We start from the raw sequence: 72,089 nt of genomic DNA on the forward strand, positions 1-72,089 counted from the left end.
ATGGAGAGAAGACGGTTGGTAATCTCGGTAATAGTCTCATTAGGCTTGTTCTTGAAACTCTCATATTCACTAATGAGAAGCTGCACCTTCTTGTTTTGAACTTGAATTGTACCTTCATGATAGTTGCCAAGAATCTTCCACATCTCCTTAGCGGTTGTGCAATGTTGAACTCTATATTGCTCCTCTTTGCACAAAGAAGATATGATCACACAAATAGCCTTCCGGTTGAAGCCATTTGCTAGAGTTTGCTCTCTTGTCCATTCATTTCTTGGCCAAGGCACTTCTATACCATCTTGTTCCTTTGTTGGAACCTTGTAGCCACTTAGCACAATATCCCAAAAATTAACACCATCCATGTCAAGATAGTTTTCCATACGAAACTTCCAATTAGGAAAATCTGTACCATCAAAGAAAGGACGAAGTGTATGAACGAAGTTTTCGGTAGCCATAGATCGATAAGCTCGCAATTAAGCAAGGAAATGAGCAACTTAGCTCTGATACCAATTGAAATCCCTAAATAGCTACCTTAGAGGGGGGTGAATAAGGTTTAGTGGGTAATTAAAATTTAAATGAGAGTTTGAGAAGAGAGAAATTGACATAAGCAATTTAGAGTGGTTCAGATCACAAATCGATCCTACTCTTCTACTCAATCAAAGATTGAGATTTTAGAATCTACTAATTGAGATAGTATTTTAGAGATAAACACAAACTTTACAAAGAGATTTCTAAGTGATAATCTCAAACTCACAATGTGATTTTCTACGGCTAAACACAAACCTACAACACTAATGATTGAATCACAAAGATTAATCAATCAACAAAGAGAATGAGCAATCAATAAATGATGCACAATAAATTTAGAGAGAATAAATTGAATGTTTGAGAATGTTTGTTGTTTCTAGTGTGTCTAACCTCATAAATGAGGTAGACAAGGGGTATTTATAACCCCAACAACAAACCCTTAAATCTTCTAAAAGAAAACTCAAGTTTGGGCTGAAAAACAGTCTGTCGCGCCCGAGATCCCCTACATCGCGCCCGAGATCTTTGAATGTCAGGAATTCAGCCAATGGTTGAAGGCCACTTGTCAAGAAACTGATGGAAGACTCTGAACTAGCCGTTATACCTTCAACGGTCATATGCATCGCGCCCGTGATGCATATGTCGTGCCCGCGATACACTTGAAGAACAAAGGTGTTTGGATTAGCTTGTATATCGCGCCCGTGATTTGGTTTGTCGCGCCCGAGATCTATGGATCTCGCCCGTGATGCTTGAGGCATCTCGGGCGCGAAAACCTACTGTAACTAGTGGGAATTCCGATTTTTTGATTCTCGCTAGAAAGCTCTGATTCGACCCAGGATGGTTTCTATATGTTCCTACACACTAATAAACATGATTAGCCTCTTAAAATTGATTGTCAAACTCAAAATTAGGGTTCAAATGGGACTTGGTCCAACAAACCCGTTTTGGCAAATTATATTTTTTTTTATAGCCAAGTTCGAATCAAACCGATTTTCTTGACATCATGACAACCATGTATATAAGATTTAATCACAGTAAAATATCAAACATTTGCGTGTAGTGTCATAATAAAAGGTTTAATCACAATAAAAAAAAACCAAACGGATTCAAAAATGGTTATAAAAGGAACATAATTTGCCAAAACGAGTTATATTTGCAAAGTTTGAAAGGTTTGGTCATAACTGACAAAAATCATAAAAATTTGGTATTTTATTTTAGGATTTGACCCTTTTTAAAAGGTTCTCTCTCATCTTTTCTCATTCCCCTCAACTCCTTTTAACTCTTCTTCAAACCCTAACCACACTTTATGGTGGGAGGTGATTTTTTCATCATTTTTTGATAAAAATCACCTCCCACCCATCAGGGCATATCCAATGCATGTCACTTGTTTTAAAACAAGTGACATTTCATCTTCAATATGTCACTTGTTTTAAAACTAGTGATACTAAAATCACATGTCTCATCAAAATAGATGATTCACTATTGGCCTAATTACTTAAAAAAGCCCCACCTTGAATTTCTTTTATTTATACCCTGATCTTATAAAAAAGTCATCTATACCCAATTTTGTTTTTTAGGTTTCATCTCCACCCAATACAATAATATAATTGACAATTTAATGAATTAAAGGATAAAAAATTTAAAAACAATTAAATAAAAAGTTATATCATTTGTCTAATTAGTATATAAATATAAATTAAAGGATTACTTTAAACTTTTTTTCAAGTGAAAAGAGGCAATTTTAATACTTTTGGGTAGAGATGAAACCTAAAAATCAAAAATTGGGTACAAATAACTTTTTTATAAGGTCGGGGTATAAACAAAAAAAAAGTTCAAGGTGGGGTTTTTTTTAAGTAATTAAGCCTTAACTATTTGGAGTCGCCTATTGACTATTCATTATTTTATTATTTGGAAAAAGTACATTTTAATATTTTAATTTGTTTGTTTATTTAATTCAACACATTTATAATTAAAGACTTATATATATATATGAATATAAATAAATATTATTTATTTATAATAATTTTACACATGAAAATATTATAATCATTTACTTTTCATAAATTATTAAAATTAACATAAAAATATTATATAATAATCTTACGAGACAATAATTTAAAAATATTAAATTATCAATTTAACGAGTTTTCAATGCACCAATTCAAGATGCAACGGAAGTGCCAATACCAGATGAACCGGTTGAAAAAAAAATGGATGCTAATATGCGATTTCAACAATTTCTCGCGCGACATAGACAAAATAAAGATAAAAATGCTCATTGTGAACTTTGGAATGCCTTAACAAAAAGCATTTGTGGAGTCGACATTGTAATTGTGATGATTAAATTATGTATTCGCTTATTTTAGTCTTTTGATTGTGTTAATTTGAATAAATTAATGTAATTTTTTTAAGTAATTTTAATGAAAATTAAGTTTTCAATAATAAAAATATTTATAATATAAATTATTTAATAATTTTTTATTTTATAAAACATAATTATCATTATATATATATTATTTGAACTAATATGTAATAAATATAAGTTTGTGAGTGTTATTGATAATAGTGTATAAATATTTAAGTAAAAAAATGATTAAAATATTAAATATGAAAAGGAATATTCTTTTGGTGTAAGAAAAAGTGATTGTGGTTAGAGTATATTTGGTGATAAATCACTTAATTAATATTTGGTGATGAGTTGTGGTCGGAGATGGCTTCAATCTTCACAATTTCTTGCAAATAAATGAGTTTTTTTAGTTTAGATTGTGTTTTTTTTTTGTTATTGTTCTATTTTCTTAACCTTATCATCTCTCTTCTTGGGTTTATATACTCCTTTTGTTTTCCATCTCCCTACATGGGATGGTTTGGTGTTCTTTCCGATATATCCGGTGTTCTCCAAAATTTTCGACATTTTTCTGGCCTTTTTAATTATCTCCGACGTTCTCCGGCATTCTCCAACACTTTTGACATTTTCCAGCCTTTTTCGGCATCTCCGGCATACTCCGGCGAAGTTGGAAGATTATATTATAAATTTATATGGTTACAACTTATTTTAGTTTTTAGATTTAGTATAGATCTAGAAATTTTTGTTGTAATTTTTTTAATGTAATTTTCATACTCATTAAGTTAGATCTATTATTAGATTTATATTTTTTTTTTTTTGAGTTTATTGGATAGCTCTTAATAGTTTAAAAACCCTTGTAAGGTTGTTATAATGTCTAGTCCGAATATCGTAACTAGAATCGAAATTCTTTGTAGTCGATTTATTTCATCTAATGAAATTTTATCTTTCGACAAAAAAAATCGTTTGAAATTTGAACTTAAACTTTACAATGTCGGAAAAATTAACAAGTTTCTAGAATTTAGTGTGAACTTGACCTTTACTATTAAGTCGAAACAAAAAATAAAAGAGATGGCCCCAGCTTAACCTAATTAAAAAAGATGAGGGGGGGGGGGGGGGGGGGGCAATGGGAGGAGATTGCATAAAATTAGTATCACAGTGTTGCATTATTTGGTTTTGGGTTCTGTAGTCGTTCGTAATGGAGCAAATAAAATTTGTCCATTTCTTATTATTCTGTGAATCGGTTTTCTTTTAGGTCCACTTTTAGTTTTTATGATGGAGATAATAAATGTCCTAATAGGGTCCACAATAACGTAAGGAGACATAAATGGAATGTACCCCATCATCTCTAGGGCGCTGCTTCACATTCCAAAATTTCTTGTTTTATTCAACATTCATTTTATTTTCTCTTGAAAATTAGGTACTCCCTCCGGCCTTTTTTTATTGATAAAGATTAAATTACATAAAAAAAGTCAAATTATAAGACTAAAATATGATCATTCAATTTCTAGATTTAGAAAATACTAACAAACCTATAATACAAGTTAAGTAAATTGAAAGAGCGGCAAATCTAATCATAGATTCCGCATATAATTTGACCGAACGAGAAGTTAGATTTCCGTTAGAGCGGGACTTGGATAATGCCCTTTACTCAAATAAACCGGCCACACCCGATCCATTTAAACCTTTGAAGATTTGTTTTTTCGATCATCTTCGTCAATGAAATTCTAAGATAGATTGATAACTGTTCAAATTTTAAATCTACAAGATATTACCTTGAAAATCCGAACAATCGCTAAAAAATCTTGAGCGATCTAAGAAAACAAGTCACAAAACCCTATAAACTATATAGAAATTCTTACAAGAAAAGATAAAAATCCTTACCGGGGTGATAGTCTTCATATTGAAGAGGTCTTATTGAGATGAAAATTAAACTATATATTACTTATTATTCATGGACGGAGAGGAGGTGATTTCCGATTTCTCCCACCCTTCAAGGTATGACGAAGGAGAAGAAATTTTTAAATAGAAGAGGGAGCTATTTTTTAGAGAGAGAAGTTATGTTGTATACAATTCTTTAATCTATTTACTCCCTCTGGCCTTCGTTCCATATTAAAAGGGTCATATTTTATTTTAAAAAATTTATTTTTATTATTAGAATATTTTCATGTTGGACTTCTTTTTTTAACCTTTTATTTTGTTATCACAAATAAACTCTATTGAAAATTCTACTATTATTAATAAGAATAACACATTAAAAAATATAAAAAGGACAAAGATAAGAAATGTTTTTTCACCTTTGTGTAAAGGAAATGAGATTTTTAAAATGTGACGAAAAGAGTATTATTGTTCAATGTTTTTATTCATATCCTCTAAATATGCACTATTTGATAGATCACTGAATTTAGAAATTGATCCAAGGACAAAAAAGATCTAGAACTCCACTTTTTTTAATCAATATAGAAATTTTTATATTAACTTCAGTTATAGTGTGAAATTCAGGCTAAAATTTTAGATCCGACAAAGAAAAATGGCTTATGCATACAGACATAAGTGAATTAGTCGCAGATTTGCCTTACAAACCTATAAAAAGGTGAAATCTAATAATTGCGACGGAGTAGAATACTTTTTTCTTTTAAATCTGCGTCAGGTAAACATGAAACGTCATAAATACTGTTGAAACTAGTTGTAGACACCTATTTTTCAGGAAAACTGAAGCGGAGATCACCAGACTCTGTCAGATCATAACCCTGTAGAAAATTGGGAAAACAACGGGGTCAGATATACTGAGATGAGTTTATACCACTATCTACATTTATTAAGTGGAAAACCTTTAAAACCGTTTAAAATATTTAATAACGATATTACGAATAATAGTTGGAACCCTAATCCATAATTCTAAATAATAAACATAATCCACAGGTCTGGTCCCGAGAGCTGAGCTACACCGAGTTACCACTGACCACACTTATACCAGAGTCCCGAGAGCTGAGCTACACCGAGTTACTCTACTTGGTCCCGAGAGCTATGCTCACACCGAGTTACCACATTACCATCATTACCTTTCCCAAATCATTACCGGTGCGCACGCAGTCCTAATGATGCCCATTAGGTAGTATGTTCCAACTAAAAGCCATAATATAAAAACAGTTCGAAATATACGTACAGTATATATATTTAATATTAAAATAACAATTTACTTAATAAAGCGGTAAATAGTAAGTACGAACTCACTGCTTGCTAATCCACGTGATAATCGGCAAGCAACTAATCCTGATTCGCCTCTGAAGCACGAACAGCAGACAGGTCTAGACAAATAAAATAATTATTAAAACAGACCCTAACTCTAGAGAGTACTAGACACCACATAGGACTAGCACAAATAACACGTCGGAATTAAACAATCCAGAGCAACACAAAATACCCAATAGGTAGAAACGCCCAATTAATACAAGTCTATTGAGTTCTCGCTTTAAAAAGCCAATTTACAAATATTATTTAAAAGTCATTAAATAATAATTAATTTCCAAATAGTAGGTTAGCCTAATTACCAATAACTATCAAGCTAACCTCACTTGTCGGGTGACTCAAGTCTAACCCGACTCAAAACGTTATCAAATATAAACCCAAGTTTATATTTATAAAAAAATATTCGATAAAATAACAATCCATTAAAACAGAACTCAATAATTTCGAATCCAAGTAACCAATAGTTACTCACAATTTACTTAACTAAAATAAGTTAAGAAAAATAATTAGAAGCTAAAACATAAATTAGCCAAATTGGCACGTCAAGCCAAAACAATAATTGCCCAAGTAATTTCATAATTTTTAGATTATAGAAATCGTTTCCAAATTAAAATAATTTAAAACAATCTAAATTAAAATTGACACTAATAATATTTTATATTTAAATAATTTTATCGATTAGAATTTAGAAATAAAAACGACAATTTGAAGTTCGGATTCAAATCGATATTAATTTAATGACATTTGATTATAAAACAAAATTAGAAGGATTAAAATTAGATGGCCCAACATAGGCCCAATAAATTGAAATAAAATAAAATAATTATATAAGCCCACCTATATTTCACTAATCAATATCTAAGCAACACCTATTTTATTAATCAATAAGAAACCAACGAAAATAAATGCTCACAGTAAAAGAAAAATATTTCATTACTCAATTTATAACTCTTTATTAGATAAAGAGGAACCCACGTCATTAAATAACAAATGCCCCATATTATTAAATAACCCAAGCCCAAATGAATGTCCAAAGAAACAGAACTTAATTTTTCCGCCAAAATCATCATCGTCTTTAATGATGAATTCCCAGTTCACTGAACCACAACCAAGAACAATCCATTGTTTTTTTTACACATAAACAACCTCAGCAAACATAATTACCATGGTATCACTCATGATCAATAATCACAGTTAAAGAACGTATTAAGGCAACCGGTAACAACAAAACTGAATTCTCGCAAGAAACCACAACAGAGCAATAGCAAATTAAATCATTAAGCAAGAACATAATAACATCAGAAATCAGAGAACGATTCGGCAGCAACGAACAAGATTCTTCAGCTATAAACCATGCAACAAGAGATCACAGAGACAACGAAAACAAGAGGATGGAACATATCGATTACTAAACGATGAACGATTACGCCTTGCCGGATTCCAGTGATCGATTTGGACAGATGGAGAAAGAAAACGAACTCACCACGACGCTATGATAAAGAATGCACAAAATTATGAACGGACAAACGAGAATAATGAACAAATACAATTGAAAGAGACCAATGAAACTTACCTATGATTTGCAGAGAATAAGAGGGAGATTTAGGATAGTAAAGTTTGGGTGAATTTGAGGTGATAATGCCGGCTAGGGTTTGAGAGATTGATGAGGAATTAATTAGGCTTTAGAAACTTAAATAGCGAAATAAGAACAGGTGCTACCGCTGAATGAGAAACTTGTTCTCAATTCCTATGGTTAAATTAGCAATTGCATGGCTTAACTTTGCATGGGCTACACTTTGCATTTTCATGGGCCTAATTTTGCATGGGCTTAATAAATTTAAGTAATTTATAGTCAAACCTACTCAACCCAATGAACACGATTCGAACCGCGAAAGAATCAACGAACGAATTAAATTTTTACCAAAAGCTCGACGGAAAAAGTCTAAAAAAAATACGGGATATTACACTTAAGGTACTCTCTTTTATGATCTCAATTCTTACTCTTCTTACTTTACACATCTTCTCCATCAAATACTTAATTGAGCATCGGAGCGAGCGCCCGGAAAACCCCATATATGGCATTCCTTCTAACTATGTTCTCTGATCTCAAGTCCCGTAGCAGTATTGGATCAGTCCCTGTTTTTAGTGATTTATCACTTGGCACCATTTGGGGGAATCTTGTTCCTTATCTCAACCAAATCCAATTTACGCAAACACACCTATGGTATGGAAGATATTGATCCAGTCATCAGGTAGGAAAATTTTCCTAGAATTATAGGTGGTGAAGAACAGACTATTGGTTCTACCAAAAATAATAGTAGAACGACAGATGAATAGCTCCCGCAGGATAACGCATTTATACAACCTATCACAATTGGAGTAGGTAGCAATATAGCTTTTGGAATTAGAATTGTTGCGGAACATACACTTGGAATACCTGGATACCCCACCGAGAGGCCACTTTTCAAAAAACTCCACCTTATTTCGGCCCTCCTTTTGGGACCTAAGCAGTCCCTATACTTTACACCACCATCGCATATACCATAGAGTTTTTTCTTTAACCCGCTACCAACACGCACAAATGCGACTAATCTGCATGCATCATTACCTCTAACCACTCCAAAACCCACTCTTACTTACTCAGAACTACGTTTACCTACACTTTTGTAATTTCAAGAATACATGGAATATCTCGGTCAACAGATGGCCTCGGTACAATAGGTGGAACAGGTGATATTGTCTAGAGCACCACCACCTCAGACGAGAACCAACTCGAAACATCCAGGATCAGCAATGTACCCAGTTGGAAACAATACCCTTCATGTGGATGCACAGAGGTTACCCCAAGAAACTGCAGGAATGAACGGAACTCAACTACAGCACAACATGGCTTTACCTCCATGAATACCAATAGCAGATCTGGTGGCAGATCCACAAAGAGAAAAACGTTAAGATATTGTAGATATAAAACCAACAAGGCAAAAAATAGCAAAAAGTGTTCATAGTTAGAGGCGGACTTTGCCTAGAAGAAGAATTTGAATGAAGATATCTCGAAGTAGATAAGAATAGAATTGAAAAACCAGAGAGGAAAACCATACATAAAGTCAAATAGCCTTTTTAGGCTAAGGTCACCTCTCTCAAGGGCTATTAGAGATGACCCCCTCCCATCTTATTATAAGATGCCACTGCTGGATACTATGCTGGAAAAACCGACCCTCATACTCACTTGGATTATTTTCAAGTAACCATGCAGGTACAGAGCCTCTCTAATGCATGGATTTGTAAGATTTCCTCCCACAACATTAAAAGGCTAATAATCACCCATGGCCCCTGACTTTAGGGGTACCTTACGACAAACCCCCTGATCTAAAAAACGATCAGTAAACCCCCTGATCTTTGTGGCGGCGCTCGCTAAACCCCCTAAATCCCAAATATGACGAAAATACCCCTGGCGCAGTCTTTTTCAGTCAACTTTCATTCTTCAAAAAAAAAAACTGACGGCTCCACGTCAGCTGCCATATCAGCAAAATATCATAAAAAATTTAAAAACCCAAAATACCCCTAATTTAATTTAGAAAAAGACAAAAAAAAAACAAATCAACCAACTAACCATTTGATTAACCAAAATAACTAACCCACCATCCAACCACCGCCGCCACCCCAACCACTGCCGAAAAATTTTCCGGTCATCTTCTCCGAGATGACCGGAAAATTTTCCGGTCAACCTCAATGCGGATCTGTTCCAAGAACAGATCGTCGGATCTGTTCCAAGAACAGATCCGACTGTTGAATGTGACCGGAAAATTTTCCGGCGGTGGTCAGGTGGCGGGTTGGTCGGGTGGCGGTGGTTGGGTCGTTCGTGGTCGGGCTGATTGAATGGTTTGGGTTAGATAGAGTTAGGTTGAGTTATTTTATTTATTTTTGAATTAAATTTGGGGTATTTTAGGTGTTTTAATTTTTTATGAATTCTTGATGACGTGTCAGCCTGACGTGGCGCCGTCAAAATTTTTTGTTTTTTTTTAAGTCAGTTGACCAAAAAAGACGGCGACAGGGGTATTTTCGTCCAAAGGGGTTTAGCGAGCGCCGCCACAAAAATCAGGGGGTTTACTGATCGTTTTTTAGATCAGGGGGTTTGTCGTAAGGTACCCCTAAAAGTCAGGGGCCATCTGTGATTACTAGCCACATTAAAAGGACCTACCCAGAAATGGTACCAAAGTCTGAAGGAAGGATCGATCAACAGTTTTGATGAGCTGGAAATAACGTTTTTTTGGTTAATCACCAAAAGAGCAAAAGTCTGAAGGAAGGATCGATCAACAGTTTTGATGAGCTGTTTATAATTTTTTTTGGTCAATCACCAAAAGAGCAAAATATTGCTTTAGAAAACGGCCCAATACAACAACCAGCTATCTGGATAAAAACAAGGAGGAAAAAGGCTACGCAGAGCCTCAAAGGAAAGGACTAAAACAGCCCATAAAACAAACACAAAAGGCTACACAGAGCCTAACCAGCAAAACAGCCAAAGGGCTAAACTCAGATCCTATTCTTTACATCAAAAACAATCTTTGCAAAGACTTGATCACTGTCTTGACAATTTTGATTGAAGATGGCATCATTCCGAGCCAACCAAATATGATAAATTGCAGCATTGAACCACAACTTTCTCTGTCTAGATCTTATAGACTTCCCCTTAGATCTTCTGATAAGGTAGCTAACCTCTCTTCTCCAGCTTAATCTTTGTCTCATACTATCATTCATATTCATAACTTTCTCCCAAACTCTAGCTGAAAAGTTGCAGTCAAAAAACAAGTGGTCTATTTTTTTTATCTTGCTGGTTATAGAGAGAATAACTGCTGTTAGGAACAACACCCTATTTGACCAGCTTGTCTTAAGTATTGAGTCTTCCCATCAGAGCTAGCCAGACAATGAAGGAGTGTCTAGGAATCTGGTTTTTAAACCAAACTATAGAGTACTAGGAAACCTTCCTCTGCTCTGTATTCAGACTTTCCCAGGCACTTTTTACAGAGAAATTGCCATTCTTCTGCTCCTTCCACTTAACTTTATCCATCTCATTATTATTCACTTTACAATTCAAATCCAGATACTCCTAATCTTGAATAGTTTTATCATCAATGGGGTCAGGTAAGCACCATTTATTATTCCTCCGCAGCTTTGCAACCTTGGAATCTTTAGGCACTTCAGAATCCTTGATATTTATTCCTGGAAATTTTTCAATCATGGACTTACCTCCTCACCAGGGGTCATACCGGAATGAAAAGGTATCACCATTACCAAGCTTATACTCAAACATATACTTGACACTATTTCTCATATTCAGCAACTGTCTCCACACCTAGGAGCTATCATAAGGCTTCTCAATCCCCCAAAAGCTCAGTCTCTTGAGCTTGTTAGCATTGACCCAAGTAGCCCATAAGGAAGGCTTTAGACTAATTAAGCCCCAAATATGCTTGATCAAAGCAGCTTTATTCCAAGTTATCATATACTTGATGCCCAAACCACCAAAGCACTTATTGCAACAAATTTTCTTCCAGCTAACCAAACCTCCTTTCCTATCAGTGTTTTGGTTATTCCAAAGGAAGTTCCTACAGACAGCTTCAACCCCTTGAATGACAGCTTTAGGCAGTAAGAAAACTGAGCACCAGTAAATCTGCATACTCATCAAGACTGAGTTAATTAACTGAATTCTTCCTGCATAAGAGAGGCTTTTGGAGGACCAACTACTCACTCTATAAGTTATTCTGTTAATCAGCTCATTGCAGTGAGTTTTTAAAAGTCTAGTTGTAACCAAAGGAAGCCCTAAGTACCTGACTGAAAGGGTCCCTTCTGTGAAGCCAATAAGACTGAGAATTTCCATCTTCAAAGGCTCAGAAATTCCATTAAAGAAGATTGTGCTCTTACTCTGCTTGGGAGCCAGGCCAGAAAACTTTATAAAAGACTCCAAAGTATCTTTCATAATCTTGATTGACTGAGTATCTGCGTTACTAAAGAGGAACATATCATCAGCAAAACAAAGGTGGTTTAACTTGATGTCCCTGCACTCTTTATGATAACCAAAACCAGATCCAGTTTTTGTGTGATGCACCATGAGCCTAGAGAAATATTCCATACACAATACAAACAACAAAAGGGAAATAAGATCCCCTTACCTAAGACCTTTTCCTTAAGAAAAGTATCCAGTTATTTTCCCATTGATCATTATTGAGAACATACAAGTCCTGATGCAATTCATGATCAAGTTGATAATCTTGTTTGGGAATGTAAAGCCTATTAGCACCTCCTCTATGAAATCCCAAGATAGGGGATCATAGGCTTTTTGAATATCCACTTTGATAGCATAATTCCCCCTTGTTTCTATGATAATTTCTAACTACCTCATGAGCAAGTAATATATTATCTACTATGCACCTATCAGGAAAAAAAGCATATTGACAAGGGTTTATAATTTTGTTTAAAACTCTACTGATTCTTTTAGTCAGAATCTTTGAAATCCCTTTATAGATGACATTGCAGCAAGCAATAGGTTTATAATCCCCAATATATTCAGGGCTATCTTTTTCAGGGATGAGAGTGATTATAGTAGAGTTAGTTTGCCTTAGCATACTACATGTATTTAAGAACTCCATAATAGCCTGAGTAACATCCTCTCCAACTATATTCCAGCTACTCTTAAAGACATCACTGCTGTAACCATTTGGCCCTAGGCTTTTATCATCTTTAATGGAGAAAATAACTGCCTTTATTTCTTCATTCAGAACCACACTATCCAGCTCCCTTCTGTCATTATCATCCAGAACATTACCATTCTAAAAAATGAAGGGATCAACATAAACTCTATTGGTACTTTTAGTCCGATGAATTTTTTGTAATGATTCACAATCTCAGCTTGAATTTTGTCTTTCTTAGTCTCAATACTCCCATCAATGAGCTTCAGGGATAAATTTTTTTTCCTAGACTGTCTCTGTAAAATACTTCTATGGAAGAATTTAGAATTTTGATCTCCAAGCTTGATCCAAAGAATCCTAGATTTCTGCCTTAGGATGTTCTCTTCCCACCTCATCCATTTAATAAGGTTGTTGCTGACAGCTCTCTCTTCACCATGCAGATTCTCATTGAAGGGGTCAAGCAGTAAGTCTTTTTGCAGGTTACCAAGTAAATCCTTGGAGGCCTTCACTTTAGCTTCAATGTTGCTAAACTCTGTTTTATTAAGAGTTCTCAGCTCTTTCCTCATAACTTTTAATTTCTGGTACACTTGATACATTTTTGATCCCATGAAAGAGTTATTCTAGACCTGGATAACAATCTCAAGATACTTAGGGTGATTACACCAAACATTGAAAAATTTGAAGCAACTTGATCTTTCAATTTCCTGATTGTTCATCTTCATCACAAGGGGGGAGTGATCAGAGATTCCTGGGTTCAGAATATCACAATAAGCTTCTTTCTAGTGGTCTATCCAATTCTCATTCACAAAATACCAATCAAGCTTTCTAAAAATTCTATTGTCCCCTCTTTGGTCATTACACCAAGTATAAGACATACCCTGTATTTTCAACTCAACAACATTGGCTTTATTAATCCATCTATTGAAATCATTCGCAGTCAATTGATCAATATCATTACCTCAAATTTTATCAGAGTTAGAGGTAACCGCATTAAAGTCCCCAAGGATTATCCAGTCCTCAACCATATTTGAATTAACAAACTCTAGTTGCTCCCACAAGTCTTTCCCCTGCTCACGAACATAAGAGACATAGACAATAGAACACATCACAACTTTATTGTCAAATTCAATCTTGCAATGAATGAATTGACTATGAGTTATTACGGCACCAACAGACACATGCTCCTTATTAAAGAGAATCCAGATTCTCCCCATTGAAGAGCACACATAGTTATTCATAACTTCCCATTCGAAGTAACGTAACAGGATTCGATGTTGCACCATCTTCCACTCTTCCCGGGATCCAGGGTTTTTAGAGAAAAGGTCCCATCCTTCAATATCATGATTGGGTCGACTCGACCAGGCCAGATCGAGTTTAATACGAGCCAAGAAAGAGGGTGCTCTCTTTCCTCTTGTTTTTGGGTTCATAACCGAGACTCTTGAATCTGCAGTTAAGGGAATCTCACCAGTTCTTGGAATAAGAGCTCTGGGTATCAAACTCGAACCTTTGTCAAAACTTCCTATATTCACTCTAGTTTCCACTAATCCCATAACCATCAATTTATTAGTAATTATCAGAGAATACAACTCTGAATTCTTGAGAGTATTATTAACCCCTATAATATTCCAGCAACCTATCATTAACTAGATTTTGGAGGCTTAGTAGGTCTCATCCTACCCTCACCTATAGCACCAAAACCATTATGAACTCCATAGGAACAACCTGATCTTAACACAATACTTTCACTACCAATCAACAAAGCATTAAAGGGATTAGGAGAAACCTGAATATTTGCCTCATGTTTCTCTTTATTGCCTTCATCCTTCTTCTGAGACTTATTCACAATTCCCTCCACAGGAGTATCTTTTTCAACTACTTCAACTACTTCAATCTTATTAATCACAGAATCAAAATTTTTTCTAAATCATCTTTGTTTTCTGTTTTCCTCTGAACAACATGCTTCTGATCTACCCTATTAAACTTATTAGTATGCCCCATTTTCTTATATTTCTCACAAAAAATAGGTTTCCATACATAGACTATTTTTTTGAGTGAAGCAACATCCCTTTTCATCCAACAGGTTGACAAAATTAGGGAATAAGCCAAACACATCCATCTATACCAAAATTCTGGCAATACCCAACTTAGTCCTGCTTGAGGTACATTGATCACAATACAGAGGGGATCCACAGAAGCTACTAATTTTTCTTAAGATTGTAGGAGAGAAAAATTCCCAAGGCATCCCAGGGAGTTGAATCCATATAGGAACTGTTTTCATATCATTTGGGTCCAATGGCATTCTAGGATGCCATTTCTTAAGCATTAAAGGTTTCTGATCAAACGTATATGGCCCTGATCCTAATACTCTCTTGCAGTCCTCTTCAGTCTTGAACTCAAAGAGAAACATAGCTGCATTGATTCTCACAACATTGATTAATCCCTTATTATTCCATCTGTTCCTCACAAATGAAGCAATTCTTTCAAACCTAGGGTAGGTACCCAAAACACACCCCACAAGGGCATTCTTCCATCTTCCTTCCTTCTGAATAGTTTCATTAGAATGGGAACTGACAAATCTATCCCCATCCACCACCGTCGGAGGAATGAATTTCAGATCACTATTGACACTTCTAGTTCTGTTATCTGAGAAGAGCGAACTCCAATTTTTAGGTCCAGGAGGCACGAATTCCTTTGATTCTTCAATCAGAGGATCTCCTTTATCATTACCCATTGAATCAGTCTTCTTATCATCTTCAATTATTGAATTAGGGTTCAATTCAGATTCCAAGCAAATTGAATCTTCTTGAACAAACCCTAATTGTTCCAAAGAGATGTTTGTATCCAATTCAAAATCCTTCGCAACCTCCACAGTTTCTGATATATCAGCTTCCTTGTTCACCAGAGTACTAACCTTCTTCGTTGCCTTTTTTCTCGCCATTAAAGCAAAGACATGAGCTTAAGAAAAGGAATAACCGTTTTCTGTTAGCGTGCGTTCAGAGAAAAGAGGAGAGAGAAAAAACTCGTTGGTAATAACTTTCCAAACCCACTTTCCACCAACTATATACAAAGGAGAAAAAGTTCCATTGATTTAAGAAAATGTTTTCAGAAACCAGGGGAAAGCTTAAAAAAAATTATCACCAGGTTCAATGAGGAAGCTATCATGGTGGAAGACCCAAATGATGATACATGAACTGATGCAATGAAGGATTATACAACAATGTAGGTCTTCAAGGATAGTCTAATCCCCAATAAAGTTGAGAATTACATAGAACTTATGAAGAGAGCTTGAAACTACATCAATCTCGATGAGAAAAGGCGATGAAGGCTACAGCCAACCAATTGAATGCCAATTCGATGAAATCTTCTCGAGGAAACACCAAGGGAAATGAGAAATACTGTGTGATGCATGATCAGGGCAGGAATGTTATATCCAACTACGGAGGAGATTACCTTGGTTATGATACAGAGATGAGAATGGAAGAACGACCTTTTGTGCCTTTAAACATGACAAGAACAGAAATACTAATGTGGATAAAAAAAGAACAATGCGCCAATCATGCTCCCACCTCCTATGGAAAAAGAAGAAAGCAAGACTCGATACTGTAATATTCATGGTCAGCACGGCCATGACACTGAGAAATGTCGAAACCTGAAAAGGGAAATTGACATAATGATCAATGTGGGGAGGCTTACGAATTTCGTGGCTACCCCACCACCATACCAGCACCAGAAATCAAAACAATTTAGGAATGAAAAATAAATTGAACCAAGACAGTCAATCACCATTAAAGAGACAACATGTCTTTAGAGTTATCAACACAATTGCAGGAGGAATCCTAAATTAGTAATACAGGAAAGGAAGAATAGCGGAAGGGAGGCCCTTGCCCGAGGTAAGCTTTGTTCCTGCTATTAGGACATGAATTGAACTCCCACGGAAGGATGCCTTGGTTATCTTGGCTACTTAGACAGTCTAATACCTCAAAAACCCCCCGACCTTTTAGCCCCTTTTCAATTTTATCCTAACGTTGAAAACTGGTCAATTTTACTCCATTTTGCATTTTCTCGTTTCAAATGTACCCTAATTTTTTAATTTTTCACAGTTTTTTTTATTTAAATGACGAAATCATTTAATTAACTAAGTTCAAAGATAATATTAAATTTATTTCCATATAAAAAAGTACAAATAAGTCTTTTATTTTTAAAAACTAACTAAAAACCATAATATAATTAAAACTAATTTAAATTCTTAATTTATTTAACTAAATTTAAATAAATTTTAACATATAAAATTAATATATGCTAGATATGGATAATATTTTTAATTTTTTACAAACGAAAAAAACGCCAATTTAATATTTCAGAGTACAATTGAAATACAAAAATACAAAATAGGGTAAAATTGACTAGTTTTCAACATTAGGGTAGGTGTGAAAAGGGGCTAAAAGGTCGTTTTTTTTAAACATTAGGCCTACTTAGACCAACATTTAAAATTATAAATTATTATATTTTTATTACAATTTTTTCTTTATTTTTATATTTCTTTTTTGGCTTAATTCCTTAAAAAAAACCCCACCTTGTATTTCTTTTTCGTTTATACCCTGACGTTGTAAAAACACCATTTGTATCCAATTTTGAGTTTTTATATTTCATCTCTACCCAAAAGCATTAAATTGTACTCTTTTCATTTGAAAAAGAGTTTAAAATAATCCTTCATTTTTAACTTATATACTAATTAGATATTAAAGTTATTAATAGTACAAAAATACCATCTTCTTCAAAAAATTAAAAATAATAATATTTTTTTTAATTTTTTTATTATTTTATATAATTAAAAAAATTAATTAATTATTTGGATATATTTAATTATTTTTTAAGTTTAAGGATTTATTTGTATTTTTAAAAATAGAAAAAAGTATGTTTTAACTATTTTCTAAATGAAAAGAGTACAATTTAATGCTTTTGGGTAGGGATGAAACATAAAAACCTAAAATTGGATATAAATGGTGTTTTTACAAGGTCAGGGTATAAACGAAAAAAAAAAATGTAAGGTGGGGTTTTTTTATGAAATTAAGCCTTCTTTTTTAAATCTATATCTTATTTATTTAACTTTTTTTTCAAATTTTTAAAAATTAATATTTTATTTTAAAAATAAAATTGGCATTGGTTATATAAGGTATGTGTGTGTATAATATTTATAATATTGTTTAAATATTTTTTATTTATATTTTAAAAATTTAAATGATATATAATTTAGTAATTTATTTTAAAATAGCTAATGTTGAAAGGTTTAATATATAAATTTAACAATTTTTAGTAAGTGTAGTTCTCAAACGGACTTATTAATTCAGCACTTAAAGTAATCAGTAATTATTATTTTAAGAACTTAATTTTCAGTTTATCAAACGCTACCTAAAATTATTAACTTTTAAATATCAAGAGTAAAAATATAAAGTTGAAAAAAATGAGTTATTTTCTTTAACTTTTCTGTGTTAAGGTAAAAAAATATAAATATTTTTATTTTTTTAAATAAATATGTAAACTTTTCAAGAAATTAAGTCTCTGATTCTTTAAATGAAAAGATATAGAAGTCTAAAAGTTCATAATTGTTTTTTCTTTTCCTATTTATTTTGTTATATTTATTTTTAATTGTTTCTAAATTCAATAGTAATGGAATAAATTGACAGAAAAAGCTAATAAAATCATTTTGACGAAGTCAACGTAATTATATAGTTCTTCATTTTTATTTTTTTTTAACGATTTCACCCCTCTTTTGTTTTTGTCAACAATTTCATTCCTCATGTTTGATAATTAATTTATCCATAAGTCACTCTACTTCGTTGACTAAGACTAAAAATGGATGAAGGGATTAAAATGTTGACGGAAGCAAAAGTGAGGGGTCACATAGTTTAGTTTTTAAATAAAAGGGACTAAAATATGAACTATGTTAAATGTAAGGGGTTTTATAGTAATTTGTTCATTATGTTATAGTTAAGAAACAAATTGGGGTTTTAAAGTGTAAAAACGAATCAATTTATAGGTTTTAAAGTGTATAAAATAAAGGCTTAATCAACAAAAAAACCCTCACTTTTTAGCCCTTTTTCAGTTGCACCCTGACGTTGCAATTTTGTCAGTTGCACCCTAATTCGCACCTTTGAGTTTCAATTCCACCCTTATAAAGTACTCGTTTGAACTCTTTTTCACATAAAAAGTTAAAAATGGATGACTTATTTTAATTTTTTTCAAATGAAAAAGAGATCAATTTAGTACTCGAGGGTGGAATTGAAAATCAAAGGTGCGAATTAGGGTGCAACTGATAAAATTGCAACGTCAGGGTGCAACTAAAAAAGGGCTAAAAGGTGAGGGTTTTTTTGGTGATTAAGTCTAAAATAAAATATCCAAACTAAATCAAATCAATCTAAAAGGCTTATCCTCTTAAAACCCCCTCACCTTTTACCCCCAATTCGTTTGCACCCTCACATTGCAAAACCACCAAATATACCCAAATTACGACCTTTCACTTTCAATTGCACCCTCAATCATTAAATTAATCTCTTTTCACTTGAAAAAGTAGGTTTATTTTTATTTTAAATAAAATATTAAGTCATATTTTAAAATATATACTAAAATTTAAAGTATTGATTTGAACATTTTTTAAGTGAAAAGAGGTCAATTTAATGATTGAGGGTGCAATTGAAAGTGAAAGGTCGTAATTTGAGTATATTTGGTGGTTTTACAACGTGAGGGTGCAAACGAATTGAGGGTAAAAGGTGGGGGATTTTAAGATGATAAGCCTTTATATTAATATTTCGAACATTTCATAGAGCAGAGCATTGGATTTCAACTAGCGACTAAAATTGGCTATCCCCTTAAAATCCCCCCACCTTTTACCCCCAATTCGTTTGCACCCTCATGTTGCAAAACCACCAAATATACCCAAATTACGACCTTTCACTATCAATTGCACCTTCAAGCATTAAATTGATCTATTTTCACTTGAAAAAATAGATTTATTTTTGTTTTAAATAAAATATTAAGTCCTATTTTAGAATATATGCTAAAATTTAATGTATTGATTTGAACATTTTTTAAATGAAAAAAGATCAATTTAATGTTTGAGGGTGCAATTGAAAGTGAAAGGTCGTAATTTGAGTATATTTGATGGTTTTACAACGTGAGGGTGCAAATGAATTGAGGGTAAAAGCTGGGGAAGTTTTAAGGGGATAAACCTAAAATTTTGGTTTTCATTTCAAAAAAATTAAAAAAGACTCAAAAATTCATAGGAGTGCCACGTCACTGATTATAGTTAGAGGAAAAAACAGTGGAAACCGTCATCAACATGAAGGAGAGAAGCGCGGGCAAAGTTTCATATTTTTGCGGTTTACATATTTTCTCTGCTTCATTTCTCTGTTATTATTTGTAATCCAATTCCTCAAAATCAAAGCCCTAGAAGAATCAATTACCCAATCAGAAATGGGCAACATAATGACAATGATGAACAAGGAGCCACCGCCTCCGATGGTTCTTGTCCCGCCCCTTTTCGATTTTCCGCCCCTCGCCGCCCGCACCAGGTACCGCACTTTCACTATTACCAATCTTAATTTTATTTTGAGCTACTGTCATAAAATATTCTTGTTTTTCGTTTTTTTTTGTTGACATTCTTGTTTCAATGAAATCCTATCATTTTATTTTGAGCTACTGTCATAAAAAATTATAGCACCGTATATCCAAGTGACATTCTTTTGATTGTTTTGGTCATTCAAACAGCCAAAAAGACATCATTTTTACGGGAAATAACACATAAAACGGCAACTGAACTATAAGATGGAAAGTCTGAAGAGTTGAATAGATGAGATATTTTGTTTAGGTTGTGCTTAAATCGAATGACGTTTTTTTAGATTGTGCTTAAATTGAAAAAAAAATACTAAACTTGAGGATATATGGTAATAATAATAATTTTTTTTAGTGATAGGATTTCTTTGAAATCTATTACCTACATGATTATTTTGTTGTTGTTGATGCTGCTGTTGTGTTAATGATTACAGGATGCTGGAGTCTTCGTATAATATATTATTTGGGAAGCTAGCACTGAGAAGTTTGTTTGAGGATTATTTTGAAGAAGCAAGACATTTTAGCACCAGAATTATGTTGAAACCAATTGATGATCCTCATGTCGATCTCATTGCTACTGTATCCGATTTGTTATTCTTATTGAGCTTTGCTGATGTTGTTAATTTTCAGTTTTGTTTTCTACTTAAATCTGATTAGGTATCAGGTCCATTAGATCATAATCCGGATGAAAATATTATAGGAAATGCTTTGTTTCGCTGGCAAAGGTATTAATGAAATTTCTATTGTTATTCACTTGGCTGTATCATGTAATAAGCTTAGCTAATTAGAGTTTTTTTGGCGTGTTTGAGCAGTGGTTTGGATGATCCTCATACATTTATGGATTTATTCGTGTCAACCTTGGATCCGTGAGCATAACATTTCCTTTTCGTCCTTTAATTTTTTTAGTTTAATTAATCTTGTTGTTTTCCCAATTGTATGTTGAGTTTTGCTTGGTCTGATGGACTTCAGGGTTTTTCAAGTGCGCTCTTCTGCTTATTATCCTCGTTATGGTGTTGGAGCATTTGGCATTTTCCCACTCATTTTGAAAAATCGGTATTAATTTTGGCTAATTTGTTATAAATGTCAGTTTCACTTGTCTCCTTTTAATTTTCTTGGAAACTCGTTACTCTTGCAGAATAGCTTCTAATGAATTTGGTATCATGGGGCTCAGATATGGGTCAGGAAATTTATCATTTGGAGCCACAGTTAGGCCTTTTTCTGGTATGAAACATATATATAACTTTTGTAATTTTCTATGGTGCTCTAGTTGTATAGCTTGCCAATGCTTCTTGGAGTCACCATTTTTGGATAAGATGGTGCAAGCATTACGATTGATTCTTATTATGCAGCATTAGATTCTGTTTCATGCATGGTTGCGTTTGGATGAAGGGATTCATGGAATGTGAGGAAAGTTGGGCGTCGGGTTGGGTATAGCCTATAGGACACAGATGCTGTATACTTTTGATGTCTCTTCATTAGTTGCAAGATCTGGTTTGGCATATTGAAAATTTGCATGCATTATTACCATTTTTATGAGAGTTTTTTTAGTTGTCCTAGTGACTCGTAACTGACCGACTTCTTATCTCTTGGAGATTTTTCCTTTTTGTTATCTGCATTTTCTTGATCATTGTTTTGTTACCTCAAAAGGACATGATTTATTTGGGTTATTGTTGGACATTAATGCTGTAACTAACAGTAAAAGATGAGTTGCCAAAGACTGCTTGGCTTGTAAGCAAGATGGGAAGGCTGACTGCTGGAGTACAGTATGAGCCACAAGGTAAGCATCTTACTCCTTAGATTTACCTCAGACACTCTTAATCTAATTAATATATTTTGTTCTGTTTCTTTCTTGCTTCATTAGGCAATGTTAGAGCATCTCCAATGGTGCTTTTATTTTAAAGAGTATCTTTAAATAAATAAAGAGTATCTTTAATTATAAAGAGCAAAAAAATTTATTATACTCAATGAACTCTCTAAATTATTTACTTATTATAATAATTTGAATTTCTCATTATTTTTTGTTTTCACTCTCTCTTATTTTTAATCAAGCATTAACATAGAAATAGAAATTTATTTGACAAAAAATAACCAGAACATTGAAATATAAACAGAATTTGAGATGCAGAATTCCTTTTTAGTAAAAAAGAATCTTATTCCAAAGTTGCACTGATTGCCTCTACTTTTTATGTGTTCTGCCATTTGTTAATCAAACTGTTCCTTAGGTATAAGTTTTTCATGTTGATCAAAGGAATGGAAAGAAAATCAGAATTCGATACATATTGTGGTTTTGTAATAAGAAGGCTATGAAAGAAATAGAAGAATACGTGACTTTTTTCTTCCGAATATTAAGGAAGTAGTGGAGAGATAATCAACATGCACGATAAAGAGTTGATTTGGCTCTCTAGATGTGGAGAGCCAAACAAACCCTTTATTTTTATTTTTAAAGTTAAAGAGTCCATTGTGGATGCTCTTAGGGTAGCTTCTTTAGTCTAAAAATAAGTTATTTTGTCATCTTCTCCTTCTGTACGTGCTTTTTGATTTATCTTTTTTCCAGCTGAAACATATTTGCTTGAGATTCAGCTTTAGAAAGAAGTTGACCTTTGTTTTTCTTTTTACTGAATAATAGCTATCTGTTACATATTTTCTAGTTATTATTTCATATGATCTTCCACCGCGAGGAGTACATGTTCTTGTTTATTATTAATGCACATTATCTCCACATAGAAGATTACTTCCTTAGTAGCTAAGAAACAAGAGGGAGAGAAGAACAAACATATTTCCACCAATGCCAAACTACTGAGATTTTGCTACTGGTTTAGAAAGACATACTATTTTCTTGATCAATACTTCTCTTTTAAGTTTTCACGGGAAATCCCATGGCTCTGAAAGGATTGGTTAGAGGATTCATTGAAGAGCCTCAGTCTATTTTCTTTTCTGGATGATAATGTTCAATGAAATATTATGGGCTTCTTGTTAATATGGGAAGGGAAGTTTAAGTCATATTTAAGTTCACAAAAAGTTTGTAGGATATATTACCTCTACTTATATACCATACTTCAGTTTTCTGTATTTCATGGTATATGTGTGATCATGTATGGTAATTATTCATGTCTAAATTTGATATATAGGTTAAGTAATGAAAGAATTATCTTTTAGAACTGATTTATTTTTTTCACTTGGTGATGGTGGTTCTATTAGGTGGAAACAAAGATATCGCTAACTTTAAGAATTTGATGAACTGGAGTGCTGCAATTGGCTATGGAGTAGGATCTGGAAGCCCCTTGAGCCCTTCTTTTAATTTTTGCCTAGAACTTGCAAAAAGTTCTCAGGTTAGTTTGTTTGGATTGGACTTTTATTTTTAGGCAACGATTTATATAATCAAAATCCTTATTTTTTATTTTAATTTTATTGAAATTTTTATTATTCACTTGTGTGAATGTCTCATGATATTTTTTTTAATTGTAGTTCATTGCCTCATTTTACCAACACGTGGTGGTTCAGAGACGGGTATGCTTTTCCATGTCATTTCTTTTATGCTACTTGTAGTCATTAGTTCCCATCTGATGTTGTGCACATATCAAATTTTTTTACTGCTTATTACAATTAAAAGATATCTAGAAATGGTTTTAACCTTGTATTCATTTTACCGTCTCTTATAAGAGCGTATGATATAGGTTAAAGATGGAGTTAGATGAGTCAAAATCTCTTTGTAAGAAAAGGGTGAATGGAGTACTCTATACTTTAAAGAAGAATACTTGTTTTTTTTTCCCTCCTATTCTATGAGGATTAAAGGATTTTACTCTTACTCCCGTGGTGACTCGAACCCAGGACCTAGGTGGGGCGCTTTTACCACTTGGGCTAACCCATCTTGTCAAATAAGATCACTTGTAGTTCATAAAGAACTCAAAATAGTCGACATGCAACTCATCATACACTATCCTAGTTATGGTTTCCTTACATATAATAAAAAAAATCTGTTCTCATTTCGAGAGTTTGAGTCAATCTTAGAGCATCTCATTAAAATACTAATTGAGGTAGCATTGGTTAACCAGACAAAGAATAGACCAAAAGGATAGGGATTTTTATGTATTTTCTAGGCATAGGCTAACAATCCTACTTCAAGTATGAGTCATAAGGACTTAATACTCTAGACATTTAAATAGCAAAAAATTCTCTGACTCCTGCTTATAAACTCCTAAAGCAATACGTTCTTGGTGGTAGTGGCCTATGGATAAGTAGTTATTATAGCGATAGGTATGTCATATGAGCATACTGTACTAATGTTACTATAAATTATCTTAGGAAGGCAAAGCAATAAGAAGAGTTTTGATTAGAATGAGTATACGAGGGATTACTTGGCTGGTTCGAGAGAATAAGGTTAGGGAAGTTAGACATAAAAGTGAGAGTATGGGTAGTTTTGCTCTACTTCCACGATATAGTTTTGGGGTTTGAAGAACTCGTTTTATAGTTTGGGGTGAAAGGAAAGAGAATCTTTTCAGTAAGAAAGAAAGTCTTATTGAGAAGTGAAAGACATTAAAAGTCTCATATAAAAAGAAAAGAGAGGACAACGTTGAACCGTACTTCTGTTTCACTTGCAAACATTATGGCTTGAGCACCTTTCTTTTTAAGGAGGTACAGATAGGTTAAGTTTAGTTTTTTAGTAGATTAAATTAACTTACTAGGTGTATTTCTATTTATTGTTTACCCGAGTAATTGTTTTGTTTTAGTGGGTTGACATGGAAAGACAGCTTCTGGATGCAAACCTTCAATTGAATGCCTCAAATTTTAAATATTTTAGCTATGTCCTCTACTGCTAAAGGATGCAGCTAAATGTGTTCTAGAGGTCACTGTAGTCGAAAAATGCAATAACGGCAATGTTTTTGCTTATGTGGCATGCCAGCATTACAAAAAGAAATAAAAGTTAGTATCCTTTTTTCAACAAAAGATACAACTCAGTACCCATTTCTGTAATTTGTGATAAACTCGGTGACTTTCGTTTTATGACGGCGACCTCCCGTTTTAATAAAATCATAACTGAGTAACCTTTTTTTAACGATTTAAATTATAATACCTTTTTTCAATTTTGGATAAACTGAGTGACCCACAAACTTTAATATCCTGCTTAATTATTTTTCATTAATCATGCAGCTCAGGATATCCATAAAATTTTCAAACTCACAAGTGACCCTGTTCTTGTATTGCAGAATATATGTTGCTGCTAAGTTTGTAGGTCAGACTCATTCCTATTATATAGTATATTAGTCCTGCATATTGGAGAGTCGGGCTGTAGCTCAGACATATTTAATTTTTTGTATGGAGTAATGAATAATCCAATGCTTATACTATTCAATGTCTCTGTAAGAAGTGAAAAGATCATATGAATCCATTATGATGTTCTGTATATGTGCCATCCTGCAATCAGCTTATGAAATTGAAATCTGAATTACAAGTTTGGTCCATGCAATTTACTTATTTGAAGGTTGAGCAATTCCAGCACTGTATATGCCATTATTCAATGTAGAATTCTGGTTCTATTATCGAAATTTTCTTTGTTTATGATTGTTAATGAGTAAGTAATTCTGAGTTCTCACATGTTTGAGATGCTTAAATCACACAGGTCAAGAATCCGTTTGAGGAAAATGATATCGTTGGAATCACAAATTATATTGACTTCGGTTTTGAGCTACAGACAAGGTAATTTTAATGCAATCTAGTATGTAATAAATGCAATTATGTGTGTAATGAATGCAATTTTCTCTAGTTCTAATACAATTATGTTTAAAGGGTCAACGATGTTGGAGCACCGAACAATATCCCGGATTCTTCCTTTCAAGTAGCTGCATCCTGGCAGGCCAATAAAAATTTCTTATTAAAGGTAGTTACCCTATGCAATGCCATGCTCCTATTTAAAATATAATCATGCTTAATGTACTCGATATTTTATTCTTTCAGGGGAAAGTGGGACCTCTAAGCTCAACGTTGACATTGGCATTCAAGTCATGGTGGAAACCCTCATTTACTTTTAATGCATCAGGTTTCTTCTTTTGTCCTTTCTTCTTCCTACGGTTAGATATTGCTAGTACTTTTATTGGCTGTCACAAAAGCTTAGGCGATTACTGGATATAGTTGTAAATTGTAATGTCTAGCTATGAAAAATTCTAAATGATCTTTATAAGCACTTATCAGGTGTTTTCTAGCTTTTGTCCTTTTTTCTTCCTACAGTTAGATTTGCTAGTACTTTTTCTAAATTATAAGCTTACGTGATTGCTAGATATAGCTGTACTGTCTATCTATGAAATATTTAAAATGTTTCTTCTAAGCACTTGTGTCAATATTGATTTACCATTGGACTACATAATATCTAATGGATGGTAGGTGCATTTTCAGTTTTACATATCATTAGCATTATACGATCAAAAACATCTTTTGAAAATTGTGCATAGTTTTGTGCCCCTCTCTGCCACTCAACATTGTTTTGTTCCTTGTTTGATATGTTCTGTTACAAGTGTTAATCTGATACCCTTTCGCTGCTGCCACTGTGATCAAGTTACTAATAGTCCCTTTATTTTGCAGCTACAAGAGATCGCGTTATTGGAAAGACATCATTTGGATTTGGCATCCAAGTTGAGAATCTTAGAGAAGCCAGGTTCATCATCTTTTTCATTAACTTAATTATTTCCTTATGTTAAAAAAGGTGATGAAACTTAGCAAGCTTGAAGAGACTCTGAATTCGATATTTCAAATTAATATAAACATTTTAAGCTCAAAACAGCTGAATGCTGGCAAGCTTGCACTAGCTTGATCTCATATGACTATGGAGTCAAACCTGCTAAGTTTATACTTTCCTTAAGCTACTAGTGTCTCTGTTCTTAATTATATTCTACAAATGCAGTTATCAAAGAGCTGATCCGAATTTCGTGATGCTGACACCAAGCAAGGAGCACTTGGCAGAAGGCATCCTTTGGAAAATTGGAACAAGACCGATGCTTGAATCTGATGTAAATGCAGGAAATTTTGAGGCTTTGCCAAGGGAACTGAGACCACTAGGAAAGATTTTGTAATCTTTTGCTTCAATTGTTGCTTTGGTTTATTCAAGTAGATAACAAGAAAAAAAAAAGAATTACGGGGAAGGAAGGTTTCTTCGGCGAGATCAATATTCCAGTTTCCTGTAACTTAAGAGGACTCTGCTTTGCACAGTTTTGATCGATCATGCAGATATGTCACCACAGGCGTTTCTATAGCACAGGGGATTTGATTTCCTGACCAACTGTTTTTATTTGTTGATCTTTGAGCAAAGCTTTGCTGTAGACATGGTGGATCAGAAATAGAGTGCAATAGGCTACACAAAGTGTAAAATATTGCAGGAACTGGTCTAGCATGTTCTTTGGCAAATGACTAGTTCTACATGGTATGTAATTAAATGAATAATTGAATAAACATTTTGACTGGCTGTTCTCCTCAGTTTATTCCTTGCTTTGTTCAAAAATGCTCCTCGGACCCTGAGAGTTTGAGTATGGTCAATTTTATCCCGTAAAACTTACAAATTTGCCCATAAACTTCTAAACTATTATAATTAGTCTAATTTTTAAATTTAGACTACAATCTCTTTGGATTTTTATAATTTGCGGCTAATTACGTTTTTATCCTTCAAGTTTGCAGCTATACACATATTACACATGTTTAGATTCTAACAAGCAAATCGATAGCTTGTCACCTGGATAGATTTCTCTGGAAATCATCATTGGACGCTTCAGTCCATTATCACTTTTTACATGTTCGAAAAATAGGTGTCTATAGTTATGCTAATATAAAGTACGTAAAATAATTTTGCATATTAGAGTATATAAATTATTACTTTACTATTATCATAATATACAATTAACATATGCCCGTTATAAATATATTTTATCAAATTTTAATTATTTTATTCATTTTATATGAATTTTTAAATCCGCTATCAATATAATAAATATATTAAATAAATCGTATTACATAATCTAAAATTAATAGAAATAATTGATATCTTAATTAATTTTTTATTTATAATTAATTTAAATAGGAAAGAAAAAAGAAATAAAAAACTATGTATTTAGACAAATAAAAAAGAAATATCAAATGTATTATAAATTTGTAAGAGAGAGAGATATATGTGTGAGATTGCATCTGCTATGAAGTAGAGTAAAAGTACAAATATATAAACACGGAGAGTAAAACAATTAAAAAAATAAAATTTTGATATATTTTTTAGGCTTATCCCCTTAAAATCCCCCCACCTTTTACCTCCAATTCGTTTGCATCCTCACGTTTTAAAACCACCAAATATACCCAAATTACGACCTTTCACTTTCAATTGCACCCTCAAACATTAAATTAATCTTTTTTCACTTGAAAAATGTTCAAATCAATACTTTAAATTTTAGCATATATTTTAAAATAGCACTTAATATTTTATTTAAAACAAAAATAAACATATTTTTTCAAGTGAAAAGAGATCAATTTAATGTTTGAGGGTGCAATTGAAAGTGAAAGGTTGTAACTTGGGTATATTTGGTGGTTTTGCAATGTGAGGGTGCAAACGAATTGGGGGTAAAAGGTGAGGGGTTTTAAGGGGATAAACCTATTTTTTAATATTTTTTCCGTGTTGAGGTAGTATTTTCTACTTATTTTTTATTTTAGATTTATGGAGGGAGAATGAATTAGAGACGATCTCAGAGGTTGATAAGTCCAGTTTGTTGAATTGAAATTGCATTAATTTTTCTTAGAAATGAAATTTAATTAAATAATAACATTCAAACGAATAACGAACACATAATATATGTGGCTAGAAAAACTACCAAACAGTCGCCCAAAAAAAGTAACACACACACTCATTTATTTTCCTGGGAAAATCAATCACAGAAAAGAAAAACAATGACCACTACTTGTTCATCCTCACTAGTAATTTCTTCCTCATTTTCCCGCTTACCAAACAGAAAATCACCGCAACTCAAACACTTCTCCCTCCTCAACAACAACAGCAAAATCAACACTAACAACTTCACTTCACGCGCTCTCTGTTTCCTCCATAATCTCCTAATCCACTCCAATAACAAGTTTCCATTCAGCAAAGTTCCTTCTCCGTCGTCTTCTTCCATTGAATCGCTGCTTCTGGTGTGCACCTCACTCAGCTTATCCTTGTCTATATTCGTAACTCAGGTCGACTCGGCCGAAGCATTTGTGGTAACGTCTCCGCGTAAACTGCAATCCGATGAACTGGCTACCGTTCGTCTTTTTCAAGAGAATACTCCCTCTGTTGTTTACATCACTAATCTTGCGGTCAAGTAATTATTACGAGCTAATCTCAATTTATTTTCTTAATTTCTTGTTACTATTTTTATTAAGAATAATGATATAATTTGTTGTGCCACGTTGTTCGTGTTGAAATATTTAATGATAAAAAAGTAAGCAATAATTCAGATTAACTATGAAAAATGCTATTAGCTTGTCGTAAAAATGACATGGCATAACCGTTATAGTTTATATTTTTTGATATGTTGTGAAATCGTAGACAGGATGCGTTTACTTTGGATGTGTTAGAGGTGCCGCAAGGATCGGGTTCTGGATTTGTATGGGATAGAGATGGTCACATTGTCACTAATTATCATGTTATCCGCGGTGCTTCTGATCTCAAGTTAGTTTTCATTTTTCCTTCTTTTTATTTATGTGTCAAGTTATGTCTGCCTGCAGATAATAGTAGCACTACTTATTAGAGAATTTCTTAAGTAGACTCGGTCCATCACGTCATCCATGAACTGGGCAATCACTTTAAAACACGTCATTTTAAGCATTAATGTAATTTTGTTTGCTAAAGCTTTTACACATTTAGTGATGTGTTTTAAAGTGATTGACTCGGTCCAGAGATAACGTAGGTAGTGCATAGTAGGGACATTATGTTTGATTCTGTTATAGCCTAAAAGGAGAGTCATCAGAAACTATGAATTACATGCTAATTTGGTTGTGATTACTTATAGACGAGTGTAGTATTACCTTTTGACTTATGTATTCGTTTTTTATTATGTTTTCTAGTAGTCTTTAGAAACAGAGTTTAATTTCAAGGAAATTTGAGCTGATTATGAAGCTTAGGAATTCTTTAGAAATATAATTTAGACATCTGGATTCTCGATTGTGGATATGATATAACTTTATTGTATCTGCTTATGTAAGGAAGTTGAGGTTGGTTGCTAACTTAGATATCATTGATTGTTAATGTTCACTAACTGAATGTGGATGCCACTGTATGATACGAAGCATGACGTAGGGATTTGAACTATTTGCGTTAGATTGATTATTATAGTTCTTCAAATTTCTATTAGATGCAGCAGCCCAGCTTCGTCGTGAAACATAGTAATCTTCCTCTACTAGTAAAAAGAAGAGTTAAATACTTTCTTTCTCTAGTTGATACGTAATAAAAAATTTATGACATACTTGTATGAATTCTACCTCTGGGCGCTGTTTTGAGATGCCCTCTTGCGTACTAGTCATAGATGAGTTGAAAAGACAATCTTTTAACGGCTTCTCTTACTTGTACAATCCTGAACTGAATGAGTAGGAAGTTTTTTCTTGATTCCATTTTCGATGCTGGCTTAGAAGTAGAACACCAAAAAGCTTATTTACATAGACTCTGGACGAAGTAAATGTTATGAGAACCTCAGATTTATAGTGTAGTGATACAGTTATACATTTGGATTTAATGTCCATATTAGTCCTCACTCACAATATATTACTTGCATCAACCCCAAATTGAAAATTGCTGGCACAAGAAAAACTATCATGTTTAGAAGGATACTTACCTTTAAAAGGTGATTCATTAAAAGGAAATGAAGTAGCATTATAATGCTGAAAATGAATGAACAAATATATCATTCCGAGCATGTTCTGTATATAATTGCACTCAATTTCGGCGCTTATCGTTTATTGGTTCATACGAACTTTGACTTTTTCCAGTGCAAGAGCCTAGATGTGTGGAGAAAGTATAAGATCACAAGTTCAAGTTGACTCTCGTTAATGTTGCTTATTGATATTTTAATTGTTCAAGCAACATTGGGAAAGATAATAAAGGTGTTAGAGTTCAAAATGATGAGCTTAGTCAATAATTTGGATAAGAAGGCCTTTAAATTTGGATTGGAAATCTATGGTGTGACCACTTGAAAATATCCAATGTGGTATATCATTTCAAGTAAACTTATCCTTTTCCTATGTCATGATTTGACAGTTGAATACGTTACAATTCATAACACTACCTGGTTAATTTAACTAGTCCTTTAACTAGTATGTATGATGAATTTGGTAAAATACCTTTGTAGTTTCACATGTTTAGGTATGTAAAGGAGGTCAGAACTATTCTGTTTGATTTGATAAACACCATATCCTTTGAATTAAGTTGGTGGTAGTTTGTTTACAGGGTCACTCTTGCAGACCAATCAACTTATGATGCAACAGTTGTTGGATTTGACCAAGATAAAGACGTTGCTGTATTGCGAGTTGATGCTCCCAAAGACAAACTAAGACCAATCCCTGTTGGTGTTTCTGCTGACTTGCTTGTTGGCCAAAAAGTATATGCTATTGGAAACCCCGTGAGTTTGATAGACACTTCTCTTTTTATTCCCACCAATATATAAGTTGTTTGTACTGATTTTTTAGAAAAAGACTGCCACTCGTTTTAAAGGCTAAGATAATCTATTTATTATTAACTGATTTCCTAATATGTTTATGTCTTTGGCAGTTTGGACTTGATCACACTCTGACAACTGGTGTCATCAGGTACAAAATCTTGGAGAGCCATATTTTAGCTGGATGTATAATTTATTTGAAACTTAAGGGTTTTATTACGAGCCATTTCCTGTTAGTCTATTTAAATGGCTGCATAGCATTAATCTTTTTCTAGCCATTACTTGTGAAAGCCATGCAGAAATGTTGTTGACATAGCATGTGATAGGTTTTGATGATTTTATATTGCTCTTACCTCAGTATTTCCTCCACTGAACAGCTTTCAGAGATAAAATAATGTGTGTATGTCAGTATTTAATTTTAATAATAAGATTTTGTTAGCATGTGAATACGCCATTAGGAGATAAATGCCATGGTCGAATCGTGGTCCTACTGAAGTCAGGTTGTGGGTGAGTGAAATATAGTGATGAACATATAGCATGGTTGCATTGAAGGATTTGAGGCTGCATCCCTGTGTGTGTATGTCCATGACTTTTCACTAGCGCGGGAATTAGTAGTAGCACGTCAATAAGGCATTTACTTATAGAATAACATAATTGTCAAGGTAGATGTAGAATCTGTCAGCATTGAAGCAATTTTTTTACAGTGATAATTACTATTCCATATGTATCTTCATTTATGTGAGACAATTTCTATTTGTTCTCCCTTTAGTGGGCTTCGCAGAGAAATCAGTTCTGCTGCTACTGGCCGTCCTATCCAGGATGTTATACAGACAGATGCTGCCATTAATCCTGGGAATAGTGGAGGGCCACTTCTTGATAGTTCAGGAAGCTTAATTGGAATAAACACGGCCATATACTCTCCATCCGGTGCATCCTCTGGTGTTGGATTTTCAATTCCAGTTGACACAGTGAGTTGCTATGAAACCTTGGAGTTCCTTTTCTTGATAAACTTTACCGGTCATCACACAATTTAAGCCAATATGCAGAAGCAGAAATACCATCCTTTTGTTTCATACTTATAATAGTTAGTTTTCAGCCACATGTTTGATCCATTGTTATTCATATACATAATATTATATTGTTATTTACAAATGACTAAATTAATTTGAATAAATAAGCTTTATTAGAGGTTATTATTGTACTTTCTCCCGTGTCCTCTATTCCTTCTCTTTATTATTTATAAATTACTCATTCACCCGGGTAACTAAAATTTAATAGAGGTTTATTATCGTACTTTTGTCCTGGCTCCCCCCTGCCCACTCTCTCACACTTTCATATATTTGTTTCTCATCACTTGTCCAAATCCAGGTAAATGGCATTGTGGAGCAGTTGGTGAAGTTTGGAAAAGTCACAAGACCTATTTTAGGTATTAAATTTGCACCCGATCAATCTGTTGAGCAACTGGGAGTAAGTGGGGTGCTTGTCTTAGATGCGCCTGCGAATGGTCCAGCTGGAAAAGCAGTATGCTCCTTCACTTGCTTTTAACATCTTGCTTGCATATTATGTGACATTGAACTTAAAATCTGTTTACTGGGATGATATATTGATTTTCTTACAGGTCATAAATAATTTTTTCATTTATTAAAGCATGAATTCTTTTGCAGGGTCTGTTATCCACAAAACGTGATGCTTATGGAAGACTTATTTTGGGTGATATTATTACATCTGTGAATGGGAAAAAAGTTACAAATGGCAGTGACTTGTACAGAATTCTTGACCAGTGTAATGTAGGCGATCAGGTATAGAGCTGATGTTTTGTTATTTGACTATTCTTTTTGTTTTCTTTTTTGATTTTAATAACTGGGGAAGGAGAGAAGTAGACTATGGTTAATTAAACTCATAAATTTACCTCTCATGTCTGTAAACTAAGGTAAAATCTCTTAATTTTTTTTATGTTCTTGGATTAAGTTATCATCAAGAGAAGCTTGATAACTTTGATATATTTCATGTAAAATGTTGTTGATAGCCGTCGGTCATCATCAGCTAAGTTTGGCAATTGTGTTATGTTCAATGCTTTGGATTCTCAGGTGACCGTAGAGGTGCTGCGTGGTGATCACAAGGAGAAGATTCCCGTAACACTTGAACCGAAGGCCGACGAAACATAGTGTGTGAAAGGTACGGCCAGTATATTTTGTTGGGTATTATATGCAACGGAGTGCTATTATTTTGTATATTTCGTTGGGTAATATGCGACGGAATGCCATCATTTTGTAAATTGAATTGTTTCAAGACAGAGGGTGTTGTTGTACATATATGAAACACCTTACTGGCTTCCACATCAATTACTACACTGATCAAGCAAAACTGTCTGGATCCATTCTCATCCCTTTAGAAATGTGAAAAGCTATGGCCTTCAATCTTCTGAAAATCTTTTGATCCTTGATAACGGTGTATTGACTTAAAGTATGTTCATCGCTGGCAGTGACTTATGTTTTTACCTTTTCTAGCATTCTTAATTGGCTTCACTGATGGAAGCTGTCTTTTTTATTATTATTACAATGACTCGAATTTGAGACTCTCGAAGTCGAATTACAAATATCCCTACCACTAGGCTATGCCCGTGGAGACGTGTACTCCAGGTCTAGGATGCGTAAGGAATAGCTATTTGTTGTGTCTTAGTATCTCTATGTGCGTCGTTTGGTGATACAGCACGATGCGTCCAAGCAAGCCCTATTACAGTGCAGGACATTTATGGATCATTAATCATCACTCTATTCTGTTACTGTAGGGTGTACATTCTTTTCAAGTGGGATTGGATTTTTAATTTTTTTTTAAACGAGCAGAAATGATTTTTCAAGATATTTATAATTTTCAAATCTAACTGGTCGCCGGCCGGCTTGGTTTGTTTTATGATTCAGTTTGTTCTTTTTTGTTTTTGATTCGTTTCGTATCTAAGATAGACTGAAATCTTTTAACTCAATATCAAACTGAACCGAAAATTCAAATATTTTGTAATATTCTGAAATCCGAATTTGTTAGTCTGGTTGGGACATTTGTTTTGGTGCGATTTTTGCACACCACTACTCTACAGTACCCTAGTAGAATAATAGTTCTTTACCATTTGAAACTAGATAAGATTACCATATCTATTATTTTTGACTAGTAAGAACCGAACAATAGGGTGTAATAAAAATTATTAAAAGTTAAAAAGTGGTTGCAAGTGATCATTGACACATGAAATTGACAGAATTGTCGTTTAACTAATAATTTCCAGTTTGAAATTTTAATTTCTTTTTGTGGTTCGGTTTTGGGTGTTAAATAATCTGATTTTGGTACAAACCAGAATTTTGATTAGATTTTGTCTGAACTTGAATGCTCACTGCTCCTCGGAAGTTAAAGTATAGAAGAGGGGCATTTGCACAAGGTGAAGTTGAAGGTGCACTTATGAACCTGGTGTTGCGGAAGCTCAATCGATCACGCTAGCGAGTCACGTATTGTGCTAAATAATTATACCGGAAAATTTCCAGGAAAGAATGGTGGGTCATAGGCGGACCACTTAAGTACCAAACTCTTTAGACAGAATTTCACATGATATAAATAACTTTACAACATATAACTTCAACTAGTCTAAGCGTTAGCTAATAAATAAACAATAAAGAGAACACCAACCTTTTAACGAGGTTCAGCCAGAAATGACCGGCTTACATCCTCGGGCACTGCCCAAAATACTCCACTAATTGTTTGTAGCAAAATACAAATTCGAGAGAGAACCAACTAAGCCTTAGGAGTTAATAAGGCTTGTTGTGGGATGAGTTTCAATGGGTAGAGGAGACTCCCTTTTATAAGCTAAGGAAGTTCTCACCCCTCCACTCTTAAGCAATGTGGGATTTCTATATTATATGTATATAGCTCAACAATTATAAGTCCATTTTTTAAACAATGTGGGACAAGTTTAAAATGAGCCATATCCAACAAATCTCCACCTTGGCGAATTTTCTCTCTACCATCTCGGACTATCTTCAATAGTACCTTCAACTGCGCTTCAAAAGCGCCAACTCTCAACTGTAGCAGTCAAGTACCAATGTGGGATGATCCCACTTCAGCACTCTCCCTCACGCATAGCATGACCGAGCAGAGCAACCAATGCCCCCCCACGCATCGTGTGGGCCGGGCCACATTCAAATCTCAAATATTGAGAACACTAATCAAATTCAAACAATGTTTGAACTTGACTACTTTCACAATCTCTATCATCATATCAGCAGGAGTTTCCATGGTCAAAATCCGAAGTAGGACTCCACCTTCTTCAATAACCTCTGGCACCAAATGATATCGAACATCAATGTGCTTCGTCCTTGCATGGTAAACTTGGTCATTCTCTTTAATTTCCAATTTACCAAGAAACCCATGAAGCCAAATTGCTTCCTTAACAGCTTTTGCACTTGCCATGTACTCTACCTCCGTGGTAGACAAAGCAACTATTGACTGCAAGGTAGACTTCCAACTAAACGACGCCTTTGCTAGTGTAAACACATAGCCCGTAGTCGATCGCCGTTTATCAACGTAGTCCGAATCATTGTACCCAACTACATATTGACCATCTTTCTTGTCCTGCCCAAATATTAGACCAATATCCACAATATTCAAATTATACTGTAGAATCCAATTTTCATCTCCAGCCACCTTGAGTCCATCTGGCTGAGTCGAATTGATTTCCCCATCCAAGAATCCATGTAAAAACATTGTTTTTACATCCAATTAAACTAGTTCCATATTCAAATTTGCTACTAAGACCAACAAAATTCTAATGGAAGAATGTTTAACAACTCGAGAGATAGCCTCAATTCCTTCCGTCCAAACATAGCTTTTAGCTACCAACTTTGCCTTATAGCCAATATCATTCTTGTTCGGAAATCCTTCTTCATATATCCAATTACAGGGACGTAGTCCCTCCAATAATCCTTGAGTTGCAAGAACCGTCAAAAATTTTCCACCATCATGCCCCAAACGCCGATGCCAAATACTGATTTCTTCTAGCCCATTATCATCACTAGAAGAAACTATAGCTGACTCAATAATTGCATTACCCTGATAGTAATACAAGTTATTATTCTTCCGAATTCCTTTCATGACAATCTGTGCACCCGAGAATACCTTCATAACTCCATTTACTGCAGTCACAACAAAGCCCTTTGATTCTAGGACTCCTACAGAAATGAGATTCTTCATCAAACTCGGTACATAGCGAACATCTTCCAGAATCCTTATTGACTCATCATGGTTCCTTAAGTGAATTGAACCAATTCCTTTTGTCAAACAAGGATTGCCACTTGCTATGTAAACGACTCTACCTTCTAGCTCTTTGAAGTCAACAAACAATTCCCTATTGGGACACATATGATGACAACAACCCGAATCTAGAAGCCATTCAATAGGAGTATTTACCGATGACACAACAACCAATGAAAGATCTGAATCTTCGTCGTCACACTCAGCTATATTCGAAGCAAATTCAGCTTTTTCTTTATCAGTCTTGCCTTTATTCTTCAATTTGGGCAATCCCTTTTCCAATGCCCTTTCTCTCGACAAAAGGCACATTCATCTTTCTCTGGTCGGGACTTTGATCTCCCTTCCTTCCCAATTGTTTGGCTTTTCAAATGGCCTCTAACAATCAAAGCTTCTGCTGCACTACTAGTGTTTTCTTTCTTATCTTTTCTTCTCAATTCATAACTATATAATGCAGCGCAAACTTCGCTAAGAGACACACCAACCATACCATGAAGTAGAGTAGTTTCAAGAAACTCAAACTCTTCAGGAAGTGATCCCAACAACATCAAAGCCAAATCTTCATCATCAAACGTCACATCCAAATTCAACAAATCGGCTACTAATTGGTTGAAATTTGTGATGTGCTCATTCATAGTAGTACCTGGGAGATACGTGAGCCGAAACAGCCTTTTCTTCATGTGAAGCTTATTCTGACTGTTCTTTTTCAAAAATTTCTCCTCCAATGCTTTCCACAAACTACTTGCAGATGTTTCTTTGAGAAAGGATATTTCTGCTCTCTGGAAAGACATGACCGAATGGTACCACATGCTAAACGATTGATGCTACTCCATTCTCTCTCATCAACATCTGTTGGTTTCTCTTTTTCAATAGCGACATCTAGACCTTGCTGAAATAAAGCGTCTAGAAGCTCTTTGCCACATGCTGAAATGTCCTGTACCATCAAAAATTTCCACCGCAATTCTTGCATTCGACATAGCCATTCTTTTCGAGGAAGAAGCTATCAACGTGGATAGACTTTTGCTCCCATACATTTCTGCTCCAATTTTTATTTAATAGCTAACCGATATGCCAAGGATAGAACCTTAGCTCTGATACCAATTGTTGCGGAAGCTCAATTGATTACGCTAGCGAGTCACGTATTGTGCTAAATAATTATACCGGAAAATTTCCAGGAAAGAATGGTGGGTCACAGGCGGATCACTTAAGTACCAAACTCCTTAGACAGAATTTCACACGATATAAATAACTTCACAATATATAACTCCTACTAGTCTAAGCGTTAGCTAATAAATAAACAATAAAGAGAACATCAACCTTTTAACGAGATTCAGCCAGAAATGACCGGCTTACATCCTCGGGCACTGCCCAAAATACTCCACTAATTGTTTGTAACAAAATACAAACTCGAGAGAGAACCAACTAAGCCTTAGGAGTTAATAAGGCTTGTTGTGGGATGAGTTTCAATGGGTAGAGGAGACTCCCTTTTATAAGCTAAGGAAGTTCTCACCCCTCCACTCCTAAGCAATGTGGGATTTCTACACTATATGTATATAGCTCAACAATTATAAGTCCCTTTTTTAAACAATGTGGGACAAGTCAGAGCCATATCCAACACCTGGCGATGGCATCCGTATGATTTATTCATGGTTATAGGTCTCAAACGCCATTATTGCAATAGAAGCTTTTCAAGTTTTAGTTTGTACGGCCTGTTTACACTCTTAATTTTAGATTTGAAATAGGTGAATGCCTGAATAATTTACTGGGATTTCATTGGAGATGTGTAGATGCAATTACTCTTGTGACTTTTTAGTGGAAACTATACATTCCCCTAATTTACCCAAATAATGGCTTAATGCATGATTTAACTTCTGGACTTGTACACTTTCATTTGTTTGATATTTATTGGAAAATTTATACCTTATACTATAAAAAAATAAAATATTTATATTTTTCTCTCTACAAACAATACTATCCTTTAAAAATTATCTAAAAAATAATATTTCTTCACCACCGTCATCAATCTTCACCTTATAAATTTAGCCACCGCCCTTTGTCATGTGTTCGCCTCCGCCGCCCACTACTCCTCAATGCTGCCGCTGTCCGCTGCTCCTCCACGTTGTCGCTGTCAGTTGTTGATAAAAACAAGCAAGTGTATTAATTTCAACTCGTAATATAGCGGACTTAAAGTTCGGGTTGTCGAACCCACGAGGAATATAGAGTTATGACGAGAACGAATTTAGTTGTCACTCAATTTGTTTAACAAACAATTAACATGATTTTTGGATCACAAACTAGTAATGAGAACTAAAATCAACAAATACTAAAAATAGAACAATTAACTAATTAAGCAAATGATTAAATAAAAATGGATTAAAGCAAGAGTAAAAACGTTCAAGGGTTGTTAACTAGGGCCGATAGAATTCTAGAAGCCGGGGTTACTAATGTCACAATCCAAATTATTGAGCCGAGACCGGCGCTAGGAAATGAGAATGGTAATTCCGAAACCCGTAGCAAGCCTAAAAATCAGTAAAACTTTTTTACAATTCAATCAATTAACAATCAAGTACTAACCCTATCAACATAAGCATTTAACCAAACATACATACTTATATATACAAGTAAAAAAACAATACAAGCTACTACGGGTTTTCGTTTTCGTATCTCATACGTATTAATCCGACATACATACAACTCCCTCCGTCCCAAATTGATAGGCAGTTTAGGACAAATAGAAGTATTAAGCAATTTCAAAAATTTACATAAAATAAGTAATTCCATAAAAACATACCACGCTTACCCTTATTTAATATACTGCTGACTTTATCTCTTAGTGGTGTTTTTTTTTTAATGCAATATAGTATAATCAATGAGGGTATCTACGCCATTTTATCATTTAGGTAATAAATGACTGTCTATAATTTGGGACAAAGAACAATAGTGCCTATCAATTTGGGACGGAGGGAGTACTAGTGTTCAGGGTCATATTACGGGAATCTACCTCCGTAGACAAAATACAAATATCATAGCCATTATACATATACAATAAAAAAACAACTATATACAATATAAAAAATATTACGCTGTTAGGCTATGACACTGGTCGGACAAACACTACTGCAGCGGACAAAGAAGTCGGGACTGTACATGCAAAATTTGACTTCCGAGCAAAAGCGGACTTCTAGTCAAGTCCTGGGTCTAGACACCTGAAAAACATTTAAATCCACGAGGTCAGCTATAAACTGAGTGAGATACTTAACATATTATCAAAATAAGCATCGCATTTAAAAACATTTTTCATATATACAATCACATCGATACAATCACATTGATTTCAATCAATTTAATTTGGCAAACAATTGATCTGATCCTAATCTTAATCCTGAACAATTATTAACCTAGACATCTTCCTAGGTTTAGCGAGAATATTGTTTTCTCGTGTCTTTTTAGGTAAAGTCTCGGGATAGTTCAACCGAGTTTAATTTATACCCAGTGATACAATCCGGTATAATTCGACCGAGATAAAAAAACTAATATCACTACTTATATATATATACGATCGATCAGTACTATAATTTCTGGGATAGTTCAACTGAGTTACTTCGATTTAAACGATATATTCAACGTTAAGTTAGTTTGTTTCCATCTATCTCTATCGTCTAAACTTGACTCGACTTGTGATAACATACTAATTCGGATTGTACACAATACATGTTTTGTAAATAATCATCAAATAGGCAAACAAATACAATCCAACCAATTCAATACAATCAAGAACAAACAATTTTCATATAGCTAATCCAGTCAATCCATATAACAAATCAATATAATTTTAATCAATACAATTATTTCAATACAATACATTTATGCGATGCGTTTCTTTATATTCATACAATATATCAAATATTATTTTTAATACGATAATACGCGTAAATAAAATATATTCACGCCTCGCCATCCAAATTTTTACAACCCGTTTGTCTTGGCTGAACCCTCCAACTAAAATCGTCAAATTCGAAGCTCGTCGATACCTATTACACAATCACAATTCAAATAAGTTTAAATTTAATAAACGTTTAACTAATAACCATAAACATAAATTATAGCTTTAGGTCATTGTCTTTTGACTTTAATATAATATTTAAGTTTGATATTCTTTAAAATATCAATGTCAGCTTTTTAAGCTTCGGTGGTTTTATTTAAAACCGATAACGTATGTAATCGTTTTAAATACATATAACTCAAATCTCATTTTCAAATCATTTATCAAAAACATTATGATGGTTATAATAACCATATTCAACTTATACTCATTTTTGACTTTATCGCACTTTACGTCAATTTTTATAGTTTACATTTTTAAACTTAAAATGTTTATTCCATATCTCGTATCCCTCGGTATTTTTAAGTTTAAAACAGCCCCGATACATCATGTTTATCAACTTAAACATTTACACGTGCCTTATAACCTTTTTATGTTAATTCTGCATTTTTGCATTAACTTTGAAACTTACGTTTTATACCTAAAACGCTTATTTCGAAACCCAATTCCTTTGTGTTTTAAACATTTAAAACAGATCGTAAACATACCACATCCATCCATTATCATTCAATAAAACCTTAACTTATTCATTCGTTTTCAAAACTCATTTTACATCCAAATCGAACTAGTAACGTAACTTGACGCTTTATGCACAATTCGATTGCGATAGGACCTCGGGAAAGGGTTGGCCTTCGGTCCTTTCCCCTCACCATTTCCCTCCCCTGTATTTGCAAGGGGGAGGGTTGTTCTCTAGTGCAACGCACCAGAGCTGTTGTTATGGCAGCTCAGCGCCACTGTGCATTCAGCACGGTGGTGCGCCTACTGAATTGTCATGTCCAGCAGGTCCGGCCATTAGAACCACCTCCGGACACCCACCTTTACACCCTTATACACATATCAATACACAACTCTCACATCTCACCATAAAAATCAATTAAACTTAGCTTTTCCAACCAATTAATACCTACAAACATCAGTTTAAAGTTTAGGATCATTAACTCCATCAAACTAAGCCAAAACAAAATTTAATCTGAATACCCTAACTTAAGATAGAGCTTCTTACCCATATATGTTAGGCTAGATGGATAGAGCTTCTTCTCCCGTTCCGTGGCCGCAAGAATCGTCTAAATCGGATCAAAATTAAAGAAGATATCAAGCTTTAAACTTTTTGCATGTATTTTTCTTAAGGATGAAGATGATGGTGGTTTTATTCTCAGCTGAAGAAAATAAATTGCTGAGTTTGAATATCAATTCTTTGGCCTTTTATATTTATGGAAAAAAACCTCCTTTAGTCCTTAAAGAAATCGACTCAAACTGTTTCGATTTCTAACTTAAAAATTGTCTGTTTTCGTCCGTCAAACACTAAATCTATTAGGTTCGATAAATTCCGTATTATTATTTTCAAATAAATAATATTATTCCAATATCTAATATTTCTATTTTCCAATAATTTATGTTGGAAATTTTGGACAAAAACACTCATTTTCCAATTTGAGCAAAAATGCACTTTTTCCAATTTTTTCATCGAAATTTTGTTTTAATAATTATCGATAGCCATTTATCGATATTATTTTTACAAATACTAATTCCCATCAATAATATATTTAATTTAATTTTTTTGGGAATTAAAAGCTTATTTTTCAATTTTGAACTAAAATGTACTTTTAGCCACTTTCTCAATTTTTTTCTTTTTAAATTAAATTCCATTTCTCTTATGGAATATTTTTGTTAAAATTTTCTTATTAAAATTTCAATGTCGACCTACTCAGGCCCTCGTTTATTTAATTATTCCGCTAAATTTTTATTTTTTTCATTTTAATCATTTAAAATGAGAGTGGCCGCTAAAATACCCCAAATTTTAGGGTATTACAGCTAAGAGGCTCTGGTTTTAGGTCAAGCTATTTTAAAGCTCCAAATTCCGCTCTCGAGAGTCAAGAACTAGGAAATTGCAATAGATTAATTAATCGATATCTAAATCGCCCTAACGTAATTAGATGTCGACTAAGCCAATAAATTAGAATTAAGCAACCAAACTTAAAGGACCACCTAATTCCTAAACCGCCTTCGCGTGATTAGGTCCTAGGTTCGTGGTTAGTCTAATCCGTCTAATTAAATGACTCTCGCCTAATTAATTAGATTAAAATTCTAGGTTAATAAATCACACTAATCTAGACATTAAAAGCACATGCATAACCACAACAAACCATAAACCAACGCACAATCATAATCCCTGATCAACTAACATGCCTTCATTAACAGCCCCAAAACAAGGGGTTTTGCCTACCATAACTACACTAACATTAATAGGTAGGCAATAATAAATAAACATCATAAAATTAAGAGTAATTACCTTAAATAGTAAGTGGAGCAATATCATAAACAAGATAATGAAGATGCAATAATAAAAGTTTGCATTAAAGTGGGTGTAAATCTCAAAATTTGGAAATTGTCTCAAGAACACTAAACTAGAAAGATATCTTAAGAACAAATGGGATTCTACCTACTTTTTTGATTGATTCTTACGATGATAGAGAATGACCTAATTTGGAGATAAAATGGTTTATATAGTACTTCCCAAAAAGGAAATAAAAGATAACCTATTACATGAGTGTTTGACCAAATAAGTAAGTGGGCCTCAAGTCTTGTCTCTTACAAATTGAATTTAGAGCCCATGGTTTTGCCCTTTTTTCGATCGAGACATTCATTAAAAGAGTGTGTCTCGATTGAGACACCATGTCTTTATAGCTACTGCTCAGAATTCCTCTCTTGTCTCGATCGAGACACATAAAACAAGTGTCTGTATCGATCGAGATATGCTTCTTTATAGGCTTCTTCAATAAGATTTTGCTGTTTTGATTTCTGCACTTTCTTTGGCCAATAAAAAACGCTCCAAAACGCCACAATTTCCTGAAAAGCTCAAACACATAATAAGGCACAAATACACTAAATGCAAGATAAATAGCACAAAAACGTAATGAAACGACTCGAGTAAAGGAGAATTTTACTCCTATCACCCGTTGCTCCTCCACGCCGCCGCCTGCTGCTCCTCCACACCGCCGCCGCTCGTTGCTGCTCCACGTTGCCGTCACAGCTTGCCATTTATTCACATCCCCGCTGCTCGCCGGCCTCCACTACTCCGCGCTTGTCAAATTTGAAATATCAGATCTAAAATTTGAGATTTGAAATTTCAGATATGATATTCTGAGATCTGAATTTTCTTTAAAAAATATATATAATTCGTATTATATACGAATTATATACAATAAAATTTATACCAAATCCTTTTATCTGATTTATATACGAAATTTGTACTAAATGTATACCAAATCGTATTTTTGTATACAAAAAAATAGTATTTTTTAATACAAAAAAGATAGTATTTTTGTAAATAATTTTAAAAATATAGCATTGTTTGTAAAGAGAAGTTTTAGGTATTTTTTTATAAATATTTTCTATTTTTCCGATATTTGTACAAAAACCCCTATTTTATTTTCTCGCTTAACCTTTTGAACCTATCAACTTTTATTTTTTTCCTATTTTTAATCTCTGAAGAGAGTGAGCACCAATCGCTTTTACATGACAAAATTATACCGATATAACTGCAATTAGATGAAATGTATTATGGTTTAGTGTATTATTTAACATGTGAACTTTTACACTCACTCATTTGACTTTCGAACCACTAGTTAGATCTTTGCACTTATGAACTTTTATTAGTTGTTGATTTAACATCTATATAGTATATTCTGTAATTTATATAATTTTTTTTTATCATAAATAAAAATTATAAGTCTACCATCATCTTTTTTTTTCTTTTTGCATCAATCAAAAGTTAAAATCTTCATTGTTATCCACTATTAGTTTACGTAGCTATTTTGCTCTTTCTCATTTTAAACATTAACATATAAATTTATATATTTATCTTTCTTTATTTGTCAAACATATTGGAATGGGATGTTTATTATATGTAATATTAAGAATACTAGTTTCGCATTACGTACTATGCACGTGGCTCGTAACGTAACTCGTCCATGAACATTTAGTAAATTTATTATAATTATATTAATTTTTTATTTATAATTAATATTAAATTAGTTAAGAATTTTTATAAAAGTAAATATAATATATTCAGTTATTAATTTCTTCTCCATACTGAATTTATTCTTCTTTTGATTTTATAATAACTATAATTAAATAATTAACTTAATTTTATTAAAAAAAATTAAAAATAATAAGATAGAAATTTAAATAATATTATATTAATCAAATACAATATTTTAATTCTATAGTTCAATCAAATTAAAAAATAGGTATTCCTACTAATTTGGAGACAATTTAGTTATTTTTTACATACTAAAAATCAAATCGGAGATAATTTAGCTACATATTCTAATTAGGATTTTAATTACAATAGTGATTAATTAAATAATTAGTTAGTTAATGACTATAAAACCTTTATTTAGTAGTAAACTGAAAAGGATTATTCAGTAAATTTGCCTGTCCCCCCCCTCCCCCATCCGTGGTTTTATATATAGTATATATAATAGGAAAATTCAAGAAATATAATAAGAAAAAATAAGACTTATTTTATTGTTATTACTTCTATTATAGAAAAATGCAACAAAATATTATAGTGATGATTCAAAACTCACGATGTTTCTAGTTAAGATTCGACAATACGTTCAATACCATTTACAAGAGATAATAACAATAGAACATAACTAAGAATGCTAAAGTAATTATAAAATAAAGTGCAACTAGAAATGAGTTTTTGACCAACAGGGGTTGGTTCAAGTGGTAAGCGGCTTGATATTGCTTAAACAAGGTCTCGAATTCGAACCTTATGAATGTAGAAAATCCCCGCTGGAAGACTCATCCACCATGCCAGGTGCGCGACGCGGGTCGGATCCGGATTAATCAGGGCGAAACTCTGGAAACCGGACGGGCAAAAAAAGAAAGAAAGAAATGAGTGTTTGAATACTTGTTAATTAAAAATAATTATGGATTAGAAAGTTTAGCAAACTAATTTAGAATGTTAGAAAAAAAAAACTTATAATGATTTGGTCTAAACTCTTTTCATGCATCCACTTTCCTTAACAATGAGATTTCCACTATAACTAGAATTTTGAGGAAAGTACCCTTCATACGTTTTTTTTTTGAAATTTTTACAACAATATATTCTAATTTTTTGTTGTTACAAAAATGACTTTTTTTGTAACTTTGTTATACGCCATCTACCAGTAATATATAGATAATCTACCAAAAGAGCATATCCTTACAAAAATAAAAGATCAGAGCGTATTTTTACAAATATTAGCTGAAAATATGTTATATGTTTTTCATACTTGTAATATCCCGTGTTTTTCGATCACGATTCGAGTTGGTTCCGAGCTCATTTTCTTGTGGTTCGGGTTAATTTTTGTTTGGTTTTTAGTTCGGGTTGCATTCGGGTTCGATTTGGAGTCGAACCGGCCCGGTCTAAGCCAGGCCAACTGGTGTGCGCCCGCATACAGACATTGTGCGCCCGCACACTGTCGGCATCTGGCTGACAGACAGATCTATAAATAGACCTGTCATTCAACGCTTATTTTCTTTTTCTAAAACCCTATTCTTTTCTACGAAACCCTAGCCGTCAAACACTCTAAGCCCATCTGAGACATATCATTCTTCGTTCCATTCGTTCATTCGGTAAGTAATCGCTACTCTAACCTTCTACGAATCAATCTTTTACAACGCTTCATCGTTCTTAATCATTATTTTGTATGTTTCAGCATTAAATCTGAGTTGGGTTTTGTTCGTTCATCTTTTCCGTTTATTCTAATTCACCATAACGTTGTGATATCGAAATTGGTACGTATAATCTATTCCTTTGTTCGCCGTCTCGCTTTGCCATGTTGTTTGCTCTATGGCTGCCGATTTTGTTACTAAATTGTTGCTGCCATTTTACTTGAAATCATGTTGTGGATTTGTAGTTAATCCTTGGTTTTAACGTGAGATCATTTCGAACCGCCTTTGATAAATTGTAGTTGCCGCCATGGGTTTGCCGTGATTACTGTAAATTGATATTGAATCTTACCCATGATTAGTTAAGTGATTGATGTTGTGATTAAAGAAGGAGGAATCATGCCATAGGTGTTAGGAGTTGGGGTTTATCATGTTTCATGTTGGGTTATTATGTTATTATAGAAATCTTGTTCTTTCAATAGTATTGTTGGCGGGGATAAATTCGGTTTGAATTAAAGAAGATAACTAATAGACCATATTAGTCCCTAAAATGTTTTGTTTAACTTGTTGGAATCCCTCAAATTGTCTTTATTTAATGTTATTGTTTTATGGCCTAATGTCTTAAAAAAACTCTGACCTTTCATCCCCTTTTCAATCCTACCCTGACGTTGCAAATCAGTCAATTTTACCCTATTTTGTATTTTTTCATTTCAATTGTACCCTAAAGCATAAAATTGTACTTTTTTTATTTGGCAAAAATTCTCTAAATTGATCCTTTTTGCATTAAATTAACTTTTTATATTAAATTGACCATTTTTGAAGAATTCTTTTGAAATATTGTCAAATAAATAAAGGCCAATTTTATGTTTAAGGGTACAATTGAAATAAAAAAAATGCAAAATGGGGTAAAATTGACAAATTTTCAACGTCAGGGTAGGATTGAAAAGGGAATGAAAGGTCGGGGCTTTTTAAGACATTAAGCCTTGTTTTAAACATATCTTTGGAATTCGAATTTGATTTATAAATTAGTAAAGTGTAAACGATAAGCATTTTACAACTTAAGTTATAATTACTCGGGTAATTATATTCAATTTTGATTAATATGCCAATTTGGCTAAATTGCAGTTTAGCCCCTAAACTTTCTAAAAACTTATTTGAATTAAGTTTTGGGTTTGTATATTGGGTTACTTGAATTTAAAGCTATTGAGTTCCGTTTTAAAGGTTGTTTTTATAAGTATAAACTATGGTTTATAATTTAGATAATATATTATTTTATCAAGATCGTTTTTAGAATTATAAACTTGGGTTTATATGTTGATAAAACTTTTGGGTTGGGTTAGACCCTGGTCGCCCAAGAAGTGGGAAGAAGTTTGGAAGTTTTAATAACTCGGCTGACTCACTTATACAGATTTTAATTTGGTTTATCATTTAATAAATATTTAAATAATATTTTCTGAGACGGATTTTAAAGCGGGAACTCAATAAGCTCGGCTTGTTATGACTTTGTTATTATTTGAATATTGCGTTTACTATGATTGACTTTACCTTGACTTGTTGTTTGTGCTAGTTCTATGTGGTGTCTAGTACTCTATAAAGTTAGGGTCTGTTTTTAATAATTATTTATATTTGTTTAGACTCGTCGACTGTTCGTGCTTTTGAGGCGAACCGAGTTTAGGTTGCTTGCCAGGAGTTTTCACGTGGATTAGCAAGCAATGAGTTTATATCGCTATTTACCGCTTTATTAAGTAAATTGTATTTTTGCATATATAATATATTGTATATACTATTTTCGAACTGTTTTCGACCTTGTGGATCTGAATTGGAAAAGGCTACTCGATGGGCATCATCGAGACTGCGTGCGCACCGGTATATGATTATATGGTATTGAGGTAGGTTTGAGATAAGTCTCGCCTTAGTAAGGGCGCCGGTGGAAGATACGTCTCTTGGGACTCATGTATTTATTTGAGTGACTGTTGGGGATCGGTTATGGAGATACGTCTCACCGACACGACAACTGGATTTAGATTATTTGCGGTTTAGCGTTTAAATGCTTATCCATAATGATAAATTATTTTACTAATGTTTTAAAAGTGTTTTAAAGGTTTTCACTTAATAAATGTAAATAGTTGTATGTACTCATCTCAGTATATCTGACCCGTTGTTTTCCCAATTTTTTCTAGGGCTATGTTTTGAGCGAGTCAGCTGGTCTCCGACTCTTTATTTCCTCGGAGGTTTACTTTAATTTATTAAAATTGTCAATCTGATTTTATTCTTAGACCGCAGTAGTAATTAGAAGTCTTACTTATATAATACTTATTATCATAATTATTTAGTTGATTTATTTATTGTTTGGCATTAATATAATAACTTGGGTTATTAAATATTTATGCCATGTTATAAACTCGAAGTTGGTCGAGCATATATTATATAAATGTTGCATTGAATGAACTGCTAGAACTAGGCTGAAGTCTCGGTTGCCCCCGAGCATTGGTTCCTTGCAGGTTTATGTATTTATATGGTTATCCGCAAGGCTTGCTACGGGTTTTGATACAACCATACCCATACCCTAGCGCCGGTCGCGATTCATAAAAATGGGTCGTGACAATACTAATATAAAAAATACGATATAATAAACATAATATATAATATCGTATAATATGCAATATATTAATTATAATAATAAACAAACTTTTAATATTAATACGAAAAATTAAACTGTAAACTCATATAACTGGTATCCCCTAAAACATATGCTCCTGGTTAACACCCTAATATTCTGACTTGGAAAATCGATACTAGATGTATCCAGTTTGAATTTATACGTCAAAATATAATTAGACTTCAAATTCCTAACTCTAGTCCCATCATATAAACGATAAACTCAAACACGAATCCCGTATATAAACGACTGAATAAACAAAACTTAACTTATAATGTTTGAACTAATCTCGATTTAGGACATCTCGTTCAAACTCGAACTGTTCTCAGTACAAACTCATAATCCTTTTAACATTTATCAATTAATTAATGTATGGTTTAATTAAAACGTCGCAGCGTTTTATTAAACCGAACACCTTTTACTTTTCATAACCATTTTAACCTATTAAACGTCCTCGATTACATTTCAAAGTCTGTAAAATCCCATTTTGAACTAACCGTTCGAATACGAGCGCAAATCCCTAAGTCTCGTAAAACTAGCGTCGCTGTACGGTCGCACGTTAGAACTGTGCGCCCGCACATGTGACTGTGCGCACAGCCATAGGGAACACTTCCCCGGGGCTTTCCCGACTTGCTTCGACTCGATTTTCCGCCCCTAACACTAAAACCTATTCAATACAATCCAATTCCGCGATCAAAACGTGAAATCGATTCGAATTCGATCGATTCAATACGATTACCTTTATAAACTCAAATATAATCCAAATTATAAATAACCGAATTCAAATTAACGATTATTACCTCGAATACTAACAGATTATCGAAGAAATCGGAGTCGGAATTGGAAAATCGGACGAACCGGGACAATACCTTAAGTTTCGTTCACTGTCGCAGAAAACCTAAGAAAATGAGAGAAAAATGATTATGTTTCCTTTGTAACTCATTTATATACCAAATGGCTAAAGTGTCATTTGATACTAGCTCAAACATGTAATTCAACCCAAATTTTTTTTAGTTGTCTGTAACTCAAACAACGGACTTGAGTTATTGGATAAAAATTACACGGACATGAGTTAATAAAAATTCAACATTTTGTGAAACATTATCCAAAAATCCAATAAAATATAACACAAAAAAAATATAATTTTTATTTGCATCGAGCTTATATTTTATTTTTAATAAATCTTTAAAGATTAATTCGATCAAAATCAGTCTAACTTTATATAAAAATTACGTCCAAATTTCTTAGATTTTGACGCTACCTTCTTATAATTATTTTGCAAATATTGACATAAAAAATATTCGCTCGGAACTTATAAATTATTTTATTTTAATTTTCTAAGTTTTATTAGTCCCGTTCAAATCTGATTATTAAAATTTAAATTTCCAATTTAAGTTTTAAATTTCTATAATCACAATATATTCTTAGGAACACTTGTAAATTAAATTTACACTTCAATTTAAATTTACGTACTCCCGGCTTATAAAATATTGACACGTGCCCTATTCTGACTATTGAAAATTACAAGGTGTTACAGTGAAGTACCTACCACCCTCAAAGCTTTTTCTCACATGAAATAGTCCTCATCCAATCTATATGAATCCCATTTAAACACTTGGATTTTAAACCCTTGACTTGAGGTGTGGGAGACTTTACTTTCTTGGCAAGACAAGTGATGAAAGAAGGAACCCTAAGGTTGCTTGATCTCTTGTCCAAGTCAAAAAGATGAGAGGGAGCATGTAACTTTTTTCTTCTTAATAGCAGAATATACAAAAAAGAGGTCATCTTTTACTTACTTTTTCATTGTCCTCATTTCTCACATTGATGGAGTAGGTGATAATCAAGTGAAATAGTTAATGCAACATTTTCTGTTGGAATTCCATCATCAGTTCATGGAATTCCATTGCTCAAAATATGTTGTTGTTTGCTATGTTACTTTAGAAGTAAGGAATCTAGAAACATAGACTACCAATCATTCAAGGTCGCAAGGATTGCTGAGTTGTACAAGTACGGCTCATGCTGAGCTGGAAGAATGCTGCACATGCTGAATGTATTCGGACTTAGTTGCTTCTAGATTCATTTATGCTGATTGTCACGACCCATTTTCATGAATCGCGACCGGCGCTAGGGTATGGGTAATGTAGTACCGAAACCCGTAGCTAGCCTCTCATATAAAGCATAAACACATAAACCTGCAGAAAACCAATGCTCGGGGGCAACCGAGACTTCAACCTAATCTAGCAGATATAATAATCAACAATTAATATAACATGTTTATTCAATTCTGATTCTAAAATAGATTTATCATAAACCGATATAATAATATAACATGCCAAAGCAATAAAACCAGTCGAACCAATCCGACAAAATAAATAATAATAACAAGGACGTCTAGTTACTACTGCGGTCTAAGAATAAAACAGTTTTACAGTTTTATTAAAATAAAAGGGAACCTCCGAGGAAAAGTAAATGCGGAGATCACCAGACTCTCTCAGATAATAACCCTGGGGAAAATTGGGAAAACAACGGGGTCAGATATACTGAGATGAGTTCATACCACTATCTACATTTATTAAGTGGAAAACCTTTAAAAACGTTTAAAACATTTAATAACGATATTACGGATAATAGTTGGAACCCTAATCCACAATTCTAAATAATAATCATAATCCAATAGGTCTGGTCCCGAGAGCTGAGCTACACCGAGTTACCACTGACCACACTTATACCAGAGTCCCGAGAGCTGAGCTACACCGAGTTACTCTACCTGGTCCCGAGAGCTATGCTCACACCGAGTTACCACATTTCCATAAATACCTTACCCAGATCAATACCGGTGCGCACGCAGTCCTAATGATGCCCATTAGGTAGCACGTTCCAACTAAGAGCCATAATATAAAAACAGTTCGAAATATACGTACAGTATATATATTTAATATTAAAATAACAATTTACTTAATAAAGCGGTAAATAGTAAATATAAACTCACTGCTTGCTAATCCACGTGAAATACCGGCAAGCAACTAACTCTGGTTCGCCTCAGAAGCACGAACAGTAGATGAGTCTAGACAAATAAAATAATTATTAAAATCAGACCCTAACTCTAGAGAGTACTAGACACCACGTAAGACTAGCACAATTAACACGTAGTAAATAACAATCCAACGTAACACAAAAATAGTCAAAAGGTAATAAAGCCCAAGTAATATAAGTCTATTGAGTTCCCGCTTAAAATCCAATTTATAAATATTATTTAATAACTTTAAATAATAAATAATTTACAAATAGTGGGTTTGCCGAGTTACCAAATAACTACCAAGCTAACCTCACTTGTCGGATGACCCAAGTCTAATCCGACTCAAAACGTTTACCAAATATAAACCCGAGTTTATATTTATAAAACAATTTAACAAAATAATAATCCATTTTAAAAGCGGAACTCAATAACTTCAATTTCAAGTAACCCAAGTTACAACCCCTAAAACTTAATCATATAAGTCAAATAAAGTTCAGGGACCAATTTGTACTTTTGCCAATTAGGGGCTAAATTGCACTTTAGCCAATTTGATTTCCAAAAATCAAATTAATTACTTTTATTTTATAATTAAAACCAACAATAAAGTTAATAACCAAAAATCCACTTAATTAAGTTATAAAATAAGTTTAGGGGCTAAATTGTAATTTAGCCAACTTTTGACAAAACGACATTTGAAACAATTATAATTACCCGAGTAATTATATTAACTTAATTTATAAATATCTATCATTTCCACTATTTAATTTATATACAAAATAAAACCCAAGTTATTAGTTAAAGTTTAACCTTAAGGATTAAGTTGATTAAAGTTAAAGTCTTTGGTGATTAAAGTGAATATTTGTCCATCTTTCTCATTTCAAAAAGAAACTCAGCCCGCCACCCCTGTATTTGCAATTCACATTCTTAAGTTTCTGAAACCAAAACCCTCTATCAATTCTCACCAAACCAAGCAATCTAATAGCCAAAAAAAAACCAAACCAAAACAACACAACACCATTGCTACATACCCATAATCAATTAACAAGGAGAACAAACACCAAAGTTATTGCCGAACCCAACCTTTAATCATGAACATGAAGAACAAAATGATAACTCCATGAAATCAAAAACTAACAATCACCCAAGAGATCTATAAGCCAAACAAACCAAATCCATGGCAAAAGGGAGACAAAACTGGTTCGGTAGAAATCAAAGCCAAAACAGAATTGCACGGAAACCTTCAAGGAAACTCAACCACGGCAATAATTTAAATGATGGAACAAATACAAAACAAAAGCTATAACTATTTAACACTAATCATGCCAAGGGATTCAACATGAATGAAGCAAAAACAAAGCCAAAAGAGAAAGGAAAAGGTTCGGCAGAAACAGCAAACTGAAACAAGAAATTATAAAGCTTTAAAACGTAAACCGTACGGCGATTGAAACGAGATCGACGGCGTACCGTTCAGCGAAAATGAGGTAGGGAAACGTAGGTACGTGAGTCTAGATCGTCTGGAATCGAACGGTTCTGATTTCGATCTAGAAACGAGCAAGAACGAACCAAATTACGCAATGACGTTCAAAAACGAAATCTGGAAATCAAAGAATTAAGAACACTTACTGAACAGCAACTTTGGAGGATGATTACGGATTCGATACTCAGCGAAATGACAAGCGGAAAACGGCTAGGGTTTCAGTGATGAGTGGTGAATATTTTCTGTTTAGAAGTCGACTTAAAAAGACGAATGGAAACGGGTCGAAAACGAGTGCGAACAGGGCCGGGCGAAGGGGTCAAGGGTCTGCTGCCATTCCCGAACGGAAAGGCCAAAATTTGGCCTGATCCCGTTCGGGAAAGGCCTGGTCCCGAACGGGACCAGTGCAAATTTTGCACAGTCCCGTACGGGACAGGCCCAGTCCCGTACGGGACCATACAGGATTTCATCAGGTCTCTTACGAGACCTGGTTTATCCCCTTGGTTCAACCATTTGGTTGAACCAAGACCCAAAGGAGAATATATTTTTTTTTTAAAAACCGAACCGAGGATGAATCGAACCACAATAAATTTACGAAACTTCGAATACCCCACAAAATACATCCGGAACCACGTCGGAAATAAAAAAAATAAATTCAAAATTTTACGGGATATTACATTCTCCCCAACTAATTAAAAATTCGTCCTCGAATTTAACACGACAAGTAAATCACAACAGAACAACACGTAGCACAAGCAAAACTACACAAGTCACAGAAAATCAAGATATCGTACCTCACGGAAAAAGAAAAGGATAGCGATTCCGCATATCCAACTCGGTCTCCCAAGTACACTCCTCTACAGAATGATTGCGCCAGAGAACCTTGACCATCGGAATCTCCTTGTTCCGCAATTTACGCACCTGCGTATCAACAATCTCAACTGGCTGTTCCTCATAGGACAGCTCCTGGTCAATCTCAACACTCTGAGGCACAATCACGTGCGAAGGATCAGAAATGCACTTTCTCAACATAGAAACGTGAAACACAGGATGTACTAACGACATGTCTGGCGGTAGAACCAGACGATAAGCCACAGCTCCAATCCTCTCCGAAATCTCATAAGGACCAATATACCTCGGTGCTAACTTTCCCTTGACGCCAAAACGAACCACGCCTTTCATAGGCGAAACCCGAAGAAATACGAAATCACCAACCTGGAACTCAATGTCTTTCCTTTTCGGATCAGCATAACTCTTATGCCGACTAAAAGCAGTCTCTAACCTCCGCTTAATCAACGGTACCTTCTCAGAGGTAATCTGAATAATCTCCGCTCCCGAGAGTTTACGCTCTCCGACCTCCTCCCAACAGATAGGAGATCTACACTTGCGCCCGTACAAAGCCTCATACGGCGCCATCTCGATACTCGCATGATAACTGTTGTTATAGGAAAACTCAATCAACGGCAAATGAGTATCCCAGCTACCCTGAAAATCGAGAACACACATCCTGAGCATATCCTCCAACGTCTGAATAGTCCTCTCAGACTGACCGTCAGTCTGAGGATGAAAAGCTGTGCTGAAATCCAACCGAGAACCCAAGGATTCCTGTAACGCCTTCCAAAACCTCGAAGTAAACACAGAACCTCTGTCAGAAACAATAGAAACCGGTACACCATGCAAACTGACAATCCTGTCGATGTACAACTGAGCCAACCTCGAAGCAGCATACGAAACCTTAATCGGAAGGAAATGAGCTGACTTGGTCATACGGTCAACTATCACCCAGATGGAGTCGTATCCCTGTCGAGTACGTGGTAACCCAACCACAAAATCCATAGCAATCCGCTCCCACTTCCACTCTGGAATAGGTAGTGGCTGCAGGTAGCCAAAAGGTCTCTGATGCTCCAGCTTCACCTGCTGGCACGTCAGACACTTAGAAACATACTCAGCGACATCCTTCTTCATCCCGCTCCACCAGTAGGTACCCTTAAGATCATGGTACATCTTAGTAGAACCCGGATGAACACTATAAGCAGACTTGTGCGCTTCTTCCAGAATCTGGTCCCTCAAACCATCTGAATCCGGAACACACAGTCTCGAACCATGTCTCAGAACACCATCCACAAAAGTAAACTCAGAATTTCCATCCTGCTGAACTTCCTCAATAATCCGTTTCAATTGTGGATCCTCAGCTTGTAAAGCTTTGATCCGATCAATCAAAACGGGTTGCACTTGCAACTGTGCTAACAAACAACCGGTCTGAGAAATCTGAAAACCATAGCCTGAAGCTATCAAACTGTGCCACTCTCTAACCATGGGTCTACGCCCAATCTCAGAAATATGAGCCAAGCTGCCCGAAGACTTGCGACTCAACGCATCGGCTACCACATTAGCCTTACCAGGATGGTACTGAATAGTGCAGTCGTAGTCTTTCAGCAACTCTAACCACCTCCTCTGTCTCAAGTTCAACTCTCTCTGATCAAAGATATATTTCAGACTCTTATGATCAGTGAAAATCTCACAAGTAGCACCATACAAATAATGCCTCCAAATTTTCAGCGCAAAAACCACAGCTGCCAACTCTAAATCATGAGTAGGGTAATTCACCTCATGCTTCTTCAACTGCCTGGAAGCATAGGCAATCACCTGGCCATGTTGCATCAGAACGCAACCCAAACCAATCCGAGACGCATCACAATACACTGTGAAACCATCAATGCCAGAAGGCAATGCCAACACCGGAGCTGTAGTCAAAATCTCCTTGAGCTTCTCAAAGCTCGCCTCGCACTTGTCAGTCCACTCAAACTTGACACCCTTCTGTGTCAGTTTAGTCAAAGGTGCAGATATTCTGGAGAAATCTTGCACAAACCGACGATAGTAACCAGCTAAACCAAGAAAACTTCTGATCTCGGTAACTGACCTTGGCCTTTGCCAATCCATGACCGCCTCAATCTTCTTCGGATCAACCTTGATCCCATCTTTCGACACCACGTGTCCTAGAAAGGTAACCTGATCCAACCAGAACTCACATTTTGAGAACTTAGCGTACAACTGATGCTCACGCAACGTCTGTAGTATAGTCCTCAAATGGTAAGCATGCTCCTCCTCACTCCGAGAATAGATCAAAATGTCATCAATGAAAACGATAACAAACTGATCCAAAAACGGCTTGAACACTCTGTTCATCATATCCATAAATGCTGCTGGTGCGTTCGTCAGACCAAAGGACATAACCAGAAACTCAAAATGCCCATAACGAGTCCGGAAAGCAGTCTTAGGCACATCTGCATCACGGATCCGTAGCTGATGATACCCAGACCTCAAATCAATCTTGGAAAAACACTTCGCACCCTGCAACTGGTCAAACAAATCATCGATGCGAGGAAGAGGATATCTGTTCTTGACAGTAACCTTGTTCAACTGTCTGTAGTCGATACAGAGTCGAAAGGAACCGTCTTTCTTCTTCACAAACAGAACTGGAGCACCCCACGGAGAAGTACTCGGTCTGATGAACCCGCTATCCAACAACTCTTGTAACTGGTCCTTCAACTCCTTCAGCTCTGCAGGAGCCATCCGATACGGCGGTATCGAAATCGGAGCTGTACCAGAAACCACATCAATACAAAACTCAATATCACGATCAGGTGGTAATCCAGGCAATTCCTCTGGAAACACATCAGTGAACTCATTCACTATCGGAACACTATGCATATCACCACTACTAGTCTCCAAATCACGAACCACAGCAAGGAAACCCTGGCAACCCTTGCCTAACATCCGCTTCGCCTTGATGGCGGAAATCAGATTCTTAGGTGTCTCTGCCTTTTCTCCCTGAAAGGAAAAAGGTAGACCACCTGGAATCCTGAACTCGACTGACTTCTCTCGACAGTCAATAGAAGCATAATGGCGTGACAACCAGTCCATCCCCAAGATAACATCAAAAGAAAGAACGTCAAGTACAATCAAATCAGCACATAGTTCTCTACCCTGAATAACCACCGGACACGAAGGATAAACAACGTCCACTACTACACCTTCAGACATAGGTGTAGACACAGCTAGAGGTTCATTCAAAACAGATGGTGCTCTACCCAATTTCCCAGCAAAACAAGTAGAAACAAACGAATGGGTCGCACCCGCATCAAATAATACCAAAGCATCAGTAAAAGAAATCGGAATGGTACCTTGCACCACAGCATTTGATGCACGTGCATCCTGAGGAGTAAGTGCGAACACTCTGGCCTGACCCTGCGGCTGCTGCTGCGAACTCTGTCCAGTACCATAACCGTTGGAACCTCTACCGCCGTTACCACGGCCACCAAAACCTCTGCCACCAGAACCACGGCCCCGCTGGCCACCAAAAGATGCTGCAGGTTGAGAGTACCCTACAGACTGTGTAAACGCAGGTCTCTGCTGCTGATAAGATGACTGCGCCACACTGGAGTTAGACATCTGCTGCCCAGATGTCGGACACTCCCTAGAAAAATGACCCGGCTGGCCACAAGTAAAACAACCTCCAGGAGCTAACTGACACTGACCATAGTGCCTGCGTCTGCAATTCTGGCAGAACGGAATGTTCGATCCACCACTGTACCCGCGTCCTGAACCACGGTTACTCCCACTGCTACTGGAACTGTACGGAGCACTCCTGGCACTATGCCTCCCTTTGTTGTGAGTCCGTCGACTCCCCCTGTTGGCCTGAGAAGAGCCACTGTAGTAGTTCCCACTACCATGCTGCACTGGGGCCTGCTGCCCCCCACTAGGAACGTCACTCTTTCCCTTCTGATTCTGGAAAGGGTCAGAGATCGTCCCAAACTGAACCATCGAATTTTCCATCCGCCGCGCACTATCCACTAACCGGGCAAACTCCATGTTTGTCCCTATCAGCAAAGGAAGAAACTCCGAGCCTAAACCCCTAACATAACGGTCGTTCACTCGCTCTTGATCACCCTGTAGATCTGTAGCAAACCGCCCCAAACGTACAAACTCAGTAGTGTAGTCTGTCACTGATCTATCCCCCTTCTTCAAAGTGAGCAGCTTTTCTCTGAAACTCTCAGTAACAGAGAAGGGTAGATAGTAACCTCTGAACCTGGTCACAAAATCAGCCCAAGGCAAAGTATCCATAACTGGCCTGATGTTATCGCGATACCAATCCTTAGCTGGACCTTTCAGCGACATTTCCACAAGCATCACTGATTGACGATCAGACGCTTGAATCCTCTGACTGTTGTACTCGAATTCCTCCAAAAAGTCAAGAGCATCCCCAGTACCATCAAAAGAAGTCGGATTCAACTTCAAGTAGGTCATCACCAACTCTCTGTCTGTTGGAATATGACCGTCACCAGCATTTCCACCAATACCAGCTACAGCACCAACCTGAGGTTGCTGTTGCTGCGCTAACTGACCCAGTATATTACACTGATTCTGCAGTAGAGCCTGATTGTTCTGCATTTCGACAACGCCAGCCAAGAAAGTAGTGAAGTCGAACGCTTGCATATTTGGTGCTTGCTGCACCCCTGGTGCCTGCTGCACATTCGGTGCCTGAACACCTGCTGCACCGCGCCCTCTAGCTCCACCTCTACCAGCACCAGCTCCTCTGCCTCTACCAGCACCTCTACCTCTGCCAGCACCTCCACCTCGACCACGTCCAGCATTTGCCTGAACTGGTGGTGCGTTCTGATCGACTTCCATGGAAATCGCATCATCAGCCACAGCTTCTTGCTCTGCCGCAGCACGAGCACGAGTACGAATAACGTTGTCCATATCCTAAGATTGAACAACAACAATTTAAATAACAGATATTTCATACCCAAGTATGAACAAAACAAGCAACATAAAGGATTTCCCAAGAAATCAACAGCAATAAAATATTCACCCAAGTGAAATAGCATTAACAATTAAAAGCATCAAATCAACAAATAATGACTGACTCGACGCAATCCTATTGGTGTAGGCAGAATGTTTTAAAATCAAAAGATGACGTTTTTAAAGACATGACAGAATCCTATCTCCGCAGTAGTTCCTAAGACACAACCAAACTTAACAGAGTAAACACATAGCAAGCAATTGGCCTTGGTTTGAAACCAAAGCTCTGATACCAAGTTTGTCACGACCCATTTTCATGAATCGCGACCGGCGCTAGGGTATGGGTAATGTAGTACCGAAACCCGTAGCTAGCCTCTCATATAAAGCATAAACACATAAACCTGCAGAAAACCAATGCTCGGGGGAAACCGAGACTTCAACCTAATCTAGCAGATATAATAATCAACAATTAATATAACATGTTTATTCAATTCTGATTCTAAAATAGATTTATCATAAACCGATATAATAATATAACATGCCAAAGCAATAAAACCAGTCGAACCAATCCGACAAAATAAATAATAATAACAAGGACGTCTAGTTACTACTGCGGTCTAAGAATAAAACAGTTTTACAGTTTTATTAAAATAAAAGGGAACCTCCGAGGAAAAGTAAATGCGGAGATCACCAGACTCTCTCAGATAATAACCCTGGGGAAAATTGGGAAAACAACGGGGTCAGATATACTGAGATGAGTTCATACCACTATCTACATTTATTAAGTGGAAAACCTTTAAAAACGTTTAAAACATTTAATAACGATATTACGGATAATAGTTGGAACCCTAATCCACAATTCTAAATAATAATCATAATCCAATAGGTCTGGTCCCGAGAGCTGAGCTACACCGAGTTACCACTGACCACACTTATACCAGAGTCCCGAGAGCTGAGCTACACCGAGTTACTCTACCTGGTCCCGAGAGCTATGCTCACACCGAGTTACCACATTTCCATAAATACCTTACCCAGATCAATACCGGTGCGCACGCAGTCCTAATGATGCCCATTAGGTAGCACGTTCCAACTAAGAGCCATAATATAAAAACAGTTCGAAATATACGTACAGTATATATATTTAATATTAAAATAACAATTTACTTAATAAAGCGGTAAATAGTAAATATAAACTCACTGCTTGCTAATCCACGTGAAATACCGGCAAGCAACTAACTCTGGTTCGCCTCAGAAGCACGAACAGTAGATGAGTCTAGACAAATAAAATAATTATTAAAATCAGACCCTAACTCTAGAGAGTACTAGACACCACGTAAGACTAGCACAATTAACACGTAGTAAATAACAATCCAACGTAACACAAAAATAGTCAAAAGGTAATAAAGCCCAAGTAATATAAGTCTATTGAGTTCCCGCTTAAAATCCAATTTATAAATATTATTTAATAACTTTAAATAATAAATAATTTACAAATAGTGGGTTTGCCGAGTTACCAAATAACTACCAAGCTAACCTCACTTGTCGGATGACCCAAGTCTAATCCGACTCAAAACGTTTACCAAATATAAACCCGAGTTTATATTTATAAAACAATTTAACAAAATAATAATCCATTTTAAAAGCGGAACTCAATAACTTCAATTTCAAGTAACCCAAGTTACAACCCCTAAAACTTAATCATATAAGTCAAATAAAGTTCAGGGACCAATTTGTACTTTTGCCAATTAGGGGCTAAATTGCACTTTAGCCAATTTGATTTCCAAAAATCAAATTAATTACTTTTATTTTATAATTAAAACCAACAATAAAGTTAATAACCAAAAATCCACTTAATTAAGTTATAAAATAAGTTTAGGGGCTAAATTGTAATTTAGCCAACTTTTGACAAAACGACATTTGAAACAATTATAATTACCCGAGTAATTATATTAACTTAATTTATAAATATCTATCATTTCCACTATTTAATTTATATACAAAATAAAACCCAAGTTATTAGTTAAAGTTTAACCTTAAGGATTAAGTTGATTAAAGTTAAAGTCTTTGGTGATTAAAGTGAATATTTGTCCATCTTTCTCATTTCAAAAAGAAACTCAGCCCGCCACCCCTGTATTTGCAATTCACATTCTTAAGTTTCTGAAACCAAAACCCTCTATCAATTCTCACCAAACCAAGCAATCTAATAGCCAAAAAAAAACCAAACCAAAACAACACAACACCATTGCTACATACCCATAATCAATTAACAAGGAGAACAAACACCAAAGTTATTGCCGAACCCAACCTTTAATCATGAACATGAAGAACAAAATGATAACTCCATGAAATCAAAAACTAACAATCACCCAAGAGATCTATAAGCCAAACAAACCAAATCCATGGCAAAAGGGAGACAAAACTGGTTCGGTAGAAATCAAAGCCAAAACAGAATTGCACGGAAACCTTCAAGGAAACTCAACCACGGCAATAATTTAAATGATGGAACAAATACAAAACAAAAGCTATAACTATTTAACACTAATCATGCCAAGGGATTCAACATGAATGAAGCAAAAACAAAGCCAAAAGAGAAAGGAAAAGGTTCGGCAGAAACAGCAAACTGAAACAAGAAATTATAAAGCTTTAAAACGTAAACCGTACGGCGATTGAAACGAGATCGACGGCGTACCGTTCAGCGAAAATGAGGTAGGGAAACGTAGGTACGTGAGTCTAGATCGTCTGGAATCGAACGGTTCTGATTTCGATCTAGAAACGAGCAAGAACGAACCAAATTACGCAATGACGTTCAAAAACGAAATCTGGAAATCAAAGAATTAAGAACACTTACTGAACAGCAACTTTGGAGGATGATTACGGATTCGATACTCAGCGAAATGACAAGCGGAAAACGGCTAGGGTTTCAGTGATGAGTGGTGAATATTTTCTGTTTAGAAGTCGACTTAAAAAGACGAATGGAAACGGGTCGAAAACGAGTGCGAACAGGGCCGGGCGAAGGGGTCAAGGGTCTGCTGCCATTCCCGAACGGAAAGGCCAAAATTTGGCCTGATCCCGTTCGGGAAAGGCCTGGTCCCGAACGGGACCAGTGCAAATTTTGCACAGTCCCGTACGGGACAGGCCCAGTCCCGTACGGGACCATACGGGATTTCATCAGGTCTCTTACGAGACCTGGTTTATCCCCTTGGTTCAACCATTTGGTTGAACCAAGACCCAAAGGAGAATATATTTTTTTTTTAAAAACCGAACCGAGGATGAATCGAACCACAATAAATTTACGAAACTTCGAATACCCCACAAAATACATCCGGAACCACGTCGGAAATAAAAAAAATAAATTCAAAATTTTACGGGATATTACACTGATGTAGTATAAAAAGGCATCTTTGTAATTCTTTGTTGGTTAATGAAAAATACAAATTTTGCTCTTTAATTTTATTTTGGTATCAGACCATTTAGTAACTGCTCTTTTTCTCTTAATACAAATAATCATTTTCTCTTGCTTATGCATATCAGATTGCAAAATAAATCATATTTTCTTGATCATCTGCTCATAAGGAATAGTTTGATAGTTCTTATTCTAAGTTTTCACTCTTCTTATTGATCAATTTGCTTCTAGAAACTGATCAAATGGCTACTAATGGAGGTAATAATGCTTGGAGACAAGAAGAAAATCAGTCAAGTCCTTTCTATGTTCATCCAGGTGAAAATACTTCAACTTTTTTGGTTTCACCTGTACTTTCATGTATAAACTATCATTCTTGGTCTCGTGCTATGAAAATGGCATTAATTGCTAAAAATAAGAAGTGTTTTATTGATGGATCTATACGTGTACCTAATAGAGATAATCCAATGTTCAATGTATGGGAAAGATGCAATAACCTAGTTTTGTCTTGGATTTATAATTCTGTTAGTCCATCAATACATAAAAGCATTGAATGGATAGATACTGCTATTGAAGCATGGATGGATGTTGATTCAAGATTTTCACAGGGGGATGCTTATAGAATTTCTGATATCCAGGAGGATCTGTATTCTTTTAAGCAAAATTCACTATCTGTCATTTAGTATTACACTCATTTGAAGGAATTGTGGAATGAATTAATGAACTTGAGACCTGTTCCAACCAACTTGCACTTGCAGTCCTCAATGTAATTGTAATGCACTTGTTATAGTAAGAAATTGCATTGAAAGTGATTGTGTTATTAGGTTTCTGAAAGGCCTAAATGAGAACTTTGGAACAATAAAGTCTCAAATACTACTACTTGATCCACTACCTCCACTCAATAAGGTCTTTTCCCTTGCAGCACAACATGAAAGACATATAAACAATCCAATGATTAGAATTGATGAGCCAAATGTCTTTTATGTTAAAGCTAACAATGGAAATGGTATTTTACCAAATCCAAGTAATGCTGTTGCAGAACCTTCTTCTTCTGGATACATGAAGGAAGGATATAATACTGGACAAAATAAATACAATAGCCAAGGACTTAAGTGTACTTTTAGTGGATTAACAAACCACACTGTGGACAGATGCTATAGAAAGCATGGCTTTCTCCAGGATTTCAGTCTAAAATGAAATAACCTACTAGCTATGCTAACAATGTTGAAATTGTTCCTGCTGATGCCAACACAGGAAAAGTGACTACATGAATGCAGAATCTTGCATTTGCAGAAAGTGACACTGTTCAAATTACAGTTGCAGAATATGAAAGTTTGCTGAAAAAGGCCAACAATGTTATTGCTGATCTCTAGTCTCAAGCCAATACAATCTCAACCTCTTTCAAGCCAATGTCAGGTGAATCAAGTATATCTAGTTTAATATGTTCTGTGTACTCTCATCTGCATAAAAATATTTAGATTGTTGATTCAGGTGCTACTGATCATATCATATGTTCTTTATCTAGTTTTCATAGCTATAAAAAGGTTTCAAATGTGTTTGTTCATTTACCAAATGGCCAAAAGATTTCAGTTGGACATATAGGAACAGTTTATCTTTCAGACTCTTTTGTCCTTACTAATGCCCTACAAATACCAAATTTCTCTTTTAATCTTATATCTACCAGCCAGTTGACCAATACCAAGAGATACTACATCCTCTTATACTACAATGATTGCTTCATTCAGGATCTTCAAACATTGAAGATGATTGGTTTAGCTAGAAAGATTGATGGTCTCTATCACCTTGTTCAACCTCAAAATTTTCCTATCAAGTATGCAGCTTCTGCAACTTCTACTATCAGTCTGCAGTTGATGCTTCTCAGCTTTGGCATTACAGACTTGGTCATATGTCTGATCCAATATTACAGCTTCTTAAATCTTGTAATTTTGATATTGCTTTACCTCAAATTGATCATTGTGTTGTTTGTCATCTAGCCAAACAGAGAAAATTACCTTTTCCTACAAGTAAAAGAATTGTAAAAGAAACCTTTCATATAATAAGTACAGAAATTTTGGGTCCTTTTAAAACAATATCTCATTATGGACATATATATTTTCTTAGTATAGTTGATAGCAAAAGCAGGTATACTTGGATTTACATGTTAAAATCAAAAGGAGAAGCTAGAACATTTCTGCAGAATTTTATCAATTTTGTCAAAACTCAGTTCGGAGTTACCCCAAAATGTGTTAGATCAGAAAATTGCTTAGAGTTCAACATGCCTGCTTTTTACCAAAATAATGGAATAATCCATCAAACCAGTTGTGTATACACACCACAAAAAATAGCATAGTTGAACGAAAGCACCAACACATTATGAACATTGCCAGATCTCAAAAATTCCAATCTTTTTTGCCTAATACCTTTTGGTCTGATTTTATATCTCATTCTGTATATCTTTTGAACAAAACACCTTCACCATTACTGGATAACAAGACACCATTTGAACTTCTATATCATTCTTCTCCAAAGTTTGACAATTTGAATTTTTTTTTGTTGTTTAGCATATGCATCCACTATTTCTGATTTAAGATCTAAATTTGATCCAAGAAAAATTGAATGTGTTTTTATTAGGTTTCCATCTAATACAAAAGGTTTCAAACTTTATAATCTGAAAACAAAGTCTATTTTTTTATCCGGAAATGTTATTTTCTATGAATTCATTTTTCCTTTTCAAAAGTCTTGGTTCAATTCTCAAAAACTCGATTATGTTTCAGTAAAAATGAATCACAATCCTCATTTTATTACAAATGATGTATACAGCCATGTTAATACTCACGAGGAACCTGTTTCATCTTTTTTAAATGAACCTACCATTCATGATGTATCTCCTATTTCTATTAATGATAATGGTTTTGTTGAGCATGTTTCTACTGATGTTGCTGAGTTAAGGAGATCTACTAGAATCAGAAATGCCCTTCAATTCTTAAAAGACTACCACTACAACCTTTCAACCTCTACAAACACATTTCTCACTTCTCCACATTCTTTACACACAGTCCTAGCCTATGATAAACTTTATGCTCAGCATAAAGCTTACTCCATTCAGCTGTCAAATATTTCTGAGTCTGATTCTTATAATGAACCCATAAAACATTCTTGTTGGAAGGACGCTATGACAGCAGAATTACATGCTTTACAAGACAATAACACTTGGTCCTTAAGTGCTCTACCTGTTGGCAATAAGTCTATTGACTGTAAGTGGGTCTATAAAGTAAAATACCTTTCTGATGGTTCTATTGAAAGGCGTAAAGCAAGATTAGTTGCTAAAGGATATACTCAGCAAGCTGGAGTTGACTTTTTGGATACATTCTCTCCAGTAGCAAAAATGACAACAATAAGAATGCTTCTTGTTGTTGCTGCTGCAAAAGGATGGTTTTTGCATCAATTAGATATCAACAATGCATTCTTGCATGGTGATTTACATGAAGAAATATATATGAAGCCTCCTCCTGGATTATTACTTTCAAATGCAGATGATGTGTGTAAACTGCAAAAATCTCTGTATGGTTTGAAGCAAGCGAGTAGGGAATGGCATGCTAAATTGACTAAGTCACTTATAGACAAAGGATTTCATTCTGCTCCTTCTGATCCTAGTGTGTTCATTAAGAGTGAAGGTACAAGTTTTATTGCATTACTGGTGTATGTTGATGATTTGATTTTAGCAGTAATTCTATGACTGAAATAGACTCTATCAAGGGTTATTTGCATGATACTTTCAAAATTAAAGATTTGAAGGAACTCAAGTTTTTTCTTGGATTGGAGGTTGCTAGATCTAAAGCTGGTATTAACCTTTGTCAAAGAAAATACACTTTGGACTTGCTTTCTGATACATGATTTTTGAATTGTAAACCTGTTGCTACTCCCATGATTGCTAAGGCCAAATTATTATCAGATTATGGAACACTTCTTACTGATACATATTTGTATAGAAGGATAATTGGAAAGTTGTTATACTTATGTGCTACAAGGCCATATATCTCTTTTGCAGTTCAACAATTATCATAATTTTTGGATAAGCCTACTGATCTACATTTGGATGCAACTCATAGAGTCCTCATATATTTGAAAATTGCTCCAGGACAAGGCATATTCTTCTCTGCATAAAATGACATGATTCAGATTCAGATTGAGGATCTTGTATAGACATTAGGCGTTTTATAACTGGATATTGTGTTTTCCTTGGTACATCTCTTATTTCTTGGAAATCCAAGAAGCAAACCACTATTTCCAGAAGCTCTTCTGAAGCTGAATACAGGGCTTTGGCAGCCACTACTTGTGAGTTACAATGGCTTTTGTATCTTTAGCAAGACTTGCAAATAGATAATTCTCAAGCTGCTGTTTTGTTTTGTGATAATCAATCAGTCATACACATAGCTCAGAATCCAGTTTTCCATGAGAGAACTAAACATATTGAAATAGATTGTCATGTAGTAAGACAGAAGGTTCAAGAGAATGTTGTTCATCTGTTTCCAGTTAGTTCAGGCAACCAACTTGCAGATTTTTTGACCAAGTTTTTAAGCCTGCCTTTATTTCTTCACTTTCTTTCCAAGCTAGGCATTCAGAATCTTTATGCTCCAGCTTGAGGGAGGCTAATGCAGATATTTTCTGTTGGAATTCCACCATCAGTTCATGGAATTCCATTGCTCAAAATATGTTGCTGCTTGTTGTGTTACTTCAGAAGTAAGGGATCTAGAAACACAGACTGCCAATCATTCAAGGTCACAAGGATTGCTGAGCTGTACAAGTACAACTCATACTGAGCTGGAAGAATGGTGCACATGCTGAATGTATCTGGACTTAGTTATTGCTAAATTCATTTATGTTGATGTAGCATAAATAGGCATCTTTGTAATTCTTTGTTGGTTAATGAAAAATACAAATTTTGCTCTCTGATTTTATTAATAGTTTTCCGGGTCTGAAATATAAACAACCTTTGTATGAATAAAGGACTGAACTAAGTTCCTTTAAAGATGAAAGACTTAGAAGTCTTACCAAAGTCTTATTCTTCAAGGTTCACCTATTACAAACACTATGTCATATGCGCATTAAGATACGAATCATCTTATCCAAATATGCTAAATTTTCTAAAAGAAATATATCTTAAAAGAACTCGTTCCCACAAGGACTTCATTACTCAAAAATGTTCTCTTGCTATCTCGGATGAGATGCATAGTTCTCTTGCTATCTCTTTTCATTTTGACCTTCGAGATTACTAGTCAACGTTTAACTTAACTTAACTTAAAGAATGAAGGAGAAAATGAGAGAGGAGAAAAATGCTCAGCCTCCAAACCTACTTTATGTTGCTTACCAATTCTAACTGGTCATGAAATGTTGTTCATATTGATTGAGTTTCCATATCTAAAGTAGACTAATTATTGAATCATTTTTTATCTTTTTCATATGTATCAGGAAGAAGTTGAATATTGGAAATGTAATAGAATAATTGAAGCACGAGGTAAGAGATGAGACGGTCATAAAATAGTTAACGACCGACGAATAAGGATGGCTCCTTCCATGCTCCATTCTTTCCGCTCGTGTTCGTTATGCGCACTTTATGAAATTGATAGTGAAGAAATAGAAAAAGAAATTAAAGAAGATGAACTTAGAAAGTAGATAGCTTAGTAAGAGTTTGTAATTGTTGATCATAAAAGGGTACACACAACCCGCTTATCTAATTCAACATGATTAAATAAGTTTCGGCTCGTCATAGTAGAAATGATCTCTATGCAAATGTCTTAGAGCTTCCAATGTAGTATAGTGGCCACATCTCTTACCTAAAAAGAGGAATAAAATCTATTTAAGTAGATATGCATGTAATATTTTTAATTACTATACTAAAACATAAATTTAATCCAAAAACCACACTTTATTTTTAGATAAAAGGAGCCGAATATTATATATTAAAGATTGAGAATAAATAACTCAAAGTTGTAGGATAATAATAGTACAATATTTGATTTCGGGGTTAAAGGATAAAGGGGTGGTGAGACATAGAAAATGTTCATACAGAGGAAGTGGGAGTGAAGGTGTAGTCAAGCCCCCACAGCTCAAATTTTCCGTTGACGAAATCGTAGTAGCCACCCTTCAATCCGAGGGTTTTGTTTGCCACCGCGTTTCTCACAAATGGATATGTTAGCAAGTTTGCAAGCGATACGTTCACTGCTTCCTGCATCATTTTTAAAATTCAAAATTTGATTAAAATATTTATTTAAAAGCTCAACTTCGAGTGTAAAAAAAGAGTTAAAACTCGAGTTACACTCGAATCTCAAATTCAAACTATTGGATTAATACTCAATCGATTTTTAATACTTTTAAATTAATTTTAAGTAGTTTACGAGTTGATTATTATTATTATTATGAGTACAAGGAAAAAGTATTTACCCTTTCACAGTGTCCACATTGTTCTTCAAAAGACAAATGGCCATGGTCTGCAAGAACCTTTTGCTTGGCAGGTAATCCATTGGCAACCCAGTCCTCAATAAAGTCCCTGCATTTTTTATTTTACAATCAATTAATACAAACTTATAATTATACAATATCAAAACAAAAAAACTTTAAATTATACAGCAGCCAGAGCCTAATGTAGAAAATTTCTAATTTGATGAAAATTTTTAATTCATTTTTTTCTTTTCATTATAATAAAAAATTATTTGATTCAAATACATATGCTTTTAGATTTCATTTCATGCATATCAATTAAGTCAGTTATTTTTTCTTCAAGTTTTTTGAAGCTCATATTATTAATTTAATTTATTCAGAAAAAAATGAGTAAAAAGCTAAAAGGCTTACGTGGATTTATTTCCATCAAATGCGAATGACATTAATCCCTTAATTCCACCACAGCAACTGTGTCCAATAACCACAATGTACTCAACCTGTTTAACATTAATTAATTACCAATTAAAACTCATTATATATGATTCAGAAAATAATTGGTAATTTCTAATTTAATTATCATTAATTCTCTCACCTTGAGGTGCAAAACTGCATATTCAACTGCAGAACCAACACCTGTGTGCTTAATCTGTTGCAGTGCAATATAAATGAGAAAATAAATAAATAAAGTACAACTCGTCTAATATTAAACTATTTATAATAAATTTCATCATAATTAATTAGTAAATATTTTAGAAAAAGATAAAATAAATTTATACTTATTTATGCTTCGAACTTAAATAAAAAGAAATTACCTGATCGTATGCTGGAACCTTGTTAGCAACATTACGGACCACAAAAGCCTCTCCGGGCTGAAAGTCTAGGATATGTGATGGGCAAACCCTCGAATCAGAGCAGGCAAACACCATAAACTATTGCCAAAAACATAAAAAAAACTAGTTAGTATATTTGATTTTCATATTAATATTTGAAATAAATTAGATAAGTATATATTTGCGTAGGTAAACAATCGTCGTCTATTGACCGATAATTTAAGTAAAAAGAGTCATTTTTATCACTTATCTCACAGGTGATTAGAAAAACGGCTAAAAACACTCGTTTGATACATTTTATAAAAGTTGAAACTTCAATTTAACATAAAAACAAAAGTTTAAAAATAAAAATTTTTTGAAAAATTCAGTCACTATTAATGTAATTTTTTTTAAAAAATAATTATAAAAAGGATATTTATGGATACCTTGGGCTCCTGGCCTTTGGAAAGCTTGCCATACAATTCAGGGTTCTTGCTGCAAAAATAATATAATTTATTAGTAAAACTGATATTGAAATGAATAAAATGAAAATAAAAATGTAAAAGAAAAAAAAAGTGACAGACTCGTATTTCTCCTTCTTGAAGTGAATGAAACCGTCTTTCATCCTCTGAACCGGGTCGAAGGGTTTGGTGTCCGATGAAGCGGTTTGTAACTCAGCTGTTATCTGCTCCACTTTTGCAGCTGCTGTGGCTTTCAGCTCCCCTTTCTCACTGTCACATTATTTTATTTTCATAAATATTTGTGGCATTTATTTAAAATTTAAAATATTTAAATATTTCCCAAATTTTGAAACATTTATTTTGCCATTTCAAAAGTTTAAAAAGCTGAATAAATACCTAAACTTTTTAAAATGGTAAAACGACAAATTTCAAAAGTTTTAGACATTTGTCGCATTTGAGAAACATTTATTTTCACAGGTTTTGGTATTTATTCAGCTCTAATTTATTAAAATGGCAAAATATTTAAAATTTTGAGCTGACTCGTGCTCCAAATATTTAAGAGTTGAGTGAACCCAAAAAGAGTTAAAATAGAGATTTTATTATAATAATTAGTTCAATTGTATTTATTTTATTATTTGATATAACTGTAATTAATCTTATTTAACTTTTAAAAATAAGTTGAAATTTTTGAATTCAACTAAATACAAATAAATTCATTAATACGTATTTTTTTAATTTTTTATAAAATATATATGAAAAAAGGTGAAAATTATAAGATGATTATTTTTTTTTACCTTAGGAGTTTCTTGAGAGCTTCGATTGCCTCATCATATGATTCTTTTGCCATCTCTTCTCTCTACCAAATCCCCACCAAAACAAGTCAGAAACTATATAATATAATAAATTCTATAAAAATATACATAATCAAGA

At 34.5% G+C, this 72,089-nt stretch overlaps 4 protein-coding genes across 4 annotated transcripts in view; 2 read left to right on the forward strand and 2 right to left on the reverse strand.

Annotated features, from left to right (window-relative positions):
* Window positions 1–11,459: 11,459 nt before the first annotated feature.
* On the reverse strand, window positions 11,460–13,385 carry LOC126672293 (uncharacterized). The gene is made up of 4 exons (XM_050366241.1): window positions 13,002–13,385; window positions 12,533–12,930; window positions 12,281–12,406; window positions 11,460–12,216 (listed from the first exon to the last, which is right to left on the reverse strand). Exons 1-4 carry the CDS (start codon window positions 13,383–13,385, stop codon window positions 11,460–11,462), a joined length of 1,665 nt encoding a protein of 554 aa, XP_050222198.1.
* A 6,719-nt stretch (window positions 13,386–20,104) lies between these two features.
* Window positions 20,105–27,858, forward strand: LOC126673327 (uncharacterized). Its single transcript, XM_050367424.2, has 14 exons — window positions 20,105–20,357; window positions 20,832–20,976; window positions 21,055–21,122; window positions 21,210–21,263; window positions 21,367–21,450; window positions 21,533–21,618; window positions 22,094–22,174; window positions 23,596–23,726; window positions 23,863–23,904; window positions 26,015–26,091; window positions 26,182–26,272; window positions 26,350–26,431; window positions 26,971–27,043; window positions 27,290–27,858. Exons 1-14 carry the CDS (start codon window positions 20,260–20,262, stop codon window positions 27,456–27,458), a joined length of 1,281 nt encoding a protein of 426 aa, XP_050223381.1. The 5' UTR covers window positions 20,105–20,259; the 3' UTR covers window positions 27,459–27,858.
* A 1,375-nt stretch (window positions 27,859–29,233) lies between these two features.
* Window positions 29,234–34,542, forward strand: LOC126673326 (protease Do-like 1, chloroplastic). The gene is made up of 8 exons (XM_050367423.2): window positions 29,234–29,717; window positions 29,945–30,067; window positions 31,838–32,009; window positions 32,159–32,196; window positions 32,815–33,013; window positions 33,414–33,566; window positions 33,710–33,844; window positions 34,133–34,542. Exons 1-8 carry the CDS (start codon window positions 29,308–29,310, stop codon window positions 34,208–34,210), a joined length of 1,308 nt encoding a protein of 435 aa, XP_050223380.1. The 5' UTR covers window positions 29,234–29,307; the 3' UTR covers window positions 34,211–34,542.
* A 34,556-nt stretch (window positions 34,543–69,098) lies between these two features.
* The window catches only part of LOC126673526 (beta carbonic anhydrase 1, chloroplastic), a 4,374-nt gene continuing 1,383 nt past the window's right edge, over window positions 69,099–72,089 (reverse strand). The window contains exons 2-10 of the mRNA XM_050367699.2: window positions 71,954–72,015; window positions 71,283–71,429; window positions 71,145–71,193; window positions 70,702–70,818; window positions 70,482–70,535; window positions 70,301–70,386; window positions 69,893–69,998; window positions 69,519–69,677; window positions 69,099–69,285 (exon numbers count right to left, since the gene is read on the reverse strand). Coding sequence (XP_050223656.1) covers window positions 69,247–69,285; window positions 69,519–69,677; window positions 69,893–69,998; window positions 70,301–70,386; window positions 70,482–70,535; window positions 70,702–70,818; window positions 71,145–71,193; window positions 71,283–71,429; window positions 71,954–72,015 — 819 coding nt within the window. The 3' untranslated portion in view covers window positions 69,099–69,246. The remainder of the gene's footprint in view (window positions 69,286–69,518; window positions 69,678–69,892; window positions 69,999–70,300; window positions 70,387–70,481; window positions 70,536–70,701; window positions 70,819–71,144; window positions 71,194–71,282; window positions 71,430–71,953; window positions 72,016–72,089) is intronic.

The sequence above is a fragment of the Mercurialis annua genome, linkage group LG3 (assembly GCF_937616625.2).
Source record: "Mercurialis annua linkage group LG3, ddMerAnnu1.2, whole genome shotgun sequence".
NCBI classification, from domain to species: Eukaryota; Viridiplantae; Streptophyta; class Magnoliopsida; order Malpighiales; family Euphorbiaceae; genus Mercurialis; species Mercurialis annua.

Bases quoted from the DNA above. Each gene is read 5' to 3' on its own strand.
- LOC126672293 (XM_050366241.1), bottom strand. From the start codon at position 13,385: ATGTATCAAGTGTACCAGAAATTAAAAGTTATGAGGAAAGAGCTGAGA. The intron at 12,407-12,532 runs GTGCATAGTAGA...GGGATTTCATAG, and splicing joins TATGCTTTTTTTCCTGATAG to AGGAGGTGCTAATAGGCTTT. The intron at 12,217-12,280 runs GTCTTAGGTAAG...ATATTTCTCTAG, and splicing joins ATACTTTTCTTAAGGAAAAG to GCTCATGGTGCATCACACAA.
- LOC126673327 (XM_050367424.2), top strand. From the start codon at position 20,260: ATGGGCAACATAATGACAATGATGAACAAGGAGCCACCGCCTCCGATG. The intron at 21,123-21,209 runs GTATTAATGAAA...GTGTTTGAGCAG, and splicing joins GCTTTGTTTCGCTGGCAAAG to TGGTTTGGATGATCCTCATA. The intron at 26,432-26,970 runs GTTTCTTCTTTT...TTTATTTTGCAG, and splicing joins ATTTACTTTTAATGCATCAG to CTACAAGAGATCGCGTTATT.
- LOC126673326 (XM_050367423.2), top strand. From the start codon at position 29,308: ATGACCACTACTTGTTCATCCTCACTAGTAATTTCTTCCTCATTTTCC. The intron at 29,718-29,944 runs GTAATTATTACG...GTGAAATCGTAG, and splicing joins ATCACTAATCTTGCGGTCAA to ACAGGATGCGTTTACTTTGG. The intron at 33,014-33,413 runs GTGAGTTGCTAT...GTCCAAATCCAG, and splicing joins TTTCAATTCCAGTTGACACA to GTAAATGGCATTGTGGAGCA.